At 41.4% G+C, this 71,341-nt stretch overlaps 4 protein-coding genes and 1 non-coding gene across 9 annotated transcripts; 1 reads left to right on the plus strand and 4 right to left on the minus strand.

Annotated features, from left to right (window-relative positions):
- Positions 1-2,374: 2,374 nt before the first annotated feature.
- LOC119741283 (calcineurin subunit B type 2-like) lies at positions 2,375-7,508 on the minus strand. Its single transcript, XM_038217037.1, has 4 exons — positions 7,307-7,508; positions 5,954-6,013; positions 4,761-4,945; positions 2,375-2,915 (listed from the first exon to the last, which is right to left on the minus strand). The coding sequence occupies exons 1-4, from the start codon at positions 7,506-7,508 to the stop codon at positions 2,868-2,870; spliced, it is 495 nt and encodes a 164-aa protein (XP_038072965.1). The 3' UTR covers positions 2,375-2,867.
- Positions 7,509-17,371: 9,863 nt separating this feature from the next.
- On the minus strand, positions 17,372-43,173 carry LOC119740427 (fumarate hydratase, mitochondrial-like). 4 transcript variants are annotated; one of them, XM_038215731.1, is made up of 13 exons: positions 42,971-43,167; positions 42,305-42,566; positions 40,098-40,205; positions 36,181-36,351; positions 31,780-31,908; positions 29,773-29,883; positions 27,440-27,616; positions 24,608-24,763; positions 22,684-22,795; positions 21,465-21,545; positions 19,815-20,018; positions 18,775-19,006; positions 17,372-17,813 (listed from the first exon to the last, which is right to left on the minus strand). In XM_038215731.1, the coding sequence occupies exons 2-13, from the start codon at positions 42,554-42,556 to the stop codon at positions 17,621-17,623; spliced, it is 1,926 nt and encodes a 641-aa protein (XP_038071659.1). In that variant the 5' UTR covers positions 42,557-42,566; positions 42,971-43,167; the 3' UTR covers positions 17,372-17,620. The 4 variants fall into 4 exon arrangements, with proteins under 4 accessions (XP_038071659.1, XP_038071660.1, XP_038071661.1 ...); XM_038215732.1 differs by lacking the exon at positions 42,305-42,566 and having other exon boundaries at positions 42,971-43,173; XM_038215733.1 differs by lacking the exons at positions 40,098-40,205; positions 42,305-42,566 and having other exon boundaries at positions 42,971-43,173.
- A 316-nt stretch (positions 43,174-43,489) lies between these two features.
- LOC119740429 (steryl-sulfatase-like) lies at positions 43,490-56,313 on the plus strand. 2 transcript variants are annotated; one of them, XR_005272676.1, is made up of 7 exons: positions 43,490-43,524; positions 51,151-51,759; positions 52,257-52,379; positions 52,820-53,506; positions 54,331-54,612; positions 55,456-55,967; positions 56,007-56,313. XR_005272676.1 is itself a non-coding variant. In XM_038215735.1 (6 exons), exons 2-6 carry the CDS (start codon positions 51,477-51,479, stop codon positions 55,887-55,889), a joined length of 1,809 nt encoding a protein of 602 aa, XP_038071663.1. In that variant the 5' UTR covers positions 43,490-43,524; positions 51,151-51,476; the 3' UTR covers positions 55,890-56,313. The 2 variants fall into 2 exon arrangements, 1 of the variants encoding a protein (XP_038071663.1); XM_038215735.1 differs by having other exon boundaries at positions 55,456-56,313.
- An 8,998-nt stretch (positions 56,314-65,311) lies between these two features.
- On the minus strand, positions 65,312-67,326 carry LOC119741957. Its single transcript, XM_038217928.1, has 2 exons — positions 66,513-67,326; positions 65,312-65,613 (listed from the first exon to the last, which is right to left on the minus strand). Exons 1-2 carry the CDS (start codon positions 66,951-66,953, stop codon positions 65,536-65,538), a joined length of 519 nt encoding a protein of 172 aa, XP_038073856.1. The 5' UTR covers positions 66,954-67,326; the 3' UTR covers positions 65,312-65,535.
- Positions 67,327-69,092: 1,766 nt separating this feature from the next.
- Positions 69,093-69,165, minus strand: Trnav-aac. The gene has a single exon. It is a non-coding gene; the product is annotated as a tRNA-Val (tRNA).
- Positions 69,166-71,341: the final 2,176 nt, after the last annotated feature.

Consider the following 71,341-nt stretch of genomic DNA (forward strand, 5'->3'; position numbering starts at 1 on the left):
CCTGGTAAATCACTGAAGGGGTTAGGGTTAAGTCTTCATCAGCATTCCATGAGAAAAGCTATCAATGAAATAAACCACCATGGGAAACTGGTACAATTTGATCTTTTTCTTAGACATTAGGTTCAGTTTGTTTCTTTGCTGTTTCAGACCAAATTTGGAGTACTTATTTAGCATGTTGCCACAAATCAAGCCAGATTATTGAGAAGATGTGGTTTGATAGGATGCTGCTCAATAAACCAATCATTTTCTTTTGATGTTTGGTGAAGACCAATCAAAAATTAGTTTCATATCAGAAAAATGAGGGTAGAGAAAAACTGGCCAACAAAGGGGGAAACGTCTTTTCTTAAGTACAAACTCTACTCCTTTAATATACATGACAACGAAATCGTTTAACACCTAAAAAGGGCACAAGATGTGTAGCTGAAGGTCTGAAGGTGTAGCATGATTAGCGAGAACAAAATAAATAACTCAGTTCAGAGCCTTTAACCCTAACAGCCTTGAGTAATTTACCAGGATCCTTCCTCACTGTTGTAAAATCCAACACCATGTGGTGACTCAACACCTACACTGTTGGACTATGATTATGGCGGTATGCCTGACCCCATATAAAGCATAAATCGGTTTACTAGTGCAGTCCTCACTCCAACAGAATCAAACAAAACATGCAGTTGGAATTTTGAAGGGTTGGGAGTGGTTAGGGTTAATCAAAATACTATTTTGCCTCATATCACAGGATTTTATATTCCTGAAACAGGACACTGACCAATAGATTGATTGCCTTTATCAGCCATTTTGGAGGTGTCTTTTGTTACATTAATTAACCCTAAACTTGCTAAATGTAACAGAAAGCAACAAAGGTAAAACAGTTGTTGCATACTGTTGCATTTAGCAGGGTAACTGCTTATAGTGCCCAGGTGATACAACAACATCCACTGTTGCTTTTGGTTGCATTTAGTAGGGTAACTGCTCATAGTGCCAAGGCGATACAGCAGAATCCACTGTTGCATTTGGTTGCATTTAGTAGGGTAACTGCTTGGTGCCAAGGCTGGTGTGCACTGGGTTCACTGCACAATGCAACAGAATCTACTGTTGCAGTTTGTTGCATATAGCAGGGTTCTCATTTCACTGGATATTGTTGCAATTAGCAAGGTACCTGAAGAATACCCGATAGGGGTTATGGTTAATTCATTAACAATGAATGCACAAGAGGTCCTCTCGTGCGTACCCCTGTTGAACAAAAGCACACACCCTCAAAGATGGCTGCAGTGCAAACCGTCTATGTTGAGCCAGAGTTCCCAAGTCAGGAACTTAAAATCTCCTTGAGATGAAGCAATGGCTTCCTAAACCTCATCTAAGTTTGGACATATATGTAATGTTTAACCCCCAAGCCAACTTTCTCTGTACACATACTCTCTGATACAATTTTACAAGAGAAACTACACATAAAATGACTAACTAACTGTCAAAATAATGTACAAAATAAAATTAACTCAAGCGTACACAATCACAAGCTTTGAACCGCAGGTACACATATGACTCCAATAAAATGGGTCCGTTTACATCAATAAAGGAGAAATTATTAAAGCAGAGCTCAGAAAGTAAAAAAAAACCACAACCCCACAAGATGAGAATGTACAGGGTTTGGTTCGATCACCCCCCATATAGACTAATTCGGCCAACAAAATTTGAAGCCATTTTGCAGGTGGAACCACGCTCGTGTGCACGCATGCCGGACATGATCTTAAAGATGGCATTGCGCCAACAAAAGAGGGTGCGTTAATACCACTTTTGACAGCCCTGTGGACGGGACACACAGCGTGTGCGTAACGTACTGTACTGGTTCGGCACTACATACGCACGACTTCTTGAATGTGCCCAAGCTATAGCCACAGGGTTTTCATGTGAGCGTCAGGCGTCAGCGCACGAATACGTTCGAATTTAACTTGCGATAGTCTCCAAGACTAATCCCGTCCCCAATAACTTTGGATCATTTCGAAATACGCAGTGGATGGACCAGGAAGCAGTCTAGGTCTCCCCCAACTCTCCTTTTCTGGCCGTTGAAGGGGTAATTGTGCATGGAACGATTGGTCAAAGGAGCCCGGAGTGGGTGCGTACTACCTGAGCGCGACTCGCGCGAGCCTGGTGCCACCTCAGAAAATGGCTGTCACTGGATTAGTCTATGGGCTCCGTGCGCCAACAAAAGAGGGCGCTTTTTTACCATTTTTGAGAGCCCCACGTGTGTGTACTGATTAACACGTGTAAAGCAGGAAGTACGCACTACTAATTTTATTCTGAATGCCCACAAAGCCATAGCGTCTTCATGTGAGCGTCAGGCATCGGCGGGGCGTTTGAATGTCTCTCCCAATGGGCTCCCTAGTTTGGTTCCCAGACCAAAAGATCTATTTTTGACGAATCTAAGATTCGTCCAAAAGGAAAGTTGGAATCTTTTGGTCAGGGAACATGACTATGGTCTCCCCCAACCTTTTCTCGCCGGTGAGGGGGTCCTTGTGAACGGAGCCCATACTAAACAACAACTGACGGCATGGCTCAATGCCGCAAGGTCCCACGGACTTTTACATCTGATGCTCTGTGTGTACGTCTGGCTCCGTGTTACGTCTGGCCAGTGTTAGGGTTATTCAACTCCCAGTAAAATGGTTTACATGTAAAACAAGAGAATGTAATGCCAAGGCGAACCAAGAGAACATCTGATGTGAATTTTTAGACTTTTCTGAGAAAAAAACAACTAGGAACATTATAAACAATATCTACAAGAAGAAGTGAATGCACAGGGACAGAGAAATGTGACACACCATGTGGTCACAGAAAACAGACAAGGGTACCTTAAATTACTTGGACACTTGAGGGCGCTATACATCTACAACCATCTTTTTGTGGATGTCTGTATTTCCGACAACCTGCAAAGAAAAAACAGGAAAACCACAGACTTGTAGTTACAAATTCCTAACCCTCTGCTAGAACCCTGCCAACAGGCATGCAACTGGGAATTTAGAAAAAAAACTGAGGAAATTCCAAACCACACAAGACTTTGTACAGTGTTTTTCAATTTGTAATGGCATTCATGAGAAGTAAAAAACGAGGAAATCAGCTGATTTGACGGGAAAAGTTGCATGCCTGTGCCAAATGTAGCAACGTACAACACTTGACTAAGTGACAAGCCTACCAAATGTAGTAAGATTCATCAGGGAAAAAGTCTCAAGGCCACACTGCCTCAAAGTCTGTGGTCACCGCACGCAGCAGGATACAACTGTGGCATTGTTCAATGGGACTTAGCTCTCATTGTTTCAGAGCTGGCCATTCTTGCACTGGTGTTGGTAGCTGAATGCATCAAAGTGCACCAGTTCTTTTCCACCTGATGCACTGTGCTGCATCTGACAGGGTTAGGGTCAACTTAAACTGCAATGAAAGCCTCGTTTTCATTCATTACAGGCCTTCAAATCAATTTAGACACCATTTGAGGACAACTGATTTATCAACTTTTGCTATTGCTGTAAATTTCAGAAATGGATGGATTTTGTGAATAGTATTTTATAACAAATATTGTTACACTAACCTCTTCTAGTTTTTTTTGTGTTCATGGATGCTGGACAAACCCAGAAAAAAACAATGCTGTTCTTGTAGTCTGGTTCACTGACCTTACTTCAGATGAAACGGAGCAATTTATAGACGTTGGGGAATTGCGCTGGGGAATTGTCAGGTCAGGGAACCAGAGTACCTCGCTTGCAACCGTTCACAGATGTGTAACTGATTGCAAACAAAACGAGGACTAAATAAATTTGGTAAATTGGGGGCAATATTTGAAAAACGTCAGGGGCGTTACATTTCACGGCAGTGCTGACTAAAGCAGAGATCTGTTCTGGAGTTACGCTCTTCTTCACGGCATGGATGTGCTAATGGTTGCACGCAAATTGAGATTTCTAATATTACGTCACCAATTTAAGCAAACTTTTCTTCTGAGATCAGCGTGCCTTTTGCTGTGCTAACTGCTTATCTCAGTGAAACAGATGAATGCTCAGTTAGCAGAAACTTGTGTGCTTAGCAGCGCCATGGAATTGGTGATTTTTTTTTAAGTAAGCCGGTGAATTTTTTTCATGCAAGGCTTCAGACAGCACTGATTAAAGAGGTTGTGGAATGCTCGAAGACATTTCCGTCATTTTTTGGGTATATGTAGCCTAAGGTGTGATGAAATAAAAACGACTATTGTTTCTGTCATGAAATGAGTACAAAGGTTACTTTTGAGAGCTACTTTTCAGGTCCTGTTTCGACCCAAACGTGCAATTTGTGTAAAAGTCGTCGTTGCGGGCAGCAAACAAAACACACTAAATCGTGACGTAATAAACAGGACTCGTTTATGCTACTCTGCATCGGGAGTCCTGTTTATTACGTCACGATTTACTGTGTTTTGTTTGCTGCCCGCAACGATGACTTTTACACAAATTGCACATTCGGGTCGAAACAGGCATGACAGGACTTGAAAAACAGCTCTCAAAAATACCTTTCGTACTCATTTTATGACAGAAACAATAGTCGTTTTTATTTCATCACACCTCAGGCTACATTTACCCGAAAAATGACGGAAATGTCTTCGAGCATTCCACAACCTCTTTAAACAGTACTTGTTAAAATTACAATGGCAAAACCAAATAACAAAAGCCGAATTTTCACAATCTGTCTTTGAACTTTTAATGACCTCTGCACAAACTGAGAGGAGGCTGAAGCCAGAAAAACACAGACTAACTTACCGCACAGAACTCATCGTAGGAGATCCTGCCGTCCTGATCTGTGTCGGCATTCGTGATCGTCTTGTCCACGATCTGTTGCAGCTGCGTATCCCTCAGGTTGGAGCCCACCATCATCTTCAGGACTTGAAAGAGCTCCCCGTTGGAGATGTACCCGTCCTTGTCCATGTCGTAGATGTTGAAGAAAACTGCAGAGACACCAAATAGGAGATAAAGACGATCAGAACTGCCGAGTCGAGGTAGACCCGAAAGTCTCACATTAGGACATATACATGTACAGTGACCTCGGTCAGTCATTCACTCAGTGACTCGATTCTCCAGTTGCCGGCTTTCAAGCAGACCCAAGTGAAAAAGTAAGAGAACAGTAGGATCAATTTTTTTTTCTTACACAGGATAAAAGTAGGACTTTGGAGGACAAAGTCAGGGTAAAAGCAGGACTTTTGTGGGGTTTCAGGAGTAGTTTTCGTTGATACTTACCCATGTCCACAGCACCCTAAGCCTCATTTGGCATGCTCTGTACTCACAATGCTCCATCCTCAACTAAGCTCTTGGAAGTACAATTGCAGTACTCCTGCGCCCAAGCCCTTCATTGTGTGATTTACATAATGACAATGTGAAACACTGTTATGAAAAATATTCAATGAGATTTCATTTTTCGGACTTGTGGGACAAAAAAAGTAGGGAAAAGTAGGAATTTCAAGAAAAAATTATTCAGTCCTTCTGATTTGAAAATCACAGGCTTGTGGAAAAAGGCACACCTGGATTTTTCTAGGTTTGTGTTTTTTCTAGGTGTGTGGTTTTCTAGGTGTGTGATCTGTGGTCCAGATAAATTCAGGCGTGCAATTAATCACACTTTTCGGGAAGCTTTTAGGTGTGCGATGGTGTGGGGATGTGATCGCACGCCTCAAATCTGAAGGACTGAGTATGAATTTCTAGAAAAAAGTAGGAAAAGTAGGAGCAAGGTAAAGTAGGAATACTTGAAAGCCTGCAGTTGACAATAAGCTGGCTTTTCAGATCCAGCAAAAAGCTGCAGCAAACTGCTTTCCGACTGGAATGACTTAAAATATACAAATCCCGGAAGTGTGAGGGCCTGGCGTTTCAATCCTAATGGAATGTGCCTCAGAGAAAGAAATTGTGCAAGGACAGAAGTGCTAGACCCTGATAATACTTGAGATATTACTTCGACTGATACTCACACTTCATTTTGGACTCCTTGTCTCCCTTGACGCTGAACTGTGACACGCCCTGGATAAATTCTGAAAATGATTCAGGAAAGAAAAGAGATTCACAAGCAAGTGTCCTTATTTAAACCAAAAAACACAAATATAGATTTTTACTTCTTCGTATTGGTTGTGGGAATCTAAAAGTTTAAACAAGCATTCTTACAGCGCAATATCAAATTCACATTTATTGACAGTTCCATTGCGAGATGGGCCATTCTATAAAGTTGGGATCCCCTTTTTTGCCCGGTCCCCGTTAGAATTGCACATCTAACATAACCCTCCAGGGTATGTTTGCTAGACCCTGCCAAACATGGCAACATGCAACACTTGACTAAGAGACTGTCCTGCCAAATGTAGCAAGATCCATCAGGGGAAAGTCTCAAGGCCACACTGCCTCAGAGTCTGTGGACCCGCGCGCAGCAGGATACAACTGTGGTATTGTTCAATGGGACTTAGCTCTCATTGTTTCAGAGCTGGCCATTCATGCACTGGTGTTGGTAGCTGAATGCATTAAAGTGCACCGGTAAGCCTGTTTGATATGACGATATTTCACAACATTTCGATTTAATTTTCATATCGGAAATCGTATCGATCTCTTTAAAAAAAATCGGCACATCGTGGAATTCAATATGCCGAAAAATATCGCGATATTCTTTTGTAGTACTGCTTTTGTAACCATTAAAGTCACCACTTGAGTTCAAAAAGTGCCGCTAAAGCGCTCCCATGAAAAACTGCAAACCACAAATTCATTGTTACCGCATTGTACCGCAAGGTCTTCGCTCTTAACCCCCGCCCTGCAAACAGGGCGCTGGGAAGGGCAGATGAGCTTCACAGAATCTTGTGAAAGAAGTGGGGATGGCATTTTGGGAAATTTATCATGACCTATGTATAAAGCATCTGGCTGCAGCTGTAGACCGTGGTTAGCCAATGCGCACAAATGCGATCCGAAAGGTTAGCCATAGAAATGCATACACACCATACGGGATGTGATTTCTTTTTCATTGCGGACCATGTGGACAAATTTTGTCCACATGGTCGTCCTCCATAAGTGATTATGAATAGCAAAATACATGTTACTTACCCAACAAATGACTTTTTGAAGTCATTCTAAATGATACTCGACTGGCAAATTACAAAGTACCAAGGCCACAGGGATTGGAAAAATGTCACACTTTGGACCCTGAATTTATAGAACGACCAGTTGCATCTGCCAGAAGGGGCCGACGAGTGAGACTTTCAAAGCGACATAAAACGCTGCATATGAATTCATTCTTCAGGTGTTAATAAACCTTTGCTGGCTTCAAAAATGAACTGTCTTTCTGATACCTTTAAAGTCCACCTCCCCGTTGCCGTCCACATCAAAGATTTCGATGACACGCTGCACCAGGGGATTCTGCTGGAGTTCAGGCAGGGACATGAACTCATCCACACTCAGAGCCCCAGAGTTGTCCAGATCTAGCTTCCGAAAACGCTTGCCTAACCTCTTGATTTCTTCAGTGTCAACTGGTTGAGGAACCGTAAACAACATGTGCGATTATGAAAAATATTGAGATGACGATTGCAGAACCACTCCTCAAGAAATGTAATTTGCATGTCATTATCAACTGCAAGTTAACATTTTTCAAAATTATAATTCAATATACATTTTGTTTATAGCTACTGACTAGTGCCTTTACGGAAAGGAGAAATGTACTTGTATAATTAATATAATACAAAATATATGCATAAATAGGTCTGTATCCCACAAAATACAAGTAAGTATTTCATATGTACACAGATAAGATATTAAAAAAAAAACATGATGGCAATCATCACAGAAATAACTTATTAATCAAAAGAGATGCATACATCTGTCTCAGTGTGGATAAGAATAATTTGGGTCTGTAGTGTTTGTACATTCACAAATGCCTAGTATCTGTTAATGAAAAACATGCTCGTCAATACCGTCCTGTTTTCCAATATTAAAATCAATATTAGGGTTGTCCTGAATATTCTGAATATTCAATCATTCATCAATCAAATTTTTGAATAGCTTTTTGCCCCTTCGAATACTGAAAGAAAAAAATACCCACGTACACACATGACTGTGCTGTAATTTTAATCGTAAAATTGTGACACATAATTGTCAAATGCCACTTGGTCGGGGGTAAATTTATTTGACGATGGTTCATTGTTCTCATCCTTTTAAGAGGTTAAGGGGGCCCTTTCCATTTGGTAATGTGTCGCACAAAACAAAAAGAAGTATCTGTGTCTGGTGAGATTGTGGCATACATGGTTTAGCCCCAACCCCCTAGGCCCTTTTGGCTAGGAACCATCCTCAAAATCACTGCAGGACGTTGAGCCAGTGCCGATGATACCCCAAAACAATTTGATACCCAGAAACAATTCTGTTTATCCCTAACAGTCCTGAATCCTCCAATTTCAACATGATTTTGCACACCCCCTAGGGAGTTGGGGATAATGTAGTCCTCAATAATGCAGGGATGAACATAACAAAGCGAGGCACAGCCTGAGACCTTGGCACGATGTATATTCCAAAATTAAGTGACGCTTTCTTTGCCATTCAGCCTCAATTCAAAATGGCAGCGTTTGGTAAGTTTTGAGTGAGGGAATTACGTGTACATGTACATTGTGTTGGTGGAAAATGATTCTTTATGTCCTGTGAGCTGTGCAGAATGCATTGAAGTGCTAGGCCATCAGCCTGGGGGTTTGGTCAGTATCAAATCAGGGAATAAATTATCACAGTGCGCATGCGCAAGGTATACCGCCCCTAGAGTGGTAACAAGCATTTTGATGGACATTTTGAAGACAAAAAAGGTGATAAAACCCAAAAAGCTGCCACCTCTGCAATGCTATTACATATTTTCCAACTCTGAAGATGTATCCCTTGTCAAAAAATTTCTATGACGATTATTCCCCTCATTTGATCCCGGTGGCCAAAATTTTGGACCGAGGCTGTTGGCCTATCCGCTCCGTTCACAACTACCCCCTCACTGGCAAAGAGAGTACAGTTAGGGGTGACCGACCGACACCATCTTGCCTTACTGCAATTCATTTGCTGCGAAGCACGGCCACTGCATGTACATAGTACAAATCGCCTGGTGTACGTGCATCACACACAAGGAACGGTGCGCGTCAACCAGCGAAATGTACCGCCCATGGGACGTCGTTACTAGGTAAAAGGGCGTCCTCTTTTGGTCGCGCACGGAGCTCGTAAAGCATGCCCGACAGTTTTCCAGCAAAGTACACCCCCCCAACCCCGGTATGGAGGGATTGATGGCGCAGGAAACGCTCCATTTTTCCAGTCAGCAATGTCTACAAGTGCCAACCAAGAAGGTGACCGACGGCCAACCACATCCAAAACTTGATAGAGTGAGTAGAAAGTGGAAAACAGTGGAAAGATTGGAAATTTAAATCACTACTTACAAGTGGAGCACAGCTCGACAGGAAGTGATTGTTCGTTTCCCTGAAAATAAAATAGAAATTAAACAATTAGTAAAAGCAATTCGAGACATAAAGAAAAAGTGACATTTACCCATGTATAAAGGTGATCTGCTTTTCTCATACACTTGTACAGGTCAGGCATGCACCTGGGAATTTTTTTAAAAATGAGGAAATTCCAAAATCCCACAAGACTTTGTGCAGCATTTTTCAGGTAAAAAACAAGGAAATCAGCGGATCCGAGGAAAATTTGCATGCCTGACAGGTACACGTGTGCATGTAAAATACAGTGGTGCTATACTGTACAATGTAATGTCTACCCTATTATTTGAAAGATTAATTTGCCTTTTGTTTTTTACAAAGTATCATTAGCACGGCATGCTAATCGGTGACAAACAAAAGCCTTTAAGAAAAACTTGAGAAGTCTTGACTGTTAAGTTGCTTTCTACAACGGTCTGAGTTCTGAACACTAAGCTGCAACTAAAACTAGTGGTGGGATAAGGCCAAAAAAAAAAAACATTCGGTCTCTGGTCAGACCAAAGTTCCGGAATTGACGCGGCCACGCGGCTTCTTTTTTTTTTTTTTTTTTCCTTCAAGCTTGGATTGTACAGACAAGGTGGGGTACTATTTTGCTTTTTTGGTGTCCTCATGTACATTGGTGTCCTCCATAATTTGCCTTGGTGCTTTCGATCATTTGCCTTGGTGCAATTTCCCATTCCTTGGTGCTCTTTGGTAAAAAAAAATTGAGGAGGTGCGGAAATAGAGGGCGCTGTTGGAGCTACTGCGGAACATTTTGGAAAAAAAAAAGATCGACGCACATGATTAAAATCGACGCGCGCGCTGACCAGAGACCGACTTATTTTTTGGGGGGGCCTAAAAATCTGTATTTTTAAAAATTCGGTTTGAATTACACTATTCGGCTTGGATTTTGGAAACCGGATATTTGAAACCAACTTTTAAAAAAATCATGCCTTCTGAGGTTTTTTGGTGACACAAGCTCACGAAAATATCTGGAACGTCCCCCTAATTTCACTGAATTTGCTCAATGTAACCGCAGTCACTCACTAGTGGTCTACTTAGTTCATGAATAACACTTCCCAATTCCCGTATGACTGATCAGAGAATTCCCACCTATTTACAGCTCTGGGGTGTTTTTGGAAAGGTCCAGTTGTCATTGAATCCCACAAAATGCGTGCACACAATTCTTGTGTGTCAGTTCATGAAAATCAAAATTACACATTACTGTGTAAACACACACAGGGTGAACCGGGTGTCAGTTCATTGTGTCAGTGACGAAATGCTCAACTAGACCTAACGAGTAACGTTATACTCAAAGTATGAACAGTGTCACTGTGTCAGTGTCAGGAAAGAGGGGCCATAGCAGAATCGCTGTTTTTGTTTCAGACCGGTTAAAATTCAGGCATGCAACTGGGAAATCACAAAAAAAAGAGGAAATTCAAATTTTTCCCAGACTTTGTACAGTGTTTTTCTATTTTCAATGGCACACATGGGAAGTAAAAAAAGAGGAAATCAGCTGATCCGAGGAAAAGTTGCATGCCTGCTATTATGTAATGCACCTATCAAATGTCTCCCCCCCCCCCCCCCCCCCCCGATCAGCTGATCAGATTATTCCTCGAATAATCGAGGAATAATCTGATTCACAATCTTTGAAGCCCTCAGCAGTGAAGCGCGCCCTCTTGTGTGCGCTCTTCATCCGCGGCCACATATTGCATCCGGGTACTTCACAGAGCTCCAAAGATTTTGGAATGACAGGTAACAGCCGCGGTGCACTTTGCCAAAGTTGACGCACACTCAGTAGATGATTAAAGCTCTTGTCTGGTTCCCTGACCCCATTGGAATTTTGACTATTATTATAGGGTGGCCGGGAAACAGTCTGGTAAATATCAGAGATGCCATGCTTTTTAAAAACCGTCGGAATTCTTTGCCGAATTACCATGATTTTTTGATAACTAGACCACTGAAGGTACTATTTTTTGTACTATTTAGCAGTCATACTATAGCTGGGTTGATTTTCTGCTGACAAAATAATTTCAATCTTTAATTGATTTTCAGCTCCCCTAGCAACGGGACCATCAGCGCACAGGCCGTATATGGCTCTGTGTTTGAATATACGGAGGTACATGTAGTCCAGTATTTCAGTCACATTTATGGGACTAAGTTCGAGGCATTCGGTCATATTGATTTAAGTGTCTGGAAGACAGCGGTACGTTATACGCATGACATTGACAACCATGACATGCATGACAACGCATGAGCTGGCCAATGACAGTGCAATACGTCATTATGAATATTAAATATTTAATTATTTTATGTCGGATACTTTAAATACGTCCAAAGATTGATCATTGGAACAAGCAATTGTGCGCGGTCTAGCGGTACGGTAAAAAAGTGTCGTGTTTCAAACAAGACAAAGGTTTGAATCTCGAAGTAAGTGACTGATTAAAGTAAGAAGGAAAGGAGAGGGTGAGACTGAGAGCAGAGAACATGGAGAAGGGAAATGGAAGAAATAACCATGATATAATAAAGGATGCAACTTTTGGCACTTGAAAAAAGTGGTGGCTTAGTACGGAAATTTTTGTACAACTATAGAATGTAGGGCCACTTCACTCTACATCCGCGCCTCCGTACGGCTGCGTGGAGGCGTGGAGCTGCAGTCGACCTACCTCCGAGAATTGTACCATGCTGCGTGGAGGCGTGGAGGCGTGGAGCCGCAGTCTACCTCTATCGGCGAACCGCGTCTGTGCGACTCCGCGCCTCCGCGTCTCGCTGACTCTGCGCCTCCCTCACTCCGCGACTCCGCGCCTCCAGTGCCCCGTCGCCTTCCTACCTTCCTTTGCGAGGAAATTAACAATGGATATGGATGCTTCGTTCTCTAAAAAAATACCGCCGAGAATTGCGCCCTCTATCGGCGGCCCGCGTCTCTGCGACTCTGCGCCTCCGCGTCTCCCCGACTCCGCGCCTCCCTGACTCCGCCACTCCGCGACTCCAGTGCCCCGTCGCCCTCCTACCTTCCTTTGCGAGGAAATTAACAATGGATATGGATGCTTCGTTCTCTAAAAAATACCGCCGAGAATTGCGCCCTCTATCGGCGGCGCGCGTCTCTGCGACTCCGCGTCTCCCTGACTCCGCGCCTCCCTGACTCCGCGACTCCGCGTCTCCGCGACTCCAGTGCCCCGTCGCCCTCCTACCTTCCTTTGCGAGGAAATTAACAATGGATATGGATGCTTCATTCTCTAAAAAATACCGCCGAGAATTGCGCCCTCTATCGGCGGGGCGCGTCTCTGCGACTCCGCGCCTCTACGTCTCCCTGACTCCGCGACTCCCTGACTCCGCGACTCCGCGTCTCCCTGACTCCGCGACTCCGCGTCTCCGCGACTAGACTCCAGTGCCCCATCGCCCTCCTCCCTTAACCTTCCTTTGTAAAAAATACCGCCGAGAATTGCGCTCTTTATCGGCGGTGCGCGTCTCTGCGACTCCGCGCCTCCGCGTCTCCAGTGCCCCGCGACTAGTCTCTGCGACTCCGCGGCTCCGCGCCTCTGCGACTCCCTGGCTCCGTGCCCCGACGTACAAGCGCCCTCCCTTCCCATTCTGATCATTGATGAGAAGACAAGTGTACTTAGCACTTTTTGCAGGTTTACTCCTATCCTCACATCGCCGGCCTCCATCCACGCCTCCAAGCAAAATAAAAAACCCTTGCTCCGGCGTGGCCCTGCATTCTATAGTTGCTCCGAAATTTTTCCTTGTTGGGTTGTGCAAATCATGTATTGGATAAACATGCTAAAACGACACGAACATGACGAATCACGAAAAACGAAATTAATTTTTCGACTTGTGAACCGACCGTGACCGTCATGACCGTCAATGAGTGGCTGTTGACGTCGGGAAAACATAAATGTCAGCTTTTCATTCAAATTAATGCGACAAAAAATACAATTATATTAAGCACATGGTACAACCCGTACATATTATTCCATATTTAACTAAAAATAGGCTTTCCAAATACGAATTTACCCACCATTTTGATGTAGAAAACTGGTTTCGTTGCGTCGCAAAAATCACTATGTCGGGGTCAACATCCGGGATATGGTCGGAATGACCTTTAATGGCCTCTTCCATTTTCTATTTAAAGGGAGATCCAGGGTGGGTTTCTACTCACGATTATCTTTCCACGATTTTGACACCGTACAAACAACTGAATCACCTGGAAAACTGAAACCCGTACCCTGTTCCTTGCTCTATGCCCGTTCAAACTTGTATATTTTATCCACCTTGAAATTTCCTGATAACTCCTTGATGAGGAATGTATTTTTCCCCTCCATGATGATGAAGAGTGTGGGGACAAAAAGGAGGCGGGATATCGTGGGCGTGACAAGGTGATCGATTGGCAGGCAGGACAGTGCACCCGCTGTGTATATCTAGGGTTCAATTTGCTGGAAAGGGCTAGGGGTAGGGGGGGGGGGGGGGGGGGGGGGGTGGGGGTGGGGATGCCGGGGTGGGTAAAAACAATTGAGAAAATAAAGGAAGGGGCCGTGGTGCCACCTGCCACCCCCCCCCCCTCCTCCCCCCCCCCCCCCCCCCCCCCCCCCCCCCCCCCCCCCCCCACCCTCCATCATCACCACCATCCCCTCGGTGGGTGTTTTACAGCACTTATTATTTGGTATCTGAGATTGTTTGCTCTCAGCATCTCCCCCAGTCAACTAAACCCTCCCTACTCCACTCAGCACAATTAAGTGGGGCACGGGGAGGGGAATGAGGGGGGGGGGGGTGGTCAATCACAATGAGACAGGAGGGGTTAATTTTGTGAACATTTTGTGATATTCAGTTCCCTACTGGATGGGGCCCGAGTGTAGCCATGGTCTAAAGCCATGGTCTATTACATAGACAAGCCTGAGCGGGGCAGGGATGGGGGGGGGGGGGGAGTTCAGACCCCAACCCTTGTGGATCAGCCAATTGTTTGGTTTATCACCAATCAGAGCACAGCACCATGTGCATCCACCAATATTTGGTTCTTCCACACCAGTTCAGCCCCAGTCCCAGCTCCCTTTGGATCCACCAATATTTGGTTCTTCGCCAGTTCAGCCCCAGCCACCCCTTGTGGATCGTCCACCAACATTTGGTTCTTCACCAGTTCAGTCTCAGCCCCCAATTGTGTATCATCTTCCAATATTTGGTTCTTCACCAGTTCAGCCCCAGCCCCTTGTGGATCGTCCACCAATATTTGGTTCTTCACCAGTTCAGCCCCAGCCCCTTGTGGATCGTCCACCAACATTTGGTTCTTCACCAGTTCAGCCCCAGCCCTCAAATTGTGGATCGTCCACCAGTATTTGGTTCTTCACCAGTTCAGCCCCAGCCCCCAATTGTGTATCATCTTCCAATATTTGGTTCTTCACCAGTTCAGCCCCAGCCCCTTGTGGATCGTCCACCAATATTTGGTTCTTCACCAGTTCAGCCCCAGCCCCTTGTGGATCGTCCACCAACATTTGGTTCTTCACCAGTTCAGCCCCAGCCCTCAAATTGTGGATCGTCCACCAATATTTGGTTCTTCACCAGTTCAGCCCCAGCCCCCAATTGTGTATCGTCCACCAATATTTGGTCCTTCACCATGTTCAGACCCAGCCCCCCTGTGGATCCACCAACATTTGGTTCTTCTTCAGGGCCCAATTTCATGGCTCTGCTTATCGTTAGCAAAAGATTCCTGCTTATAAAAAAATTACTGTAACGGAAAAATATGTGCTCATGGTTAGCATATTTTATGGTAAGCACATCACAGAATGGTTAAAGGGAATATACATCATTTGCTTTTGCTGTAATTTTCAGAAAAGGATGGATTTGGTAAATATATAACAAATATTGTTACACTGACTTTTTGACGTTTTGGGTTCGTAGATGCTATAAAAATCAAGAAAACCCATAATTTTCCTGTAGTCTGGTTCCCTGACTCCATTTAAGATGAAACGCAGCGATTTATAGACCTTGGGAAATTGTAAGGCCTGGGAACCAGTCTAGCTGGCTTGTACCCGTTCATAGGTGTGTGATTGATTGCAAACAAATGCGGACTAACTAAATATGGTCAACTGGTATGGGCCCAGTATTTGAAAAAAGCCAGTTTGATACGAAAATACATTTTTTTTCTTGAAAATGACAGAATACCAGGTGCCATGATTTTACAGGATGCTTTAGACTGTCATTCACTAACAGTTCAGCAAGATATTTCAAAATAATTTGGTAGTTATATTTTCTGATGTTTGCAAATGTTGTACTTTCCCTTTAATCAGGCAAGGGAGGAATTCTAGGGTGGTTTGCAGAGCCATGAAATTGATTCCAATTCAGGCCCAAGCCCCCCTTGTGGACCTGCCAATATTTCGTTCATCCCCAATATTGGTTCAATATTGGGTTCAAGTGTGCTCTTTGCATGGTGTTTGACCATTAAAACTGCAAAACACTGTTTTACTTCAAAAACTTTAAATTTCTCAATGACCATAAAAAAATGCAATACATCAATAGTCATATAATCCAGGTTTGTTCATGTTGTCTGCAACCCTTTTATTTTGGCGAAATATTTAACGGAGGGTCCTGCTAAACCAGGAAAATCCATACTTGATATGAAATTCCCTGTACTTTTTCCTTGCTCTGGTGTTAAAACTACCTTAATATCTCCAAGAAGTAGAGTTATGCTAATGCATACTTGTCATATCATCTCGAACACAGGGTAAGCCTAATTGGAATATTAAACATCCATTGCATTCTGACTAAAATAGTGGCGTTGGTTTTCAGTGCAACGCAACAGTGGAGCAGTTAAGTTTACATCACAGTCAAAGTAATGCAGGCAAAAACATAAAACTACTTGGTGATAATTATCGGCTCGCAACAAAACAATAGACTAAAATTTAATTTTTAAAAAAAATACATACTTTGAGAAAAATGGACAATAATGTCAATCATCCAAATGCAAGCAATTCCACTTTCACTACCCAATCATCCAAATGACAGAATTTACCATTTTCAAGTATAGCCACTTAATTTCTTAACCAGTTCGCGCCGGATGACGTGTATACACGCAAAGGTTTTGTGGTATTCGGAACGGATGACGGATAAACACGCAGGGAGCGAGGCCGGAAATATCTGTCAGCGACCCGCTCGCGGCGAGCGAGGCCGGAAATATGAGTGTGCTGCCCGAGGGTGATGGCTTCAAACCGTCTGGCTTGAGGTTGAGTGAAAATTAATCCCGCCCCTCGTTCCGTTCTTGTCAAAATAATGCCTGCGCGAACTGGTTAATTTGAAGCGGTTTCTACCATGAAAAAGAAAACCCCTTTCAGGTGCACAACAACAGAATCATGTTTTCATCCAAAGCGTTTTGTTGTGGGCTTGACCACCCCGCTCAATATTGGCTTTGGGACAGAACTTCCAAAAATGTAACTGGCAAAACAAATATCATATATTTTAAACGAGAATACAAATACAAACATCCAATGGAAATAAAATATAACAGGAGTTCTTTGGATTTGTTCCAAATTATATACTAATTCTCTTGTATTAGAGGCATTAGTCCAACGGTAGGAGTAATTGCAGAATACCCCGCCACTCGGAAATACACCCCTAAAATCTCTGGCTACGCGGTTGGAATCACTGGAAAAGAAACATTTCAACTTCCATGCCAGCTAAGCGGATACTGAGTGGGGGTCCATTATTTGAGAACGAAGCAACACAAAATGAATGGGAGTTGCTGAAAAAATTCCAAGTCCAAACCAACCACCCTGTTGGCGGCTACGCGGATACAAAGTGGGAGTCCCCTTGAATATGCTTGAGAACGAAGCAACACAAAAGGAATGGGAGTTGCTGAAAAAATTGTAAGTCCAAACCAACCACCCTGTTGGCGGCTACGCGGATACGGAGTGAGAGTGCAGTGGGGCATGACGCATAGTACATACAAGTAGCGCTGAGAAGGTTTATTGAGGTCAATCAACCGTGACCTCGTAGCCGGCTACGAGGTGGATAGATTGAGTGGCAGGGTATTCTGCAATTGTGCCCAACGGTATTAAAACTTGAGATAAAATTGCAGTTCAAACAGAATGTGAAAGTAAACCTCAAAAATAAGCCTACCACCCTTCCCTCACCACATTATCAAAAATGCCCAAAGGTTGAAAACTCATAATATTTCAAGACTGGTTTCTTTCTTTTTCATTTTGGCCCTAGCATTAGTTCCGGCCGCACCCACTGATCAAACTGTTCTTCAGTCACATGACCCAAGGCTAAGGCGGCTTCCTTGAGTGTCGTGCCGTTGGCGTGGGCATGCTTCGCAATCTTGGCGGCCTTGTCGTAGCCGATGTGCTGGTTGAGGGCAGTGACCAACATTAGAGACTCATTCAGGTATCTGAAATATGAAAAGAAAAACTGGCATTGACTGCTGGTATAATTGCTGCTTCACTACACAAGTCAAAACACACTAGGGCTGTGCATCGGAACCTGGTACCTAAGTACCCGACCATTGATGTCAGGAACCGGTTCCGTATTATAGGATTGGATAACCATAACCAACTTTGCAAATTACTTGGCAACTTCTTTGACAATGAAAAAGGTTTTGAATGTCATTTGTGGGGAATTTTCAAAATAAAAGCCAAGCTACATGGGAAAACAACGCATTACATGTTTGTGATGATCGCAAAAGTTGCAATTTACACCATAAAGCTATAAAGCTCACTGATACACACTTGTATCTTGCTGTATTGATGCACCGATACGGTAGTATTATCGTGCCGACCTTTATGAATAATCTCAACAACAACTTCCGAGATTTGAATGTTGGAATAAGGTTTCTCTTACAGGTACCCGGATACCCATTTTTTTTTTCAATCAGCAGTGGCGGCGCCAGACTCTAAAATTGGGGGGGGGGGGGGCAATTGGGGGGCAAGGAAATAATTTTGGGGGGCAGTCAAAAAATAATCTCAAGCCCGTGTACACGCAAGCATACCATTGTCAATGGTCCGGAAATAAGCCACTAGAGCAACTTAGAGGTGTAGTCGTTTTTATGAATGAGAAATGTATCAAACTGCAGAATTGTGTATAACAAATGTACAAAAACATTTGCTGCACACTATCTATGGCTGTATAAATGCATGTGTGGCGTGTTTTGTCTTAAGTACTAATGTTTTAATGCTTTCATTGGCCCCAAATTTTATGAATCTTAACAGCAAAGATAATAAACATAATTAATCTACTTGTAGATAAAGTGTTCTGGGAAAACTGGGGGAGGGGGAAAACTGGGGGGGGGGAGGGCAAAGACAAAACAACAAAGGAATGTGCTGAACGCCATGGGTTGAGCAACTTTAACATACCTGCTAATTGTGTCCGTGTTTGGCACAATGCCAGCCACGCATTTGGTCGCGAAGGAAACGCTGCCATCTCCCAGCAGACGGATGGAGCGCAGGACGTTGGAGACAATCATCGGCTTGAACACGTTCAGCTCAAAATGGCCGTTGCTGGCTCCGACCGTGACCGCGGTCTGGTTCCCCATGACCTGCGCTGCCACCATGGTGATTGCCTCGCACTGGGTTGGGTTCACTTTGCCTGTGCAGAAAATGACAAGACAGGATAAGGCACAGACTAAATAGGTTAGCTCCTTTCAAAAGTAGTTAAAAGTTCAAGATTTGAACAAGCTGCATGAAAATAATGAAACAAATTTTTTTCAAAAGTCGGATTTCAAACAGATATCACTTTTTGGGAAGATTGCCATCTCTTTGAAGTTGAAGACATATGCCCAAAGTTGAGGCTTGTAGTTCTTGTTGACGTTCCCTTTTTAGGCAGCGTTCAATTTCATGAAACTGCTAAGTGGAAATAGTTGCAAATTTATATGGTAAGCAAAAAGGAGAAGAGTACCAGTCACAAGCAGTACACTTCACAAGGCAATTGGGCTGGTTACCACATTTTGTGCAACTTTCTACTCCTCTTAAATGTATGAAAACTATTTGAAATCCCTTTCTGCTTAATTCTACTGAAGAGTACGCTTCTTCAAACATTGAAAGTTTTCCATGCTTTTCCGAACAACTGAGGGTGCTGTTGCGGTGATGCCATTTCAGGAAGACACTGTTCAGTTTAAGGGTTTTCTGTTCAAATTGTGAACCCAAAAAATATAAAAAGGCACCCAAAAAAACCTTTAAAATGGCAAAACAAAAATTGAAAATAACAATAAATGGGACTCAAAGGTGCATTTTCAAGGATGGCATAAAACATATTTCCTTGCATGGGTTCTGTAAACTTAGGGACTCATCCAAAATGGTCTTCAAGAACTACGGCTATTTCTCTTGTCAGCATGTTCCCACGTACTTGCCTAAGTTTGTGACGTTGGCCTCAAGATTCATACAAATATCCCACTCACCAGGCATTATGCTACTCCCGGGCTCGTTCTCCGGCAAACTGAGCTCTCCCAGCCCACACCTCGGCCCCGATCCCAGGAAGCGAATGTCATTGGCTATCTTCATGATGCTGCACGCCACAACATTGAGGGCGCCGTGGACCTCTAATAGGGCGTCGCGGGCAGCCAGGGCTTCAAACTTGTTGGGGGCCGTCACGAAGGGCAAACCTGGACAGGCCATGATGGAACGGATGTGAATTGCACATGATGCGGATAACAACAGATTTTAGGTCCCAAATGAACTGAAATTTGATTATTAGACAAGCCCATTGTATCAGTTGTTAACTGATAAGGCAATTCCGTAAATTCGGACAAACATGTCAGAGACATTAATGAGCTGCTGTTGGAAAAGTGAAATGTGATACATCCCTAAGGCCAAGAAAAAAAAAGTTCTGCTTCGGATTGCATGGCATTTGAAAATAGGGTAGGTAGGTAGGGAATTTTTTTGTGTACGATCATATGGAGGCGTCTGCGTGTAGTCAAGGGTAAAAGGTAGAAATTGATGGTTTTTGGTGTTTTTTTCTCAATTTTCCAATACAAAAATTAGGGTAGGGGCTGTTAGAAAAGGGTAGGTAGGGAAACCGGAAGCAGAACTATTTTTTTGGGGGCCTAATATGTGACGTCTAATAAGTAGAAAACAACTACAGACCAAACTATTAGGTATATGTACCACCATGCCTTAACGACCTTGTACCGGTACATGTACATCATGTGGTCTGACATCATTTGGATTTACGGAATTGCCCAAAACTAACCTTTACCATATGGGTTTGGTATGAGTCACTGACCGTTTTTGCCATAACTTTTAACTTTTTTTTTATCCAACTTCTGAAATAAACCACAATTAATTGTAATAAAATGTTGTATCCTCTCTGAGTGATCCCCGTTTGATAATGCTAATGTTAGCATTGTGCCTTTGAGTGTTGGACGTGATCCCTGGCTACATGGCATGTGTGTATACAGTTTATGGCTTCTGACTAGCGCTTGTTGAATAAAGACACTGACAAAATGGGGGACCACCAACATAAGGCCAAAAAAAAAAAGGCTCCAGTTTCTGGTATGGAGCTTGCCCAAAAAGTTTTTTTGCTTCAAACGTCGGCTGATGACTGCAAATGGTGCCCGACTAAACTTAGTGCAAATATTATGGGAGACCAGAGAGGCCACATAAAGCTTATTCTCGATCATAACCCCATCTAAAAACACGTTAAAATTGTGCAGCAGCAGGATTCCAGTCAAACCAGTGAGTTTGGCGGTTTTGAGACATCATCTTTCATTGAAAAAAAACTTTTTCATTTTGCCGACGCGCATGGCTACGGCGACGCGCGCGCATACCAGAAACCGGAGACTTTTTTTTTTGGCCTAAGGCAGAATAGCTTAATTTGTAGGACACCGGAACGGCAATCCGGAGGTCACATGTTCAAACCCCGCTTCAGTCAATTTCTTTGTTCATCTTTAAAATTATTTTTTAATCCAGCTGAAACTAACAGTATCAAGCATGTAATGTTGCTAATACACTGTAAGTATGCTTCAATAGCTAGGACAAATAAATTATAAGCATCTCAATATATCAGCTGGCAAATATAACACCAATTCCAGCAAAATTCAAGTCCATACCTGTGCGTTTCTTAATCGTCTCGGCCACTTTCTCGGCAAAGCCAATCCTGGTATTCAACCCAGTCCCAACTGCGGTCCCACCTACGAGAGGGGACAAAATGACACGAATAAGGCAGGGATGAAGAGCATTGGAACAGGCCATCACTCAGATGAAAATGATTGGTGCGTACTTTGGATCATACGTATATAAATCAGTGCGCGCACAGGCGGTTTGTCCCACCCGCTGGAGCTGGGGCTGCACCGAATATACCCAACATTTGAATATTCGACCATCCACCCAATATCTGATCAGCATTTGTATCAATTGAAACAGTTGAAAAATGTGAGCGGACTCAGGGAGATGATGAGAAAATGTACTTGTATTGCGTGGTGTATTGTTTGTCAAATGCCACGCTTTTGTCAAAAGGCAATTTTCCACTATGATTCAAGAGCTTCCATGTGGAATATGTCAGGCATTCTGGCAAATTGAGACGGAACTGGGCACAGGCCATAGTGTAGAAAAATGCAAAAAACAAACAAATGGAGGTGATTTTTTTTTTCTTTTCCAGATTACATATTTGTTATCGTTGATATGTCTGCTGCACATCTTTTACGGAATAATACAAAAAATAATGGAATAAAAGTGTTTTTAAGTTGAAACAATTGGCATTTTTCATTTGCACGACTACAAAACTCGAAAATTTGAAGGCCTTTTTTCTCAGTATTTTACTTTTTTGATATGTTGATAAATGCAAACTTTAAACAGCATAACTTGTCAACGGAATGCCCGAGTGAAGTGCAACAAACAGTATTGTAAGGAGAATTTTATTCTCTTTCCTAACACCTGCAAACCCTCATTTCAGCCCAGTTTTGTCTCATTCTGCCAGGAACGCCACATATATTAGCTCAAATTCTCATTTGAAATTAGCCTAATATCAGCCATTCCGCTACCTCGAATAAATGTATCCATACATACATGATGTTCTTTATCTTATTTAAACAAGCTCTTTGTCAATTTTTCGATATGCTAAACCCCACCAGTGCATGTAACATTTGATCAGCGCATTTCAATATTTGTGCATTCGATCAAGTCAAAGTTAGAATAATCAAATACTAAATTATTCCAAAATGCGCAACACTAGCTGGAACTCTTGTGAGTGGTCACACAGAGCCACCCCCTAACTCCTGCCTAAAATGGAGACAGGTGTACACATCTGATGCAAAACACTCTTGGGCCTACCTGCTGCCAGCTGATAGAGTCTTGGCAGGGTGTCTTGCACCCTGTCCATGCCGTTGGCTATCTGTGTCCGATACCCACCGAACTCCTGGCCGAGGGTCAAGGGCGTGGCATCCTATCAACAGAAACAAAATCCAATTCACAAAATGAAAACTTCAAATGACCCAACAAAATCCATTCTGCTACTTGGGAATGTAAATTTGAATAAAGTTTCGACATGCTGATAAATGTGAACTTTAATCAGCCATAACTTGTCAATAAGCCATTTGCGAGTAACCTATACCCTTTGGGATTTACATTTCAATAACATCTGGTACACTGACTTGCTCAGAATGCTTGGCACATTTTAACTTTGAATTCTCCAGACCAAAGACACTGTTGCTAATCACATGATTCGGGGCAAGCTCTTGCATAGTTACGTAAGAGACGCTCAGCATCAATACATCGCTCACAATGGGTGAGAATGGCACAAAGACACCAGACCATGCCAGAGCTGGGGGTTGCTAGCATAAGGCTTGCCCCGAATCACGTGATGTAGTAACAGTCTCTTTGGTCGGGAGAATGCAAAGTTAAAATGTGCAAAGCATTGGATTAAGTCAGCGTTCCAGATTTTATTCAAATTTAACTCGCAAATGGCTTATTGAATACCCGATTGAAGTGCAACAAAGAGTATTGTCAGGAGCAGTTTTATTCTCTTTCCTAATACCCTCAAACCCTACTTTCAACCTCTGCCCAGTTCTGTCTTACTTTGCCAGAATGCCTCACATGCTTTAAACTTTTAGATTGAAGTTTTGAAGTTTTACATTGTAAAGATGGAATTTTGCGTCGGGGTGATGTAAATCAAATTAGGTTTTGCCCTTCACCGACGTATAAACACTGTATACTCAGTGTGTTTAATACCTCCCGAGTGAAAGTTGGAAAAAATCACTCGGGTGGGACTCAAACCCACGACCTCCTGCTTTCTAGTGCAGATGTCTTACCACTCAACCACCAAGCTAATGGGATCAGTTGGCTGGTCCAAATCTGATGTACATAGCAGCGGGTACCGCATTAACTATTCATAAGATGGAATTTTGCGCATTACATGATAACAGAAACCAAAAATCTCCATCTGAGTAATTGGACACTTCCTGTCAATCAGTGCACATTGACCAATTAGATCACAACTTTTGGTCAGGTGACCACAGTAGCTCGGTCAAACCTGACCATAAGCACAGTGACAAATGTACACAAACCAAAGGTGGGGGCGGGGGTGGTGGGGTGAGGGCGGGGGTAGTGGGGTGGGGACGGGGGTGGTGGGGTGGGGGCGGGGTGGTGGGGGTGGGAGCAGGTGTGGTTGGGGTGGGGGAAGGGGTTATGGCCAAATCAGGAACAGGCCATTTGTGCCAATCGCACCCCCAGGGAACTACCTGTGTATACCTGTAATGGGGATTGGCTTCTCTTATGTAAATTTGCAAAAGCTTGCTCTAACTTGGCAAAAATGTCAGTAATTTGAAGAATTCAAGGTAAAATGTGCCAAGCATTTGAACAGGTCAGTGTATCACACATCAGTTGGATCAAACTCAGTGGGTAACTCACAAATGGCTAATTTACAAAGTATGTTAACAGAGTAGAACAAAGACATAAAGCAAGAATTTAAGACACACTTTGCATATGTTTTTTCGACTCTTTCTAGTAACTTAGTTCTAATATGTGGTTCTAATAGAACTTCCTATTTTTAGATGTGTTTTTTTTTTATAGTGACTGTAAAATTTATTAATACAAGTAGAAACTACTTTGCTTTTCATAATCACTCTTTGAGGACAACTGCATTAGGGAGTGCATCAGAATTAGAGAATCTTAATGCCAGATGTAACGGGGACAGGGAAAAAAATGGACCACAAATTTATAGAACGACCAAAAAAAATTCATTTTAAATACACCATACCTGAGTGTGAGTCCTTCCAATCTTGACGATTTCTTTGAAGTGTTCTTCTTTCTGCCGCAATGCATCATGGAGCGCATGTAACCCTGGCAACAGACAACTCTGGATCTCCAAGGCAACTGCTATGTGCATGGCAGTGGGGAATGTGTCGTTGGAACTCTGATAAGAGGAGGAGGGACAAATAATACTGATATAATAAAAAAAAAAAAACAATTCTTGCAGAACAAAAAAAAAAGAACAACAGGTTGTCTTCAAAACAGTACGTAACATGTACAAGATCGTGTCTGACAAGTTCTCATCATACGCTTCAGTGGTCATCGACCTCTAATCTTGCACCATGTCCAAAAGGACATTGGCTCCACGAATTTTTGCTCTCCACTCCTGTCTGTCTTGCGCTCTACGGTGTTCCAGGTAGAAGGTGCTGTTAACCATGATGTCATTTTCCCATCTCTTCCTTGGCCTACCCCGTCTATTTTTCCCAGTCACTGTTTCTAGCAGGATACCCTTTGAAACTCTGTTGTTTTCCATTCTCACTATGTGTCCAAACCAGGCAAGTTGGGTTTTGTGGATGTGTAAGGTAATTAACTCTGGTGGATTAGGCCAAAAAAAAAAAATATTCGGTCTCTGGTCAGACCAAAGTTCCGGAATTGACGCGGCCACGTGGCTTTTTTTTTTTTTTTTTTCAAGCTTGGATTGTACAGACAAGGTAGGTACTATTTTGCTTTTTTGGTGTCCTCATGTACATTGGTGTCCTCCATAATTTGCCTTCGTGCTTTCGATCATTTGCCTTGGTGCAATTTCCCATTCCTTGGTGCTCTTTGGTAAAAAAAATTGAGGTGCGGAAATAGAGGGCGCTGTTGGAGTTACCGCGGAACATTTTGGAAAAAAAAAAGATCGACGCGCATGATTAAAATCGACGCGCGCGCTGACCAGAGACTGACTTATTTTTTTTTTTTGGCCTTACCATCAGCCAAAATTCTCCTCCACACCTCGTCATTTTGTACCTTGTCTTGCAAAGAGATGTTCAGGGTTTTACAATAGCAGCACATCTGGAAGGCTTCTGATTTCTTTTGTTCAGCCTTCTTGATGGTCCAGGCTGCTGAGCCATATAGGAGAACAGGATAGACGAGTGCATTCACAAGACGACCTCAGCAAACCAAAATGTAAAGGTCTCCGCTCGGAAGCAAATTTGGTTATCCCCCGCATCACCAAGAATGCAGGGGACCATGCCTTCTCCGTTGCTGGGCCCCGAAACATTAAACTCTCTCCCCAGCACCATCCAGAATGCATCATCATTTGAACACTTTAAGGGACTCTTGAAGACGTACCTGTTTTGATTTCATTTACCAATTCTGTTGATTTGTTTTCAGCGCTTTGTATCCTTCAGCAAAGGCATTTTATAAATTCCTATTATTACTATTTAAGAACTGACTTTCTCTGCTTCGCATTTCTGATGAATCGTGAACATTTCTGATTGACAGATGGTCAAGCATCATCGCGAAATTTCTTGGTCCTTGCTCAATACTGCACATTATAATACGTCTTGCAATTGGTAACCGGTGAAACAACCAACTTGATCGCCAGTTTGTCTAACTATGGTTGACCATAGTTCGCAACTGAACTTGTTTGACTTGGACAGGGCCCGTGCAATGTAAAATCTTTGAAATTTCACCCGTGTGTCCTATTTAACCTTATTTTCAATTTTCGTTTTGGTTTTTATGCTTATGCAAATTTCCATATTCATGAGCAAAACTGTGATGTCATGCGGGGCAGATACCTCAATGTTACAGCTGTTTCAGCACACCGTTGCTAGAATTTTGGATAGTTGGCTTTGGTAAATTTTCTTTTCCTTGGTGATTCGTTGTGTAAGCACATGGCAGTAAGCCAATGAGCAACCCTTTCTCACAAATGTTTTCAATGAGCAAATTTTGGCTCCACAGCTTCAACAGAAAACCCCTAATCTGAACAGTGTCTTCCTGGAATGACATCAAAGCAACAGCGCCCTCAGTTGTCCGGAAAAGCATAGAATTTGTATTAATGTTTAAAGGGAATATACATCATTTGCTTTTGCTGTAATTTTCAGAAATGGATGGAATTGGGGGGTTGGAAATATTTAGCAAATATAGTTACACTGACTTTTTTGAGGTTTTGGGTTCGAAAAAGCTATAAAAACCAAGAAAAACGATCATTTTCCTGTAGTCTGGTTCCCTGACTCCATATAAGAAGAAACAGAGCAGTTTACATGTATGGGGGAATTGTAAGGTCAGGGAACCAGTCTAGCTGGCTCGTACCCGTTCATAGGTGTGTAATCGATTGCAAACAAGTGCGATGGTCAATTGGGGCCAGTATTTGAAAAAAAAGCCAGTTGTTTCCAACGCTGATCGGCCGATCAGCGTTGGAAATTGATACAAAAATACCACTTTTCTTGAAAATGGCAGTATACCAGGTGCCATGATTTTACAGGATGCTTTACACTGTCATTCACTAACAGTCCAGCAAGGTATTTCAAAATGATTTGGTAGTTTTATTTTTTGATGTTTGCAAATGATGTATTTTCCCTTTAAAGAAGTGCACTTTTCAATCAAATGAACCAAAAAGGGATTTCAAATATTTTCATACATTGATGAGTAGAAAGTTGCACAAAATATCTTCCCAAGAAAAATTCACCGCATGGACCCTTTAACACTGACGCTTACATTGCATTTTTTAACCAACTCTGAGCACCTACATTTTTGGTAAATGTACAAAAGAAAATTGTCTACAGCATTATTTAAAAGAAATGTATCACGTCTGCATTGCAGATTCCAAACCAACAAAATCAAGGAATAAACTTACCTGACTCTTGTTGACATCGTCATTGGGATGAATGGGGGACTTGCTGCCCATGACTCCCCCCAGCATCTGGATGGCCCGATTGCTAATCACCTCGTTCACATTCATGTTAGTCTGGGTACCAGACCCAGTCTGCCAAATCACCAACGGGAAGTGGCTGTCTAGCTTGCCCTCCTCAAGCTGGAGGCAAGACAGAAAGAAATACTCATAATTTCTCATGGAATCTCGAAACGAATGTACAGTGAATGTTAATGGATTTCAAACAAATAATAGTATTTCATTTGAAGTGTATATACAAGGATTTTTAAAAAGAAAACGTATCTTTCCTTCTTCCTTACAAGTTGTTACATTCTGTTGAAAATATTCCAATGACTGTTATTTTCAAAGGGAAGGCCTAAAAAAAAAATAGTGTGTTTATGATAACCTGACCTACCTGGATGTTTTTAGGCCAAATTTCCGACCGAATTTTATATTGCCACATGTGGCCATAAATTTAAAGTAAAGCATATGTTGAAAATAAAAAATCTTCTCCATGCCAGTTGTTTGTGTGTTACTGGCTAATCATACATTTAAACAGGTTAATTAAACGGAATACCGTTAGAAGTATCCTCAAGTAAACAAAGTTAGTTGAAAGACCGACAGACACACACACATACACAAAAAGTAACAAAATTTATTAATTTTCCTACCTACCTGAATAATTTTAAGGGCGTTACCATAATTTTAAGGGCGTTACCATAAGCACTGTTATTTTCAAAGGGAAGGCCTAAAAAAAAAATAGTGTGTTTATGATAACCTGACCTACCTGGATGTTTTTAGGCCAAATTTCCGACCGAATTTTATATTGCCACATGTGGCCATAAATTTAAAGTAAAGCATATGTTGAAAATAAAAAATCTTCTCCATGCCAGTTGTTTGTGTGTTACTGGCTAATCATACATTTAAACAGGTTAATTAAACGGAATACCGTTAGAAGTATCCTCAAGTAAACAAAGTTAGTTGAAAGACCGACAGACACACACACATACACAAAAAGTAACAAAATTTATTAATTTTCCTACCTACCTGAATAATTTTAAGGGCGTTACCATAATTTTAAGGGCGTTACCATAAGCACACAATTCTTTTTCTTCTTGGCCTTATGTTGTAAAAACATACGATCAAAAAAATAAGAGTGTAGCATGAAAAAGCTAGTTGAAATTTGCTAATCTAGTGCTGCGTAAGTTACTGCAGCAGAGGGTCAACTCAGCTTCTCAGAAGCCAACTCGCAGACAAGCCCGTCGCAAGTCAATCAGGTCACAATATCAGGTTGAAAGTGACAGCAGATGAGTTAGGCCATCAGCCTCAGTCCAAAATTTTGGCCACCGGTATCAAATGAGGGGAATAATCGTCATAGCGATTTTTGGCAAGGTATACACCTCTAGAGTTGGAAAATATGTGATAGCATTGCAGCGGTTGCAGCTTTTTGGGTGTTATCACCCTTTTTTTTAAATTTTAAATGTCCATTGAAATGCTTGTTACCACTCTAGGGGCAGTGTACCTTGCTCATGCGCACTATAATCATTTATAACCTGATTTGATACAGGCCAAACCCCCAGGCTGATGGCCTAAGTAGTGACAAAGGAATGTCACAACTCATCCCCCGTCACTTGACTTGGGACTGGATGACATGTGTTTGACTTTTGATTGACTTGTACAACTCTGCTGTAGGCGACTGTTGAATTAATGAGGTAATAACAGTGTGAGGAGCCGGTCTTCACTGCGTGATAATGACCGGGTGTGGGGTGACCGCCTTTAAGGTTCTTTACCTGATGGCGGAAGCTGAAATCTCGTTTACACATTTCTTGTGTCCGGAATCTATGCTTGGTTTGGGAAAGGTAAATATGTCGGTGGGTGAAGTGTTCAAAGAAAATAAATTGTAAATCTACGCTTTCGTCGTAAACATCCTCAGTATATACTGCACTGTACTGCTGTACGATGTCGTTTCAAAACTTCCTTACGTGCGCGCACCCACGCATCCCTAGCAACTGTGTTGCGTACGCGCGCGTCAGTCTCACGCGATGGGGGTTGAGCGCATGTGCAGTGCTCTATTGTTACAAGCTACCGCAGGACTGTTACTATATTTTGACCGATCATTGGCTTGCATGGGGCTGAACGGGGCTGGATCAATGCTGGTTCAGGGGCCATTTATTCGCTTGATCTTTGAAGCCGGTCCATTATCACCGTTAATGCCTGGCCACGTGATCGAGTCTGGACCAAACAGAAACCATCAACTCTCCAAGGTATTTATTAATGGAAACTAAATGACATCAAAGCATTTCTGTTTGCTTGGTTACCTCTTTAGCGGCTTTGACAATGTACTCGGCTTTCTTTGGATCAAGTCCAAATTTTTTGTTCACCTCAGCAGCAGCACCCTTGAGAACTCCGAATGCCCGAATTAGAGGCACCTAAAATAGAATGGGAGATATTAATGATCAAGTGTGGAAAGAAACTGACTGCTGAATATTGCTTACAAAGGGGATCAGAAGTATATGTGTGATACTGTGTCAAAAAAAAAGAAGGAAAGTCCGTCATGAGCCAATGTGGCCCATCAGGCCGGAGTTTAAAGGGAAGATACAACATTTGCACACATCAAAAAACAGATTGATCAAATTATCATGAAATATCTTACTGGATTGTTAGGAAATGACAGTCCAAAGCATCCTGTAAAATCGTGGCTCCTGGTGTGCTGACATTTTCAAGAAAACTTGTATTTTTCCAACGCTGGTCGGTCGACCAGCGTTGGAGAAAACTTTTTTTCTCTCTCCAAAACTCCTCCTAATTTTTCATATTAAGTTATTCCGCATTTACTAATTTGCAATTGATTACACACCTGTGAAGGGGTACAAGCCTGCTAGACTGATTCTCTGACCTGCAATTCCCCAAAGTCTATAAATTGTTCCGTTTCATCTTAAGTGGGGTCAGGGAACCAGACTACAAGAACACAGTTGGTTTTCTTGGATTTTTTAGCTTTTCCGAACCCAAAACGTGAAGCAAGTCAGTTTGACAATATTTGCTATAACATACTAATCCTCCGAATCCATTTATTTATGAAAACTGCAGCAAAAGCAAATGTTGTACATTCCCTTTAACTCCGGTTTCAGCAGCATGAAACGACTGAGAATATTTCTGTTCCCCCTGGATGGGATGCTAGTCCATCGCAGGTTACTCCCCAGCTAATACGGGTACCCATATATACTCCTGGGTGGAGAGAGGCAAGTGCGGGTGATGTGGCTTGCCCAAGGACACAACACATGGCCAGCAGCTGGATTCGAACCCCGGGCCCTCTGATCATGAGTGACATTACCACTAGGCCACACTTCCCACTGTATGTAATTCATGTACACACGGTCTTCACTACCTGTAAAATTGTGTACCGGTAAGATATTCCTGGTGTGGACCGAACAGTGTAAAAAAAGAGGTGCACATAGTGCAGGTAGGGAAGATATTATTGGCGTGAATTACACACACTCCGAGGACAGACGGACAGAATACAGGGTAGTTAAAAAAAAAAGGACACCCACATTTGACAGCAATTTTCACCTATTTTTAAAAATTATTTTTAACTTTCAATTAGTAACTATTAAAGTACTGGCCTTTAAGCAAATGTGACGAAAAAATCGTTGCATTTGCACATTTCGTCGTTGAGCTATGCTAATTTGAACATTTCATGCGCGAAACCTGTTTGTCCACGGATGTATACATTCCCTTCGCTTGACTGAGCTCAGCTATCGGAGCTTTATTTGAAAGGGCATGACGTTTGATTGTTATGTTATGCTCAGCTATCGGAGCTTTATTTGAAAGGGCATGACGTTTGATTGTTATGTTATGTGATGTTATGCAACAATGAACTTAAGCCGACAGCTCATTGAGTAGATGATCTTAACACTGACATGAATAATTGGACAGCTTCAATTAAAGTCACCAGGGCAAAATATATTTTTGTGGTAAGGTTTTATAATTTTTATGAACTACGAAAACGTCCAATTTACATAGAATAACCCGTGGACAAGACTGATTTTGGTGACTTGTATTCAAATTAGCATAATATCACTATTTTTACGACATTTACTAAGCTTTTTTCACCATGCATGGTGAAAGGCCTATACTTTACTACTATGTGAACAAATATTTAAGATAAGTTCATTAAGTAGGTGAAAATTGCTGTCAAAAGTGGGTGTCCTGTTTTTTTAACGACCCTGTAGAAACCACCTATAAACACTGCAGAGTGAACATGATGAATTGCTTAGCCAACAGGAAAATGACAAAAAAATCACCAGCAAATCAGAACAAAATGTACATACTGGCATCTTCTCCCGTTCTCCTCCGATGTCAAAGTTCATGAAGGACCTGGCCGTGTTGGCTCCATAGTACTTGTCAGCCGGAACCTCCAACTCACCAAAGGTGTCTGTCTCAATACGAAACTTTTTAGCCTGAAAAAAAAAAAGAAGTACTCGTATATCAACAGCATTACTAAATTGCAAGTCCATCACTATAGTCACCGTTTTAGTCGATTTTTGGCTAACTTTGACAGATTTTTTGTAAAAAAAACCCAGTTTGACAGAAAATTTGACAGAATGGATTTTTTTGGCAGATTTTTAGCAGAATACTGCAAAAATGGTTATTTGACAGAAAAACAGCAAATTTGTAAAAAAAATGGTATATTTGTTTACAAAAGCTTCAATCTTTTCAGACAAATCCTTGCAAAATAGGACAGGTTGCCTGGTCTACCGGTAGTTGCTGAGGTTCACTGGGAACCGGATTTCGTCGTGATGCAACCGCGTCTTGCCTAAAATTTACGCAATTTCATATTATCTTTATGTGGCTATAGATTGTTTATAATGTAATTTGAACATTAATTAAGGCAACATTACAACATCTGCATGTGATTTAAAGTGTTTATAGTGTATTTCGAGTAATTCTGGGGAATTTGGCAGATTTTTGATAAATCTGGCAGATTTTTGAAGTGCATTTAGCAAAATTTAGTCATGACCTTACGGTCACCCTGTCCATCACTAGTCCATCACTGACTCCTCACAAGTCCATCACAGGGTCATCTCAAGTCATCTCCTCCAACGTCCAGTCACAAGCTATTCAAATGAACAGTGACAAAGCATGCGTTTGTTAGTGATCAAACCCCTGTTTACTTGTGACTGGACTTATGAAATGACTTGTGAATTACTTAGGACTACACTTGTGATGGACTTGACTACAATACTGACATGACTGATATGTGATGACTTTGTTACGCCCCAACTTTATCTGGTTCATAAGTGACGGCCTCATACACGCACACGCACCACTGATAACGATCGCCCATTGGCTGAACATGCCACTTTGCACTTCTTTCAGTTCCATTGGATCCATTGCTACGCCGTGCGCAGTGGGTGCGGTTCAAGTTGAATTGACGTCACACTAACGAACCCGATAGCATCGGTCCAAGCTGTAGTTAACACTGTCCTACAATAGATGAGATGCCCTGAGATGAGACTAGCTCAACAACATCTACATGTATAGTATTGTAGTTAATTGGGCTGGCCCAACTAATTAGGATGTCGACATTCTGCTACCTCGCAAGATAACCAGGCTAGACCGTAGCGCACCAGTGAAAAGAGGCAAGTAAGCTGTGTGGGAGCGCAGTACCAGTTGGAGGGTGTGTTGTACACACTGATCTCTATATAAAGACTGGATAGCGGATAAGGAGCCGCACAATGAATGAATTTGACGCCATATTGGTGAGACTGGTGAGACCGGCTGGTGATCTACAAAGGACAAGTTGCCGACTTTATAGACAGCATGATTACTTTTGTAACATCGCGGTTCACTTTAACTTATATTTTGACAACCACCACTGACCAAGGTTTACAATTTTTCTAACGTCATGGTTTACTTTTTTAATGCCACAGTTCACTTTTTCGGCATTTTGGAAATAATAATCACTACAGAAATGTGTCCTTTTTAGAACATCATAATATGTGTATGTGACCAAAATGCGCGTCAACTGTTGATACAGCGTAGAACGTTCGTATACGCGGCATCTTCGCGAGACCAGGGGCCAATTGGTCAATATGCAAAGTCTACTGTGTGAATGGTGTATGGATATCCGCTATCCAGTCTTTATATAGAGATCAGTGGTTGTACATGATGGTCAGTTCTGGTGTTTCAAAGTTTGCTTGTCGAGTGGATTTTTTTCTTTAGTGTTGTGTGTACATGTCGTCCATTCCGTAATACTTTAACCCAAAAGGAAAATTTGCAATGAAACAGATATTCTTGGACAATTATTACATGTAAAAATGCCGTTTCGATGATGTTTTCCTTATAATTTTGTTTTGAACTCCTGTAACATGTGTCAATAGTAAGACAATTATTTTTAGACAAATTGTCACTGTTTTTTTTTTGTTTTCAGGTAAACCTTTAGATCTTGAAGTCCTGTTTTACCTTTCTTTTAAGTTTTTTGTTTTGTCAAACATCTTTAAACCAATTTCATCCCTTTATTATAAGTTGACTGCTCTATCACTGTAACACAACTGCAGGAATTTTAAACGCCATTTTCTCAAGCATCAGTGTTAAAACTTCAAGCAAGTTGGTGGTCTATATTTCAATTACTGAACTCAGTACCCCTTAATGTTACATACCATTGGAATGCTCTTGTTGTGTCGAATCCAGACAAATAAATATCTCAATTCTCAAAAGTCTGATTTTAAGCTCATTTTGTGATGACAGGTCACAATCACGGTGGAATCTTGATAAGTCAAACCTCAGGGGAATAGGCTCAAATTTAAAAGTAGAGTTTTGAGTTATCCAATGGATTTTCTATTCAACAACAATAGATGGGAGTAAGTTTTTAGTTTGAGTTAGAAGGGTTTTTGAGTTAACAGGTTTTGACTTATCGAGAATTCACTGCATGAAGTAGGGTATGTGAATGGATCAAATAATGATAATTGTAATTTGTCCGGTTAATACTTTCACAGGTTACATTGGTAACAGTGATTTAATGATATTTTTGTTGGAGAGCAGCACATTAGAGGACCCTTGTTGATTCTTAGTTTTCTCACGATTTTGCACAAATAGTTTTAGGTTGTTCAGGTTACACCAATATTCAACGAAATAAATTTGCATCTCTGCAACAAGGTCATTTTGCAAGGAACCCTTCCGATGAAATTTTGGGGAAAACAGTCTGAAGAGCCGAAGTTGAGGGGACTACGCTTTATAATCCATTTTTTTTTAGGATGGAGGCTGTGACTAGGCCTGAGTAGTGAGAAAATTAATTTTTCTGTTAATCCTGGGGCCAATCCTGGAGTTCAGCACAAACGCACGTTACAATAAGAACGCACGGGCGAGGTGACAAGCTTTAATGAGCTATGATATCACTTCATTTACATACAGCCAATTACAGCGCGCACTGGTTTGGGAAGTAATGAATACACATTTAGCGAATACGCGGTGACCATGCAGTACTGTGCATGAAGAGCAAACTGCACGTGCACGGCGAGTTGCACACGCGGCCCTCCCGGCGCACACACAAGCCAAATTGGGTTATCGGCCGATTATACAGTCAATCAACTTCAGATTGATTAATGGTTTAGGAATATTGCATAATATAGGTACATACAGTAAATTTTTGTAAATTTCATTCAAATTTGGTTTGAATATTCACAAGAGTTGACAGCAACTAACTGTGCAGTTACTTTATGAATAGACTTCGTGAGCGACAGGCAAATAGACCGCCCCGCGGGCCATCAGGCTGAGCGACTCAGACGCCTTAAACGCATTGTTAATAAATGTCTGACAGAATCAGTATGCCCGAAGTGCAAATGTTGTCATTTTGAATTCGATAGGTACATACATAAAATTTTTCCACAAGCAGAAATATTTGGTTTCTACAGCAGGCAGACAAACTAAATTTACATGGGGTACAGTTACTATGTTCAGTACCGTTTCTTTTAGGAGTTGTGGTTTCAGTAAGTCGAGGGTGTATGCAATTATACCCATCTGTGTGTGAATATCGCGCGTATTTCAACGCTGATTGTTTGTATGGAGGATGGCTATTTACTTATTGTAATGACTTGCTATTTTGCTTACATCATGCTTTTGCTATTTTGCTTACATCATGCTTACATGTTGTAGACACAGTTTACAAGCCAAAACTGTGAGATGTACATGTACAATGTACGGCACATGTACGTATGTATCTACTGCTTTTGAGGGTTCTCATATGCTTGGTAATTTTCCATGCTTAGTAGAGCCATGAAATTGGGCCTTACTCAAACACCAGCACTAGAAAAAAAGGAGTGACGAAAAGTGACAATTTATGAACAAATAGTAACTTTATTTAACAAAAGCATCCACAGATAATGGTTTTGCACTTGAAAAATGGCACATAGAAAACATATATTTGATATATATACTGTTATAATAGAAAAAAAGGACATGAAAACAAAACAATTAATTAAAGGGAAAAAGTAAAAGCAGACTTATTATATCTACAACGAATATTGCATGGAATGAAGACTGACGCATGATATACACTGTGTTAACTGTTTCATGAAAGTACACGTATGACCATTCATCTACTTAGAAATCATGTTGAATTCACTAGTACAGTTATCCTATGCAAAAAGCATTCAATTCTTCTATCAAAACTGTTATTTAATAATACTTCATGTGGCATAGATACATACTGACATCGGATTTGATAAACTTACTTGGCCTTTATGTTTGGACTTTCTGTTTGGTGTGATAATGGGAGTCCATTTCACGGGTGGTGTATGCTTCCTCTTAAGCGTCTTGCATGTCTTGGGTTGCTGGCAGGTCACGCAAAGAGAGCAAAACTTCTCTACGGCTTTCCTTGGTACGAGCGCATACCTCGATTGGATCTGAATGAAAAGAGAAATGAAAAGAAGAGAGTGAAAAGTGTGGATAGTGTACTTGTGCACGGGCATCATGGGCGTCAAATCCTAGGGGGGGGGGGGGGGGGGGAGAACAGGGGACATGTCCCCCACTTTTTGAAGGATGGGAGACACAATATCAAATGTCCCCCCCCCCCAGATTTTTGAACTCGTGTGTCTCATTTACAGGGCCCTATTATGTCAAATACTATCTTTTGCTCCAAAAAGAAATGGTCACAGTTTTCAGAAATTGGCTCAGATCGCACCACAGAGCAACTAGAATCAATATTTTTTTTCGCGCCCTTAAACTGGCTCCGAACACCACCCCCTATAGCTCAGAATAGCTGATTCAACGACTCCAACCTCGAAAATGTTTAAAGGGAAAATACAACATTTGCAAACATCAAAAAATAAAACTACCAAATCATTTTGAAATACCTTGCTGGACTGTTAGTGAATGACAGTGTAAAGCATCCTGTAAAATCATGGCACCTGGTATACTGTCATTTTCAAGAAAAGTGGTATTTTTGTATCAATTTCCAACGCTGATCGGCCGATCAGCGTTGGAAAAAACTGGCTTTTTTTCAAATACTGGCCCCAGTTGACCATCGCACTTGTTTGCAATCGATTACACACCTATGAATGGGTACAAGCCAGCTAGACTGGTTCCCTGACCTTACAATTCCCCAATGTATGTAAACTGCTCTGTTTCTTCTTAAATGGAGTCAGGGAACCAGACTACAGGAACATTATTGTTTTTCTTGGTTTTTATAGCATTTTCGAACCGAAAACCTCAAAAAAGTCAGTGTAACTATATTTGCTATATATTTCCAACCCCCCAATTCCATCCATTTCTGAAAATTACAGCAAAAGCAAATGATGTATATTCCCTTTAAATGATTATCTTTTGCTCAAACAAGAAATTGGTTAAAGTGGTAAGAAATGGCCTCAGATGGCACCACAGAGAGCATCTAGACTAAATAAAAATTTTGGGGCCTGCTGAACCCCACGCCGTAAGGGCTTTGCGCTCACATTAGTTCTGATCACGGTATGTGCCCCCACTTTTGAATAGCGATTAACGCCCTTGACGGGCATCAAGTATTTTGTTCAGAAAGGGTAACAAATAAATGTGTTATACCGTGTGCTTGGATACTGTCATTTTATTGGTCGAGAACGGCCACGTGCCCAGCCTTTCAATGCTAGAAATGTTTTTCAGTCCAAATTCACGGTTTTTTTTTCTTTCAACATTTGCAATGACTGATCATCAATTGGGTTATCTACAGGGTGAGTAAAAACAGAAGGAAACCCAAAGGGCGCCCCCTATTTTTTTCTACAGAAGTTCTGCATGAAGCGTTTTCCAGATCTAGGATGCAAGAGCCCACTTAATAAGCTTTCTTTTAGGGGCCATTCAAACTTTTCAATGTTTCTAAATATCAAATTGTTTTGACCCACACAACCACCCCCAATTTTCTTTTTTTTTAAATGTTGAACTGCTATTCAATATATCCTGTACACTGAAGAACGAAGTAATGCTTCAAATGAGCCAGATGTTTAAGGTCAATGCTCTCGGCTCAGAAGTTTTCAATGGCATTTGCAGGCTTTCAGCATGCAACATTGAAGTTGAAACAAGAGAATAAAAATTCTTTTTTTTTTAGAACACAGTGGCTGACTCAAAATGTACATTGTACGTATCAAAACTGTATATGTCAGTACTGTCACTCTGTCTGTAAATGGGGAAGAAGTTGAAAAGAAACGTGCATCGGAATGCTCATGCATAGGCAAGTCAGGAGACTTAGGGTTATTTGGGGGGTTTTTCTTTGCTTTTTCTATGAAAAGTAAATTTTGAAGATTTTAATGATATTAATCGGAAAGAACATTTAAAAGTAGGATATAAATATCCACACAACTATCCTTTAACCCTAACCGCCCTGAATCCTCCAAAATCCTTTTTGCAAATTGGAGGAATTTGCAGAATTGAGGTTACATGGCCAAAGTGCGTTGCTGATTTCGGAGTACGCACTGTGTCAAGGTCTTTGGCCGGACCTTGTGTTGTTTATGCTCAGCCCTGCATAAATTTAGTCCTTGATTATACTTGACATCCTCCGCACTGCTCCAGGATGTCACTGCCTCTGCCTCAGCCTATTGACAGTCATAGCCGGTGGATTTTGCAGGATTCAGGCAGTGGTCACCCCTCCATGGACCATATTCAAGAAACAACGGAGGAATTTGCAGGATTGAGGCTATATATGCAATTTTTCCATGAGGCCAATTGGAGGATTTTGCAGGATTGAGGCTACATCCTAGCAAAAAGGCCTAGGGAGTTAGGGTTAAAGTTGGGCATTTCTGTAGTATTCTTGTGTTATTCGTGCGAGAACGACTTTCAGGGTCCACTTTTGCGACCCCAAAAAGTCGGGATGTTCGTGCTGGTTGGGATTCCGGCCATAACGGTTCGCCTTTTGCGGTAAAGAATCACATATTGTGCATTGGTGATTGGTCACCGCTGTTCGTTAGCTCGGTGCTGTGTACGTGTGTAATACTAGACACACACAGCGTACATCGTACATTGAAAGAAAACGACAGGAAACACTCCGTGTCCGACGTAAACAATCTGGATTTTTTTTCTTTTCTTGGGAACGGTACGACATTAGGTTTGTTTCCTTTCAACCAGAATTTTGAAATAGGCTAAGTAAACAATCCAAATCATGATATTTTCGGGGATTTCAGGACGCAGTGCCCCTTTAATTAGTGTTGGTTTCGAGCCCACCACTATTTCAGTCAGAAATAAAACACAAGTCTTGTCACAAGCAACAGGGGGGATGAACAGTAATATCGAAGGACAACTTTCATCACATTTTATTCAAATAGTTTGTGACTTGACTTGTGACTGGAAGACTTGTTAGGAATTCGGGCGATTCACAATGCAGAGTCCATTTTTTCAAGTTTGCGGTCGACAAAACATGGCCCATGAGTGTCAGTAGACAATTTGTTATAGATTGGGGTATGGCGTTCTGCCGCCTTACATAAAACACCATATTGATAAAAAGCAGAGAAAAGGGCAAACAGATATACTGGAATCATACGCTTACGAAACTACTGACCGGAAAAACGAATAATTTCAAATGCCCCGCGCTACGAATTTGTCGACTTTTTCCCACAATGCACTGGGAGAAACTTTTGGTGGCGCACTGCATTGTGAATCGCCCGAATTGTGATGGACTCCACTACAACATAAGACGATCTACATTACTCGATCTACATTTGTAAGAAGGGCTTAAAAAGGGTTTATTTTTTCTTGCCCCTGAAGCATGTGTTTTGCTTAATTCATTAACCCTAACTCCCTAGGCATTTTTGCTAGGATGCAACCTCAATCCTGCAAAATCCTCCAACTGCCTCCATGTCAAAATAGCATACAGCCTCAATCCTGCAAAATCCTCCGTTATTTCTTGAATGTGGTCCTTGGAAGGGTGACCACTGCCTCAATCCTGCAAAATCCTGTTGAGGCTGAGCCAGTGACATCCTGGAGAAGTGCAGAGGATTTCAAGTATAATCTAGGTCTAAATTTATGCACAACTAAGCATAACCAACACAGGGTACAGCCCAAGACCTTGACAAAGTGCATCCTCCGAAATCAGCCACGCATTTTTGCCATGGATACAACCTCAGTCCTGTAAAATCCTCCATTTTGCAAAGAGGATTTTGGAGGATGTATGAACCATTAAAGGTTATTGTCTTACCGCATTGAAAGTACTTTTGGAGCTGCCATGGCCAACAACATTGTCGTGTACATCTTTTATAACATCGAAAAAGTCCTCAAAGCATACAACCCTCTTACATGTTTCGTTCTAGAAAGAAAGCGAAAAAATGGCATAATCCAATGTAAAGTAAAAACAGTTGGAAGAAAAAAATGTTAGAACATAAATAAGTGTTATTCAAATAATTGTGGCAAACAGGGATTAGGACATATTGCAAGCAAACCCCCCCCCCCCCAAACAAAAAACAAAACAAAAATAATATGGTCAATAACATACTCCGCACATGGGCGTCGCGAGGGGGGGGGGCAAGGGGGGGGGGGCAAGGGGGGGGGCAAGGGGGGGGCAAGGGGGGGGCAAGGGGGGGGGCAAGGGGGGGGGCAAGGGGGGGGGGCACTTGCCCCCCCCCCCTGGAAAAGCAAAAAACAAAAACAAAAAAAACAAAAAGGAAGAAAAAAGGAAGAAAAAAAAGAAAAGAAAAAGAGGCGCGAAGACAAAGTGGTGTAAATTTAATGAGTTGGGGGGGGGGGGGGGATGTCCCTGCCCCCCTCTAAAACTGATAAATCGAGAATGTGTTGAGAAATACAAGCCTTTTTTGACAAAAATGTTTTTTGCCCCCCTCTAGAAAAAATCCTGGCGGCGCCCATGACTCCGCACCATAACTCTTATTTTCTCAAATCTAGAAGAGTTGTCCAGTACCTAAAAGGTAGAGTAAACCATTAGTAATTTGTGGATTTTTTCACAAAATTTCTCAAAATCTGCAGCCAGATGCTTAATAAAAAACTCTGAGGAACTTTTAGCTCTGGAATGCTCTGTATTTCAAGAAAACAGAACACACATAAACACAATATTCTGTATCTTGATTTCAATTCTAATGTGCTACCGAGTCCTACTTGGTCTAGCCTTCTTAGTTGGTTCATCTCCTAAATACTCCGCATGGGAGTTTATACAGGAGGCCAGAAACACCGGGGCAAACCCCTTCTCTTAGCGATAAGTGTCACTGTGTTCTTTTACGTGCATTTAACCCCTTTAACGGAATATACATCATGTGCTTTTGCTGTAATTTTCAGAAATGGATGGAATTGGGGGGTTGGAAATATATAGCAAATATAGTTACACTGACTTTTTTGAGGTTTTGGGTTCGAAAATGCTATAAAAACCAAGAAAAACAATCATTTTCCTGTAGTCTGGTTCCCTGACTCCACTTAAGAAGAAACAGAGCAGTTTACATATATTGGGGAATTGTAAGGTCAGGGAACTAGTCTAGCTGGCTTGTACCCGTTCATAGGTGTGTAATCGATTGCAAACAAGTGCGATGGTCAACAGGGGCCAGTATTTGAAAAAAAAAGCCAGTTTTTTCCAACGCTGGTCGGCCAGCGTTGGAAATTGATACAAAAATACCACTTTTCTTGAAAATGACAGTATACCAGGTGCCATGATTTTACAGGATACTTTACATTGTCATTCACTAACAGTCCAGCAAGGTATTTCAAAATGATTTGGTAGTTTTATTTTTTGATGTTTGCAAATGTTGTATTTTCCCTTTAAGGACGGGGTATAATCATAATGGGGACATTCCTCCACACATAGAGCAAGTGGCCCGCATGACTGCACAGCCTTTGTGTGGTAGCGGGACTGCACAAAAGCAGCAGCTGTGGAACTACCCACGAGCCGCGTGCCACGGCTTACCACAGCTGGCAAATGCATTCCAATGAGGATTAGCGGCCGCTGCCATGACCGCTTGGGTTAACACACACGGGACCTATGGCTTTACGTCCCATCCGAAGGATGAAGCAAAAATGGTTAAGTGCCTTGCTTAAGGGCGTAAGTGTCCACCCAGCGGGCTCAAACCTACGCCACTGTTGCCTCTGAAACCGCTAGGCCATGACACTCCACTAAGTAAGTTGCTACCGACTACCGGTACCCTTAACTAGAATCGTGGACCCCAAGATTTTGAGTTAAGAACGAACAGCAGTGTGCCTGCATGGGTTTCCATTTTGTCCATGTTGTCTGGGAACCACTTGGAGAAATTGGTATTTCACAATTAAAAAAAGTTGTTTTTACCTTTCCCTAATTCTGAGTGCGGGATGGTCTTGTATATTCACTGTTGAATTAACATACAAAACATACTTCTGCTGAACTATATACCGAGAGGTACATGTCCCCCCCCCCCCCCCCCAAACAATACTCACTTGTTCCTTGACTGCTACGAACTCTTCCTCGTTACCGCATGACTGGAGGCTTGCCAACACCAGCTTGTGCTTTTGGGTAAAGGCTCTAAAGCGTTTCAATCTTTGATCCGACGAACTCGCTTTGCTATCACCTCTCAAAACCCTTTCGACGATTTCAAGTTTTTCACGGCTTACAACCGGGCTTGTCCTAGACTCTGCATAGGTTTCGTGGCAGAACTCATCAAAAATGATTCTATTTTCCGTTTCATCCATATCGCGATTTCTAGTAGTACAAGTAGGCCCGAAAGAAAGTTATTTAATTTTAATTGACACTAAATGACACACAGGTTCAAGTTTCAGCATATGTGCTGTGTACAGTACACTGCAGCGCAGGGCAGCGTAGGGCAGCACTGTTCAGTGTTGGGGTTGTCACTATCAGCTTTATACTAACTTGGACCGATTGAAGTTAAGTTGGTGAGTAACATACAATTTCAAGTTCAATACAACTGCATGATTGATGTATCATTCATACAAATTACAAATTTATACAAAGTTAGCCAAGTATCCGGCTGTCAACCCATGGAGGAATAAGAACACACCTCCATGGTCAACCCAACACTCAAGTTCAATTTGGAATAAAACTTTGGCCTTTTTTAAAGTATATTTTCAACCATCAGCGCCACGCACCATATCACTTAAATGTCGACAAACAGAAGCTCCTTTTCGAACTGAATAAAACAAAAAATTCGGCCTCACGATGTTACGATGAAAACCTAACATTTGGCGCAAGAATTTTGTTCTCGATTATCAGCAGATGACTGGGGCAGGTTCCACAAAAAACACAACACGTGCACACTGCATGCTGGACGCCGCGGCGCGCACAACCTGCAGTTTATATACCGAGAGGTACCAGACTAGCTTGGACGAGTTCACGTTTTGTCTAGGTACATGTGCCCACATGTTTTTCGAATTGAGGACATTTTCTGACAAATAACCTTCAAGCTGCGATTTTTTTTATGCAAAATGAAATATTTTTTTGACTTTAGTACCTCTGTGTGGCTTACATTTGTGATTTGAAAGAATGGTAACTATATTGTAAGTTGTTTACACACACTATAAACCAAAATGGATTGGTCCACAAAAATGTATGCGCGATCGATTGATCGCGAATTGCAAAATAGTCATATCGTATTACGCACGCAGGTACGGGTGTATGCTGATTAGACTACATCGTTGTACCGGTAAGACACAAGATTTTCGTTTTTGCTTTTCCTAATGAACGTGTTTTGAGTAGTGCCATGAGAATGTAAGCATGGAGAAAAACTTCAACTCATTGAGGGCCTAAACAAAACAGAGAGGCCTAATTTTTTTTGGCCATGTTTCCTTTTTGTAATTTTGTTTGGCTCCTATCCTCGAGTCGTGCGCAATTTGCGTTGCCTGGCACTAGGCCTAGCATTAGCCCCTGTTTTGGGTGCGGGGGGGGGGGGGGGGGGGGGATCGTGTTACAGTGTAGTGTTGATTAAATCATGGAGCTTTAAAAAGGATAGCTCCATGATCACATTAGACATGTTAAATAGAGTCAAGGGTGTTTTTATAACTCAACTGTCAACATGACTTTTTTTTAACAAATCTAAGCAGACTTCTCTCAATATGATGACATCTTTTTTGTAAGTCTTGAACAGTTTCTTGGGGTAAAAATTAGATAGTGGATATTTTGCCGGAGGTAATGACGGCAAACTAACGATTACTAAAGGTTTGCCGGCGGCAATCCATATCAACAGAGGGCGCTGTACTCTTTAAAATAGGGCTAAATTATAAGATGTATTAAATTCCCACCAGAAGTTGTGTAGCACGTTTGGTGTAATGGTTAAAAACAAAGGCTCTAGTAAGCGGAATGACTCGCGTTCGATTCCGACCACACCACATTTTAAAGTTTTTTTTTCTCATCCCCAAATAAATAAGAATATTCTTCTTTTATTATTTTAACATTTCTCAAACATTTTTTGCAGAGTATTACATTTCCTTTTTCAGATTTGTGGCTCTGGAGGATTTTTTTTAAAAGGGAAATAAAGTCCGAAATTATAAAATGGTCTGAATCCCATCTTGTGAATACGAGGTAACAACGATAATTTTGGCATGGAGCCAGACTAAAACTTTTCACCGGAAAATGTTTTAAGTACAAAAAACAGTGACTGCGCATGTTCAGTGCATATCCGGCAAACTAACGTTTACTAAAGCTTTGCCGTCTCCGGCAAAATATACACTGCCTAAAAATTACGATTATACTAAAAATTTACGACCTGTAACGTGAGCACAGTGAAGCAGTGTCATTACTATAGTGTACCAATTAGTGATCGGTACAACGATAGGTTGCTATTTAATTCGTCGGATCAGTGCGCAACATTGCGTCTACAGCTTCAATCGGCTCAGTGAGATCATGTCCCGGACGCTGGATTCATGCTCAATTCAAAACATGATTCAGCAACTTTTGATTTAAAATCGAGATCCTAGAATGTTGTTTTTCTCGAAAAATGCAGCTGAAGCTGAGCTGAAACTTCATCAGGTTAGTTCAGCATCCTTCTTCCGATATTGAGCACGTTTGTTGCTTCAAACGAACAAAATGCACAAATTACAAATGATGGACTGTACCTTTAATAAACAGTTTCCTTTGTATCAGCTGACAAGTGCCGTAGTAAAAAAGGATACAAAATGTTTCAAGTTGTTATGTGGTATGTACATGTACTGTGTGAGAAAGCTGTACAATGTGTAAAATTGTAAAATCTATTTTGTTTTTGGCAGCATACTGTTTGTAAACCCAATCAATGTTATTATTTCCTGGTTTCACGATTTGGTTCTTCCATTTCGTTCAAGCGAAGATCAAAGGATAAGATTGGCAATTTGTGTGTTATGAATGCAATTTCGAGAGGAAGTTGCGCACACTACTGTGCTCATGGGGTCATTCAGAGTATGAAGGAAGTCATTTACAGTCTGCATTTGGCAAGATATGAGTATTGTATGCAAGATATTAGGCGAAGTAAAAAAAAAAAACAAGTTTCTCGTCCCCGCCCGCTTCCTTTTTGGAGGCCGCCTGGATTTTTTTATTATTTTTTATTGTTGAAAAATGTAGTAGAAAAACACCGAAAAAGTCTACAAATTCATCGGAAAATAAATACCAATACCAATACAACTCTAAATGACACTGTAAATATGTTCAGTTCTCTTGTCCAACTTGTCTTTCATCTTTAAAAGTGTCTTTGAACAGTGGAACACCAACGGTTGCAGGAAATTTTGAAAAGGCGGTCATCTTGAAAAAAATAAAAAATAAAAAGCCCCGCTTCCTCCCTTTTTTCAAAAACCCTGGACGAGAAACTATTTATTTTTTTTACTCGGCCTTATTTTGCATATTGAAAATGCAATTGAGACTTGCATGTGTTGTTGTATTTGGTTACTAGTCCAAAAAGAAACCTGAATGAAATTTTGTATTACATTGTACATGTGCAACCCTAACTCCCTAGGCCTTTTTGCTAGGATGTAGCCTCAATCCTGCAAAATCCTCCAATTGGCCCCATGGAAAAATAGCATATAGCCTCAATCCTGCAAATTCCTCCGTTATTTCTTGAATATGGTCCATGGAGGTGTGACCACTGCCTGAATCCTGCAAAATCCTCTGGCTATGACTGTCAATAGGCTGAGGCAGAGGCAGTGACATCCTGGAGCAGTATGGAGGTTGTCAAGTATAATCAAGGACTAAATTTATGCACGGATGAGCATAAACAACACAAGGTCCGGCCCAAGACCTTGACACAGTGCGTACTCCGAAATCAGCAACGCACTTTTGCCATGTAACCTCAATCCTGCAAATTCCTCCAATTTGCAAAAAGGATTTTGGAGGATTCAGGGCGGTTAGGGTTTTAATTGTCCAACAGTTCAACCCTGTTACTAGTCTAATATCAAGTCTGAATGTGCTTGGAGTGTGCTCTTTAAGTTCATGTGGCTTTAAACAATGCTGTCTTGGACTGGATTCAAGTCTGTATATTTAGTAGCTCTCAAAATCTTAGTCTTAATAGATGGTACATCATGTACAGATTTCACAGTGTGTATTTTTTTGTTTTACTAAGGTCAGTCGCATTAACAGTTGCTAGCACACGCCTGGCTTTTCCCCTGAATTCATTAAAACAAAATGAAACTGACATGATTGCATGTAGCAAATGAAATAAAGCCCGTTTTTGCAGTTTAAACATGTTCATTTTTGCTTTCATGTTTACATGTACATGTAGTCTCCAAGGGTTAAAATTTACCAAAGGGTAAAATTCTTGCTGGTACACATTATTATGGATTACCATGCAGCTATTCCATGGGATTACATTTTGTGTTTACATACATTTGTGATGCCTTCATTTGATCATCAAGATCTGTGGTTCAATATTAATGGAGTGAATATGACACACATTGCAATTTATGCATAGTGTCTGAGTCACCCTTCTAGTCTACATAACAGCAGTGTAGTGAACAAGATGTTCACTGCCTGTAGCAGGGTGACCATGAGGGTATGGCCAAATTCTGCTAAATGCACTTCAAAAATCGGTCAGATTTATCAAAAATCTGCCAAATTCCCCAGAATTACTAGAAATACATTATGAACACTTAAAATTACATACAGATTAGTAGTAATTGCCTTACTTAAGGTTCAAATTACATTATAAACAATCTACAGTCACATGAAGATGTTATGAAATTATTGCGTAAATTTCAGGCAAAACTCGGTTGCGTCACGACAAAGTTCTAGACCAGCCTACCTGTCCCATTATGCAAGGGTTTGTTTGAAAAGATTGAAGCTTTTTTAGACAAATTTTCTATCACATAACCATTTTTGCAGAATTCCGCCAGAAATATGCCCAAAAAATCTATTCTGTCAAATTTTCTGTCAAATTCGTTTTTCAACAAAAAAATCTGTTAGAATAAGCCAAAAATCGGCTAAAACGGTCACCCTGGCCTGTAGGCTGTACTAGACTATGCACACTTTGTGGGCTGTTTTATTTCACAAGTATCTGGAATAATATGGTAGTGTGCATGCATAACAATGTACATGTACATGTACAGTTTATACACGAATAGCATGCAAATGTACATGTACATGTACATGTATGCATTATTTATAGGTCCTTTTAACACTACTCCCCAAAATCTTTGTGTTGAGCTGCGGTCTAACCCTTTTCACGCTAGCAAGAATCCAACGCAGGTTTTGCAAGGGTCTGAGTACTGAGGGCTGAGAAGCTCCACCGTACCTCAATATGGAAGCCAAAATCTACAGCTGACCAGCGTACAAACTGAGTGTAATACATGTAAGTGTAAATGGCGCACACACTCTTGTTCTGTCATTGTAGGGACCACACACCTGTGGAGCAGTATACATTGTACATTTATTATGGGGACGGAAGATGCTATGGGGACAGCAGACAGTCCCCACAACTTGGTCCTAATTTCCCTAGCAATTGGCTAGGGAAGTAGCAATAGAAAACTTCCTCATAATTACAATGTGGTGTCAGATATAGCACTTTGTTGCGAACCCGTGTTGAATTAGCCATTTGTGAGTTAAATTGGAATAAAATCTGGAACGCTGACTTAATATGTGCTTTGCACGTTTTAACCTAGCATTCTTCTGACCAAAGAGACTGTTACTATATCACGTGATTTGGGGCTATAAAGCCTTATGCTAGCAACCCCCAGCTCCGGCATGGTCTGGTGTCTTTGTATCATTCTCAGCCATTGTGAACAATGTATTGGTGCTGAGCGTCTCTTACGTAACTACATGTATGCAAGAGCTTGCCCTGAATCATGTGATTAGCAACAGTGTCTTTGGTCTGGAGAATTCAAAGTTAAAATGTTCCAAGCATTCTGAGCAAGTCTGTGTACCAGATTTTTTCAAATGTACGGTAAATCTCAAAGGGGTATAGGTTACTCGCAATTGGCTTATTCGACATGGTTGAGTCCTGAATCCCCAATAATCAATCAATTTAAACGTTTTGTTTTTTTACACAGATCTTATGTCACAACCTAACATGTACATCTCAACTTGAAAAATACATGTTTGATACTGATACTTAAGACTTGAGACGTAAGAGTTTTTTAACACAGATCTTACGTCTCAACTTGAGACCTAAGGGCAAACAAAACTGTTAAATTAGTTGATTTTTGAGGACCTGCAAGAATGTTGGGAACAATCGTTTGTGTGGTCAAATCAATTGAGAACCTTTTTTCTGTGCATATTTTTTTTGGGGGGGGGGGAGTGTAGTAATTTAAAACTTGTCCAAATTTTGGCAGAGGAATGCGGGCCTGGGTGTCTTCCATGCCCTAAAAGGACATGTTGTCACCCCTTACAAAGTGCCAGGGCACTTTTGAATTGCTTCCTTTGTCATTCAATGCACTTTGCAAAAGTTTAATAAACCCTGTAAACTGTGCAATGTACAGGGTACAGGGGACCACACATGTCAATCAGATTTAGTTACACTTTACAGTGATGAATTGCAAAAAGATAAAATCAATCTTTTTTTTTCCTCATTTTTTTTTTCAAAAGTGTCTGTTCTTATTGCATTATGACTCCAATTGTTTGATTTGCTAAATTTGTTTTCAGTTTTGTCCTCTGTCATACTATTTTTGGACCCTGGCATCCTATTTTTGGCCTCAAAGGGACAAAAATATCTGATTTGTAAATTTGCATTGGCTATCTTTTGTACAGTATCACTTAACAAGTGTTTGTGTACACATTTCGATTCATCTCAAAATTACTCCATGTTATTGTATTGATCTTATAAAAGTGCATTGATCTCCATCTACATATGGCTGTGAAGTTCTGGTTAAAAATTCACATCATTCAATAGGCACAAGTATTTTCTGTTTAAATGTGAAAGAATTTCCTCCGAAAAAGATGTAAGTGAATTATAAGCTCCATCTATACTTGTATATCGATATTACTTGATTATTCGATATTATTTTGATATTGAAATGCTGATAGCAATTTTTAAGCATCTACATGTATATCGAAATATTCAATATTGAGGAATGATATCGAAAATACAGAAAGTGCGTCAGATTATCTTCAAAATTAATCTCCTGTTTGTGCTTTTACTTTGTGTTTAACTTTGCTATATGATAAAATAAAAGTTGGCGGCTACTTGTGCTTGTGATTCAAAATAAAACATTGCAAAATGCCATGCAGTGTCACTTTCTGTTCTGTTTTCGGTGGTATTGGCGGTCTCCCCTAATGTAAAAGCTGAAAAGAAACAGCCCATTCTGGACAAACTGTCAGAGCTGAGATTTGTTTTAAAAAGTTTGAGCACTAGCTCAAGAGAAAGCTGTCATCTTTATGGTCTTTAACTTTTACATGGGATACTTGATATGCATGATACATGTATGCATATCGAATATTCTCGATATTGGATTTCTGATTATTAAAAATTCTGATATCGACGGTGCTTAGTGAACTGAGGGATGTGTTAGAGTTGAGTACTTGCAAGTCCCTGCTAGTGCATCACAAGCGCATCATATGTGCATCAAAAGTCCATCACAAGTCAATCACACGTCCATCACACGACCATCACAAGTCCATTACAAGTCCACCACAAGGCTATCTCAGATTTAAGTATCTCAGATTTGTTAACACTGATGTTACATGTAAGTATCTCAGATTTGTTGACACTTGGGCCTATATTGTAGCCTTTCCTACTGCACGCTTCCGGGATGTACATATGTACATGTACATGACCAGGTGTACAATGTAAATACACAGAAAGCCACTGACATCTCTCAGCACACATAAAACATGATAAACCACACTTTTGTATAGTTTTTTTTTTTTTTTTTTTTAACAAGTACCAAACTTGTACCGGTCATTCAAAACTGTACATACATTGTAAAGGTACATGTACATGTACGTACATTATGTACATGTACATAGTACATGTATATAAATTATATAGCGCTAACAGTCCTGAATCTTCCAATTTTAATATGATTTTGCACACCCCCTAGGGAGTTATGGGTTAATAAACCAAAATGTAAAATGCAATTAAAAAAAATATAAGGACAAATGTTCAATTGAGAACCATTCCTAGTAAAAAAAAAATACTGGTTATGCTGGTCATAAGAATCTACATGTACACGTTTGTATAATGCACCATTCTACCAGTACTTCTTATCAGAAAGCCTTCCATGTATGTAAATCAGTAACAACTTCCGTTCAAGTTGCCTGTACCTGCATTTTTTCCGTCATCAGAACTGTTTTATCAAGATTTTCCTATTGAAAAGTGGGAGATTTATAGAGGAGCCTTTAAATTTTTGGATTAATTCTCACAAAAGGGCACATTGAAACTACATTTTGTAGTTTTGTTTTTCCTTCCATGTTGTGAGTCCTGGATCCCTGCAGATTTTAGTGTTGGAAACAGGGCTTATTACCAGTTACTTAAACGGTGGAAGGAAGTTGACTTCCCGTAAAATTTTGACACTAACTTCCTTACTTATTTTTACTAAGACTAGAAGACCATGTCCATCAAAATCTATCTCTCACTCAGCTTCACATAATGCTTCAGTACCAAATCCGTTGAAATCCACCACTGGTGCTGGTGGATTTTGATGGACTTGGTGCACATGGCTTACATGTATCTGCCCAAATCCCCCGAAATGGGAGGATAGATTTTGATGGAGTTGTTAAGTTCGTGCATTGTGCATTGACTTGTACCATGTACTAAATTAACAAATAAAACTGACTTTGCTTCCGGCTGCTACATGTATGGCACTTACAGGTTTTTGGATTTCAAATACATGTAAAGCCTTTTATTTGTTTTATCCTGACTGTTTGTTTCTTCTTTCAGTTTCCTTTTACAGGTGCAGTGAAACCTCATGTGTCTCATTCATCCAGCATCTTGCCAACTTACATGTAAAGGCCTGGTTGAAATCATTTGAAGCAGAACTTGGTGTTTGTATATGTACAGGAAACAATAACGTACACGTACAATGTATGTTCTCCTGGCTCTTGCCTTGTGAAAGCTAGAGTGGACCGGCCATAATTGGCAAAACGTATGTGAATTACAACACGTATCTTCCGAAGTACACAGAACTTGTTTTGTGGCCTACTGTGATTGCCTACAGCTTAAGCTTTTGCGGTTGTTACTACTTCGTGCACAATACCAAAAATAAAATGGAGCTGACGTGGTTGTACGCATCCCTGATAATTGCTGTCTGTTGCAACACGTTCTGTGCCGCGACAACACAGACCAGTTCAAAACAGACTAATTTTGTCGTCTTCATCATGGACGACGTGGGAATGGGCGATCTGGGCTGTTTTGGGAACGACACGATGAAGACCCCGAACATCGACCGTTTGGCGCAGGAGGGGGCCAAACTCAGCCACCACTTGGCTCTGCCGCTGTGCACACCGAGCCGAGCTGCGCTCATGACGGGACGACTGCCTGTCAGATATGGTGAGTGGTAGAAGTAGGATTCAGCAATTCCACACCAGAATCAAATACAACTTTAGTGTTGAACCTAGTCTTTGTTCAGGACTGGACTTGAATTTTCATTCCCCTATTTTGCAGCCGGTCACGTGACGAACGCGGTTAACCTGCTGCGGCGGTGGAGGTCTCTATATCAAATCCAGTCTTGGCAACATTGGCAGCACTACCCAGGAAAATCCGAGAATACCTCACACGCGCTGTGTTCGATCTAATACATGCGCCTGAGGTATGCTCGGAATATCCTGGGTAGCGCTGCCAATATTACCAAGACTGGATTTGATTCATCTTGCTGATAGCGACATCGCTTGTCACGGAACCGGCTGTAAAAAGGGGAACAAAATCCCATTCAGTCTCGGACCAAGCCTATGTTGAACCCGGAATTGGGCCTTACGATCTCCACTTTAATAAATCCAAACATATCTTCCATTGTTTAGTTCCGACATTTTGTTTGATCCTTCCTTCAGGAATGGGTTCCAGGCACATCATGAGAGTGTTTACGTTCCTCTCGGCCAAGGCCGGACTCCCGTCCAACGAGACCACCATTGCCGAGCTTTTGAAGGAGTCTGGCTATTCCACTGGACTTGTTGGTAAGAATTCTCTCTGTTGGGGTCCAATATTGGCTGCTAGAATTTGCACATGGCGAAGTTACACAATAGGCTGCAGTAACTACTGACATTGTAAAGTCCCCCCAATGTACAAAAATCCAATCCAAATCTCTGTTTTGCTCGATATTGAGAGATTCAGTACGGAGGCCACAATGGGTTTTCTCTAATCAAAACATCTGCAAGCAATTTTTATTCATGGCCATATTACTTCATTGTTTTTCCTAAGAATCACAACATAACACTGCCTCTTTCAGTGTGGACTGTGTCAAAGTCCACTTCTTCTAATTATGAACCTCATTGAGACATACATGTATGTACATGTGCTTAGCTTTTTGCTGTTCCACAGTCCTTGGAATTAGGCAAAATTGCATTGTGTTGAATTGTTACTCAGCAACAGAAATCTGTTTGATTTTTTTTTTTAGGAAAATGGCATCTGGGCTCTATGTGTGAGTCAGAGACTGAGTGTTCCCACCCTAATGGTCAAGGCTTTGATTACTTCTTCGGCCTACCTCTAACAAACCTCCGAGACTGCGGCGGCAAGAGCAACGTCTTTGTTGCCTGGGATCCCCACATCTACCGCGACATCGTCCTGACCTTTCTGGTGCTGCTGTGGGCGGCCTACACGGCCCGTAAGAATGGCTACATTGGGCCCCAGGGCTTTGTGGTATGCGTGGCTACGGCGGTCATACTCTGCGGGGGCTTCTTTGCCTTCATTAAGTCCATCCGCATGATGAACTGCGTGTTGATGGAGAACCAACGAGTGGTGGAGCAGCCCCTCCAGTATGACCGACTCACGGAGAGGCTCGACCGTCGAGCCGTCAGCTTCCTGGAGCAGAACCACGACAGACCCTTCCTCCTAGTTGTGTCCTTCTTGCAGGCCCACACGGCCCTCTTCCGATCAGAGCGATTCACAAATCACAGTCGGCACGGTTTTTACGGCGACGTCGTGGAGGAGATGGATTCGAGTGTCGGGCAGGTCACTGCCACTCTGAAGCGGCTAGGCTTGGAAGACAACACATTCGTTTACCTGACTTCAGACAATGGTGGTCACGTGGAAGAGTTCTCAGAGGAAGGGGAAAGAGAAGGAGGATGGAACGGCGTCTTTAAAGGTAGACAAAACTTATGTTCAAATATCAAGAATCGTATTTGATTCTAGACTTCCAGTGACTGAAGTCTGACTTGATTCAACATTTGCGTGACACAGTAAACATTGTAAACAGTGGATACTATCCGAAATGTTGTGCAACTGCATATTTACCTATCACCCATTTCATACTGACGTTCAAGAGTTGTGCCAGATCGAATTATTGAAAAGAGTGAATTAAGATCAATGCATTTTTGAAACAACCTGGAGTGATTTCATGTGAAAGACTGACTGTTGCAGTTGCTGGAAATTACTCCAGATTCCAGTCAATGGAAAATTTATACATGCAGTCTGCCTCTCTTCAAGGTAGAGTTTATCATTTGCACCTGTCCAAAAAGTAACTGATCAGCTTACTTGGCACTAAACTCCCTGTTAAATTATTCTTTCTGGCATGCTGTCATTTTGAAGAAAACAGCAAAAGAAGACCATTTCCAAAGATACGTCTAAAGACGGCTTTTTTTTCAAAAACTGCTAATTTTTCATATTTAGTTATTCCGCATTTTCTTTACAATAGATTGCACAGCCTGCCAAACTGATTCTCTGACCTTACAATTCCCCAAAGTCCACAAATTGCTCCGGTTCATCTTAAGTGGGGTCAGGGAACCAGACTACAAGAACATGATGGGTTTTCTTGGTTTTTCCAGCATCTACAAGCCCAAAACGTAAAAACAAGTCAGTTTTTATTTATTTAACATTTGCTATAAAATTCTAATCCTAAAAATCCATGTATTGCCGAAAATTGCAGCAAAAGCAAATGTTGTACATTCCCCTTACTTGTTTGCAAACTAGGAGGGAAAGCCAGCACCTGGGAAGGCGGCATCCGCGTGCCGACCATCGTCAAGTACCCTGGTGTGGTCTCTCCGGGGTCAGAGGTCACAGAGCCCACCCAGCTGTCAGACCTGCTGCCGACCATCGCAGGGATCGCGGGCGTACCGCTGCCAGACGACAGGGTTTACGACGGCAAGGATCTCATGCCGCTGTTGCGAGGCGAGACGATCGGCAAGCCCCACCACGAGTTCATGTACCATTATTGCGGGAGCTATCTGCATGCCGCCCGCTACACGCCATCAGGTATTGAGGTTGACATTTAGTTCAGGGATGCTGACTACGGGCTCCGTGCGCCGACAAAAGAGGGCGCCCTTTGACCTAGCGACGATGTCCCATGGGTGGGACATTTTGTTGGTTGACGCGCACCATTCCTTGTGTGTGCAGGGGTGTGAAATCTCAGCTTTAAAGCTGATTTCAGCTTTTTTTGTTTTGGATTTCAGCTTTTTTTTCAGCTTTTTCCCTCACTTGCTGTGTACAAAAGTATAGGAGATTTCCAAAGTTCAGCGTTTTACACCTTTTTTCAGCTGTTTTCAGCTATTTTTATCAGTGGTCACTCACACCCCTGTGTGTGACGCACGTACACCAGGGGATCTGTACTATGTACACGCAGTGGCCGTGCTTCGCTGCAAATGAATTGTAGTCAGGCAAGATGGCCTCGGTCGGTCACCCCCAACTGTACTTCCTTCCTTTGCCGGTGAGGGGGTACTTGTGAACGGAGCGGATAGCCAGAATTTCTGGCTTTTTCACGTTTTGGAAAAAAAATCAAGAATTCCATCACTTCCCGGCCATAAAAATAAATCCTTGTGTTGCGTGCACAGGAAAAACATTTACAATGTATAACAATTTGAAAAACGGCTACACGTCATCGTTCGGCCAATAGGGAAATCATTTGCTAAATGATGTTACATTCTTTTTTTACAAATTGACATGTGACAATTCTAAAACAATGAAATTACATTATCCGAGACACGATTTAAAAATCTGGTTTTCGCATGTTTTGCACAATCCCGCCAGTCCACTGTACTTCTTATATTATTTAACCTGACATTTTGACATTGTTGGTTTGTTGTCCCTCTCTCAATACAGACTCTGACAGCATCTACAAAGTTCACTTCAGCAGCGTCCTGCACGTTCCCGGACCCCACGGCACCACGGGCTGTTTTGGCACCTATGCCTGCCGCTGCACGGGGTACTCTGTCATCCAGCACGACCCACCTCTGGTCTACGACCTTACCCACGACCCCTCCGAGCTGAACCCCCTCGACCCGGACGACCCCGAGGTCAGCGAGGTCATCTCCAGGATGCAGGAGGCGGTGGCCGATCACCAGAGTGGACTGGTCAAGCAGCAGGACCAGTTTGGAGTTCTTCGGCTGCTCCCCCGTCCCTGGAAGCAGCCGTGCTGCGGCACGTTCCCGTTGTGCTCTTGTAAAGACTCCCTGCATTCGGAGAAACCCATGTTACCGGAGGTGGTGAACCAACCAGACTGGGTACCAGTGGCCGAGGACATTCCACAGAGTTGAGGTAATTTCCCTTAACTGAGGTAACTTGAGGTAACTTTCCTTAACCGAGGTAACTTGAGGTAACTTTCCTTAACTGAGGTAACTTGAGGTAACTTTCCTCAACTGAGGTAACTTGAGGTAACTTTCCTTAACTGAGGTAACTTGGGGTAACTTTCCTTAACTGAGGTAACTTGAGGTTACTGAGGTAAATTGAGGTAATTCTGAGTCTCCCACCATTGGAGGGAAGGTATTACAATTGTCTGTAAATAAATTTACTATTTTGTGTTCTCTATCCACTTGGCTCAGTTTCATTAGGGAATCTTCACAAATGCAAACAACACCTGTTCGACTTCTCACCGAGGATCGGAGCTGGATATAATAGTTGATCTGCAAAAAAAGTCTTTCGTGTGTAATTACACTGGCAGTGCATGGAAATAAAGAGAAAGAATAAGAAATGGTGCTCTTAAAAAAACACATGAATTGGAGAATTTAACTGGATTTTTTTTTAACATTCCTTGTTTTTAGAGGCAAAATAATGTTCAGGATTTTATTTGTGTCATTTTTATGTTACATGTAATGTACAGAAAGACAAAATGTGTGCTCTTGAAGTGTGTGCTACTTGTAATAGTGTAGACTTTATGAATTATTAATTTGTAAATATTTTGAGTATTAATTAATGTTTAATATATATTTATATATGTGGGAGAACGTTATTTACACATAACATGTAACATGATTTTCTTTCCTTTCTTAAATTAACCCTTCTGCTGTCTGAACAGTCACAGACAGTAACAAAAAAATCAGTCCTGGTCCCCTGCCATGCCTCTTCCACAGGCTAGTCACCAACAGTCAGAGCATATTTCTAGCAAGCACTGTGACAAGTCAGATTCAGTCAACAGACAAAAGCGGGTACAGTCAAAGCATAGCTGTACCAAGTAAATAAAACAGTCACAGCCAGTTAATCCCAGCTTTATTGAGTGCTCCCCGCCTTTTTGAGGGCTATTATGCTGGCAGGGAGCACTCAACCATTAAAACTGTCACTTGACTGATTTTGACTGAAAGGACAACATTGCACAGAATGTATGTTTACATTGGAGTGTTAATGTAAGTTGCTGTTGGAAATATTTCAATGAAAATAGGAACACAGTGTGCTATGCATCCGAAATGAACACCGGTGTAAACCCATTCCACCCATTTGGAAAAAAATCCGGGCAAGCTTTCCAAGAAACATCCCTGTTTCTCTACAACAATTAAGAATCTATATTGTAAACAATGAAAGTTCATTCAAGGCAGTTGTTTAGGCAGTAAATAGATAGTCGAAGTTTTATGTACATGTATTTGTACATTAGGAATAGGAAATCCTTGTTCTTTTATGAAATGCACTTTGCTGTATGTACATTGTACACCATTTCGACACCTACATTGTAACTTTGTCAATATTCGGTATTTTATGAACTTTACATTGTTGCTACGTAGGTAATTTATATTCGTGCAATGTTTTTATACTTTTAGCTTTTAATGCTGAATGAAATTTTGCCTTTTGGCTGGAGGGGTATTGTCATGAAAGTTACCTTGAGGTTTCTTACTGTTCAGATATCTGTCCTTTTTTATCTTGATGTCCATGTCAATGTAGATGTGCTATTGTTCAGGGCAGCAGGGTGTGTTTGAAGTCGTCGTTTTTTTAACGAAACTTAAGTGAATGGTTACCTTTGGAACAAGAAAGGTTAGCATTATTCGGCAATCAGCCGGGATAACCCATGAATGTCTTCCGACTCATTTCCAGTGGGCATGGTGGGGTCCCATGGTAGAAGATGTGGAAGGAAATTCTAGTTTTAGTGGTGGGAGGAAAACCCCATGTATGTATTCTAGGAGAAACCCACGGAATCGGGCAGCCGCAGGGACTGAAAACCCAATCCACGTATTGGCCCAGGCGGGATTCGAACCCCGGTCACAGCAGTAGAATTTTATTTGGAGTTGATGAAATGTTCATTGATTAACCCGTACTCTCTGAGGGTAGTTTACTGCATGTCAGTTGGTTATGCCAATGCCCTCCAGCTGCAGTTTATTGGCAGATAGTTTGTCTTAACAGTGAAGGCTCCAATTGGCAGGAGTTGGAGGCCCTGGAGGGTGCCTGATACTGACCAGCTGGGGGCACTCACTTTGTTATCAGAGGACTCTCATTGTTCTCTGTGGCATGTATTGGAGTGCCTGTCCAGTTACCCTTGAAATGACATGGCAGATATTGGAGGGCCATGCAAAAAACATAGATTTTCTTGAGGCACATATTGGCATGCGTTGGAGGGTCTAGTAGGGTAAGGGTTAGTGAACGCATAAAAAGTTGAAGGCCTTGACCACTAACTTATAATGTCAACTTGTAGGTGGTGTTATTTCAGGAAAAGGATATTTGGTATTTGTTCTAGTAATTTGTGAAGAATTAACTCGGGTAGGACAAAAGGGGACAGTTTGCTACCACGACCACTCCTAAAATACCCGTGAAAAGGTTACTGTGATGTCCAAAATCTGAAAAGTAACAGAGGATTCAAGTCCCTGAACCCCCCCCCCCCCCCCCCCCCGCAGCACTCCACCCACTTCTTATCATCTTTTCCGAAAATAGTATTTTGTCAATTATCTTTTGAATCTAAACATCAGATATTTTGCCTTTTAGCAGCTCTTTCTTCATCAAATATTCATCAGATGGGCTTTTACGTCAAATTAGGTTTTGCCCTTCAAATATACGGTGTTTATACGTCGTGAAGGGCAAAACCTAATTTGATTCATCAAATATATGTCGCATTTAAATGTCTTAATTGTATTTATCCAAAGATAGCTCTAGCAATCACCAATGCAAGGCTGTTGAGAAAGAATCAAGTTGCTATTTAAATCAGTTGCTATTGATATTGTTATTAAGTGCGTATGTTACATTGTATATATTTTATAATAAAACATACATTTATACTAGGAACATGTACATTATTTTGATAAATACGTATTTTGTCACCCATTTCCCCCCCCCCCCCCCAAATTAAGTGGTTCCGTACATTTTTGGTAACATTTTCTACGAAAGAGGAGAACGTTGTTTATTTCTCTCTCGCATTATTCCTTGCTGGCGTGCAGAATATTCTCCTCGGGTGAATCTGCGCGGTGAAATAAGATTGCACAGTTTTGCACACACTTTGCTGCACTTTGATTGAAGGAAATTTTAAACTTGAAAATATAACTTCTTTTAGTGAGTAAATTCAGCCTTTTGACGTCTTTCCTCTTGGTTTTTACTCAAACCGTGTATGTAGCTTTATTGAACTATTTCAGACAAAGAAAGTTCACAAGATAACATTATATACATAACAATTCGGGCGTTTCACAATGCAGGGCGCCACCAACAGTTTGCCACGGAGAGTCAATTTTTCAAGTTTACGGTCGACAAAACACGGCCCATTTGAACGAGTATCAGTAGACAACTTGAGCTAATTTGTTAAGGATTGGGGCATAACGTTCTGCCGCGTTACAAAACACACCATATTGACAAAAAGAAACGAAAAAGGCACTGCGAATTTGTCGACCATCTCCCACCATGCACTGGGAAAACATAACTCTCTGTGGCAAACTCTTGGTGGCGCACGCCATTGTGAAACGCCCGAATGAGGGATGTGACATCATTCATTATTTCTCTTAATGAAATTGTGCAAATATAAAGTTGTGAAACTAGTACATGTACATTTGTTTCTTACAAGTCAAAACAACATAATTTGGTCCTTGGCCGTGCTGAACAAATCCAACGTATCCATACAGCTTTGGCAAAGGGTCTGATAAACCCTAACAGAACTCAACCCATCAAACCCCTACGGCATGTGTTGTTGGAGTCTGTCAGGATGGGTACAGTAACCCTAAACTGACAGTCTTTTACATTGGGTTGGCACACCTCCAGAATCAAAAGTCAGAAATACAATGTATATGTGTGTGTGCAGTTTCCCATATGTGACCCGCTCCGCAAAAATGAGGCTGTTGTGGCAAAACTGACATTTTGAGTTAACTACATTACTAAAATGGGAATGAAATAAGCTTTCATTTGGTATATCATGGACCTCTCTAGGACATTTGGTTGCATTGTTGTGCTTGTTTCATTCTGTAAAGTTTTTGCAAAGCTAGAAGTGTCTCAATGGAGAAAAAGGGCTTTGAAAAATGACGAATACACTGTAACTAACCAAGAAAAGCACCAAAGATTCATAATTTTTTTCTTTTTCTTACAATATTTACATTTTTGTGTAAGATATTTGAACTAAAACTATCAAACAACCAAAATAAAACAAAAACAAAAAATCCAAATTTTGAGCAAATTTTTACTGTTTCCATTTCAAAATGGCAAAAGCTTGAATTCAAATTATGGGACATCAGACTCATTTTTGCAGAGTGGGTCACATATGGTGTTGGAATTTGCCAGGATGGTTATGGTTCCTTAGTAAATCATGCTAGGGAGTTAGGGTTTGGCACAAGAGTATTCCATCTTGATGAAGCATATTAATTATACTCTTGTGTTTAAACAGTGAAAATGCCATGGAAATCCGCTCATGGGTAATTCCATAAATCAGGGGTCCAAACTTGTGACATTTTGGTTTCTCTGTTACACCGTGAACCATTCAGTGTTTTTGCACGTAATAATGTTATAACTTCATAACTTTGTAGATTGTACAGTACACTATACTGTTCATATATAATACAAGCTGGTTTACCCGATCATAGATCGGGTAGGGCGTAGTGTTGGGGATGAAAATGTGGGGGAGTTAAATGTAAATGGGGGATATAGTTGGGGAGACATGCAGTAAAAGAATAGCAATTTCTGTGGTGTCGGGTAGGGCGTAGTGTTGGGGATGAAAATATGGGGGAGTTAAATGTAAATGGGGGATATAGTTGGGGAGACATGCAGTTAAAGAATAGCAATTTCTGTGGTGTGATCTGAGGCAATTTCTGATCACTAAAACCAATTTGAGCAAAAGATCATCTGTGAAAGTTTTGAGTTTTGAGTAATTGAATCAGCTACATGTATTCTGAGCAATAGAATCATTATTGTAGGCAACAATATTTTTATTCGGGGAAGAAAAAGTGTGTGTGTGTGGGGGGGGGGGGGGGGAGACCAAACAATGTCCCCCCTCAAAATGTGTGTGTGTGTGGGGGGGGGGGGGTCCCCTGTCCCCCGTCGATTTACGCACATAATAATTATGTACCATGGCAACTGTCTGTAAATGTTGCCGTTGGTCTGTTAAATTGGCTTTTTGTGAGGCAGTCGCATTTGGAAAACGTAGTGAAAAGGTTACTGTAGTACACAGGCGAAGGCTGGTTGTACAGTTTGACAATAAATCATAATGCAATAAAACGTGAAGGTGCCATTTAAAATGAAAATGTTGAGTGTTACCAAAAAATTACAAACGGTCTGAATCATGGAGGAAGGTCATAATTAAGTTTCAATATTGGGCTCTTCAACAAACGTAAACTTGAACTTCTTACAATTTGCGAGACCGTCTGCGATTCAACTTTTATTCAAGTTGGTTCAACCATCTATATATAAGAGCAAGTTTTACTCGGCCTCCGAGAAATGTTTGCTTCTGAAAGGATCCGAGACCGCGGCTTCACGTCCGTGGAAAAATGTGGGTGTCTTCCGCCGGGTCGGACACTTTTTCGTCGATTTTTTTGTGACTTCGTTTAAGATCGCGATAGTTGAAGCGATGCATCGATCCTTCGTTGACCCCAAACAGGCCCCCGAAATTATAACGCTACACTGAATTATACGTGGCGGGCAGCGAACTCACAACGCTCAGCCTTGGTGGAAGCTCGAGCTGTAAACACATTATGGAAGCAACAACACTCTATCACGCGACGTCACATGCTTGTGCTTCAAATAGCGAGCACCGTAGACTCAACCTCGTTTCCAGAGTGTGGAGCAGGCTGCAGTACGCGTTGCCAGTGACGGTTTTACGCATAGCCGGGAAGTACCACGCAGTGTAGACTTTCGATTGGTCAGACCGCGCTAGGCATACTAATGTGTAGTCCTTCTGAGTATTCGTTGCACTCGGCGCAGGGGCGGCAAGCGAAGCATATGAAAGAATAGGGACACTTGGTGGCCACGCACCATGGACAAAAAATATTTTACCAAGGTCACCACATACTAACGTTTGGTGAACGCTTTTGCAGAAGGGCCGAGTAGAACACGTAAACGAAATCCCTACGTTGACCTCGCTGACCTCGCACAGTCTAGACACGCAGAAAAGCCAGCACGGGGGGCGGCCAGGCAGTCAACGTGAAAGCGCACACGACGGCAAATTCCTGTGCAAAACGCAGTCACGAAAAATCGACGAAACGGATCGCCAGTCCGTACGGGAAAATTAGGACGACCCGAAGCGTCCGACCCGGCGGAAGACACCCTCCGCATTTTTCCACGGACGCGGAGCGATTTTGGCGCCGCGGGAGCCCGCGGTCTCGGATCCTTTCATGAGCAAACATCGTCTCGGAGGCCGAGTTAAACTCTCTCTTATATATATAGATACTGTTCAAATCTTCAAAATGTTTCATTAAGCTGTTATAACGTTAGGTGCAAAAAAACCTGAATGGTTCACGGTGTAACAGAGAAACCAAAATGTCACAAGTTTGGACCCCTGATTTATGGAATTACCCTCATGCAAACCAGAGATCTAACAGATTGTAAAAGGCTATGGGTTTTTCACCCATTCCAATGGGGTTTACGCAGTTAGCAATATCAGTTCATGAGATTGTCATGGGCCTTTTCACTCTAATGTAAATTAAGTTGACTGTGTAAATTCTATCCCATTGGAATGGGTGAAAAACCAATGGCCTTTTACAATCTGTTAGATCTCTGGTTTGCATTGAAAGGATTTCCATGGCATTTTTACTGAATGTTTAGGCCTACACAAGAGTATAATTAATATGCTCCATCAAGATGAAATACTTATGTTTAAGTAGTTTTTGCGAAATTAAAAGATATCTGCTTGCACGAATTTTTTGGGGACACCCTCAGAACATGGGCATTTTGGGGTAAACATGTAGGATAGCGCTGCCTTGCTTACAAAGTGTGGTACAGAATTAAGACACTAAGATGCCACTCTGGTACCAGCAAAAAAAGAAGAAGAAAGAATGTTGGGTTGTTTATTGATTGTTGATTAAAAAAATAAGCAGTTGACCATGTCTTATTGTTTAATGTTAAATTCTTAATCTAGGCTAAATAATTAATGCAAAAATAATGCAATCATGGTACCAAAATTGATGGAAAATTTTTAAGACAAATTGGCTGATGATGGATATTTATGCAATAGTTTTTGAAGCTGTTAATTAGATCACTTATGTACAGGTTTGCAGGAGAATAATTAATAGGCATTGTTTTAAAACACCATTAATGATTTAAACCTATTATATTTAACATGTTTATTTGGAGCTGTCCGTTATTTTTTTTGCAATATATTCAAGGTCAAAGTTTACTGCAGAGTGCATGTGTATAGCACAGGAATAAATCAATATCCCTTTGATTGTGGATTGGATGTGTCTCACTGCATTTGAATGGAATGATCAATAAAATTGGCATTCAAAGATAATTGTTGCCCTTTTCCCCGTTTGTACAATATTTTCCCATGCATGCCATCTTCTGTGAAGCTGAAAGGAAAGCTACTGATTTTGTAGATAAAAATTATCAGTTTAGGCCCAAAAAAATACTTCTGCTTCCAGTTACCCGACCGACCCTAATTTTAGGTTGCGACCCTAAAATTTGTATTGGCAATTCTAAAAAAAAACCACCATAACAAATAAAATTTTGTTGTCTTTTCTGTCTTCACAAAATACCAATCAACAACCCTCTTGCGTCAAAAAATGCTTGTATTTATTTGGTTTTTCTACTTACATTCGCTATTTTTTTCAAAAGAAACCTCCGTTATGTTTACAAATTCGCTAATTTGCGATATAACTACCTCGCAATTCGATGTCACGGTGACTAAACACGTGCGTAAACCTAGCTCAATGCAGCGACGACTGGTTCCCGCCGCGCCGCGCAGGGGCCAATTAAGCACCGACCGACCCTATTTTTTGAAAGGCATGTAAAATCGGAAGCAGAAGGTTTTTTTTTTCGGCCTTATCCTGAAATCACGACTAAACAAACACCAAACTGCTTGCTTACCAACAAGGTTGACTTGAAATATAGATCTTCAATTATTTGTCTTGAAGGAATGCATGCATGCTACGTATTTCCATGATCTATATACATTGTTGTTGTATTGTCACAGAGTTAATTAAAAAGCTTGATGGTTAAAATCCCTGGGAGGTTGCAACTCTTGGTGAACATTTACAAGGGCGGATCCAGAACACAATTTTTTGGGGGGGGCCAAAAAAAATTTGGTCCCCCCCAAAAAAAAAGTGGGTCTAAAAAATTACGGCGTGGGGTTCGGGGCCCGTGAGGGCCCCGAAAATTTTTTGGATTCTAGATGCTCTGTGGTGCGATCTGAGGCAATTTCTGAACACTTTAACCAATTTTTTTGAGGAAAAGATGGTGGTGTACTCATTGCCTGCCTTTATTGCGATGTCACATTAAAAAAAAAAAAAAATTGGTTTCGTTTTTTTGGGGGGCCATGGCCCCCTTTGGCCCCCCCCCCTGGATCCGCCCTTGAACATTTAAACAGTTTTCTCAGGTCGGCGTTGTGTTCCCCTCACTTACTTGTATTGGTACTTGGTTGATTTCCTCAAGGAAACTTCCACGGGGGAATATTACGAGGATGATAGGTTTTGAGGAGGATGGTGGTCGTGGTTTTAGTGTTGGCCTTGGGTAAAGTTTTCCCGTGGTGTTCTTAAAACCATGCAGGTTTGAAGGAGAATCTATGACGTATTGTGGAAGAATATTCCCGTCTCTGGTGGTTGAATATTCCAGTCTCTGGCAACCTCGTCCCCAGCGTTTACTTTATTTCCAACCTTGTTTTCAATAGTAAGAGAGAGCAGGTAGTGGTGGGCGCGTACTGCTCGACACCCTGGGGACGAGGTTGGGTCTCTGGCGGTTCAGGGGAAGAATGAATTGGCCTAGGTGGCTGTTTTGTGCTGACTTGCTGGGATTGCTTGTTATGACCTTTTTGCGGTCTATCTTGGTTTCCTTATCCGATCCATGTATGATTTGCTCATCTGGAATTTCACTACGTATAACAGGCCTTTGGGAAGGATGGAGGATAGCCAATAAACCATGGGAAGACCAACCCTAACCCCCCCCCCCCCCCGTAGGCCTTTTTGCTAAGAACCATCTCCAATCCTCCAAAATCCTCCAAAATTTTTGCAACACCACCTAAATTCTTCAAAATTGTCAGACAGTCCTGCCTCAAAATGCATTCATCGTCAATCCTCCAAAATCCTCCTCATCCCAAAATTTTGCACTCGTGGATAACCAACGCCTAAATCCTTCAAAATCATCAGACAGTCCTGCCTCAAAATGAATTGTTTGTATCTGATAGAACCAATCACTTTCTGTATATACATGCGCAATCTGCATGACATATCTATTTAAAATTCCCATTGTTTAAGTTTAAAATGCATCTGCTTACATCTCGTCTCAAATTGCCGATTGCACAGTGCTAACTTAACCGATACAAAATACTGTTTAGTTGCCTTAGCGTAATAACGTTTCTCAGTCTCACACTGATCATGCCTCCGCCTTCTTGTTCCCTCCAGCCACGCCCCCTCCTGTTCCTCCTGATGTTTCTCCATCTTGGATGACTTTCTGCAACAACAAAAAATCTGATTATTGCATGCACCGGTTTTCATATCTCTCATTAAACAGGTATGGGGGAATGGGTTAGAGGTCGACAAACTTGCACAGTTAAAAACAGTTACACCAGCTTGTCAGATATATAAGATTTTTTCCCCAGAGGGAATGAACCACAGTGGGATGTAAATGTAGATGTATATAGGCCCTTCCTAATAGCGACCCGTTTGAGTAGCGTAAAAGTTCATTGAATTCACACAACTTCTCGCAATTTTTCATTATTTTGTCCAATACATGCAAGGATAATCGACATAACGCAGTTCAGTATTGTAGCAGCATGGAGATGTTTTCCTACCTCCAACTATAGAGGCGAGTAAAAAAAAACGAAACCCAGATGTCGGAACCATTGTTTTAGTGAAGTTCTGGGTGTAGCACTTTCAAAATCTAGAATTAAAAGCCCAATTCATAAGCTTTCTTTTAGTACAAGAATCATTCAAATCACTCATGTAATTTTCAAGTTACGGAATTTTAAACACAACCACCGTTTTAAAGTTTTGTCCAATGGCACGGATCACAAAAAGGTAAGTGTTCTTTCAGCAAAGTGAAAACAAATCACGTGTGTGTGTGAATTGTTTTCGTTTTGCTGAATGGGCGCACACCTTTTTTGTGATCCGTGCATGGACAGAACTTTAAAACGGCGGTTGTGTTTAAAATTTGAATGATTTGAATGATTCTTGTACTAAAGAAAGCTTATGAATTGGGCTTTCATATCCTAGATTTTGAAAGTGCTATTGCTACATGCAGAACTTCACTAAGACAGTAGTCGCGACATTTGGGTTTCGGGTTTTTTTACTCGCCCTGTACATGTACTAGTACTAGGTTCTGGCGCCACAAGTTGCTTAATTCGTGCTTACCAGCAGGCCTTTCGTTTTCTTAATATCTGCCATGAGCGACTTCTTCTCTTTATGCAAGTGTGCGACGTATTTGTCCAGGTTTTCCCTGTACTTTTTCCTCTTCTTAACCACCTGGTCTGCCATCTGAACCTCTCCCGTTTGGATCTTGAGTTTGTCCTGCTCCTCCCGGAGTAGCCTCAGAGTTTCGAGTAGCTGCTCTCTCTCGGCTTTTTTCCTGGCCGTCTCGATGATCGTTTCGTCGGCGAGGGTCTGGCGCCGTCTCGCCAGGTCTTCCGTCTCGTTGAGCCGTGCTCGCAGAGACGCTCCTGTTTCCACGGACTCGCGAAGTCTGTCGAGGCACTGAGCGCTCTGGCTCGTCAAGTTAATGTTCACGAAGCAGTTTTGGAGGATGATTCCAAGCGAAAACAGGGAAAGCAGAAGGGGCCAGTGCTTCGAAGTCATTCTTCTAGTTACGAAGAGCCAGGGTTCACTTTTAAATTACAAAAAAATAACCTCCCCCAGTTCACAAGGATGGAAAAAAAGACCGATCGTGTCGTAGGAATGCATGTACTGCCTCACTAGTTGCATTGGACCGGCGATTTGTGGACGTGGTATACTCCATAACAAAGACAAATGCCAGATTATTACGTTGCTGCTCTAGTGTACGACCTCCAACTAGAACTGCCATCTGCTGCCCGGATGAGCAAAAATGATCAATACGATATCTTCACCTTTGCCTTCGATGGTCGTTGATCCAGTAGGAAGTGTTACTATTTGTCACGTACTTTTATGCAACTACAAGTTCACAATTTGTGTATAGTCTCTCTTTGTATCTCTGCACTGTCTATTGTTTTCTGTCGAATATAATCAGGGGTGTGAGTGACCACTGATAAAAATAGCTGGAAAAGGTGTTAAAAAAATGAACTTTGGAAATCTTTTGTACACAGCAAGTGAGGGGAAAAAGCTGAAATCCAAAACAAAAAAAGCTGAAATCAGCTTTAAAGCTGAGATTTCACACCCCTGTATAATTTTATTTCTAATAATCATGAGCGATCCCTACCTGGTAAGCAAGGAAGGGGACATTTCCGATCTCTATAAGAGGATAATCAGACTATCAGAGGGCCCGTTCTAACAACACTGGTATATTTCTCATCCGGAAGGTGCGTTGAGGATTGATAATAATAATAATGTGTATTTATATAAAATAAAGCGCATATATCCACCAGTATTGGTGCTCAATGGAATATACATCATTTGCTTTTGCTGTAATTTTCAGAAATAAATGGATTTGGGGCGTTGGTAATATGTAGCAAATATTGTTTCAATGACTTTTTTGACGTTTTTGGATTCGTAGATGCTATGAAAACCAAAAAAAAAAAAAACAATCATTTTCCAGTAGTCTGGATCACTGACTCCATTTAAGATGAAACAGAGCAATAATTTATAGACACTAGGGAATTGTAAGGTCAGGGAACCAGTCTAGCTGGCTTGTACCCATTCATAGGTATGTAATCGATAGCAAACAAATGTGGACTAACTAAATATGGTCAATTGTGGCCAGTATTGAGCCAGTTATTCCAACGCTGGTCGGCCGACCAGCGTTGGAAATTGATACGAAAATACCATTTTTCTTGAAAATGTCAGAACACCAGGTGCCACGGTTTTACAGGATGCTTTAGACTGTCAATCACCAACAGCCTCCAGCAAGGTATTTCAAAATAATTTGGTAGTTTTATTTTTTGATGTTTGCAAATGTTGTATTTTCCCTTTAAACTTTTTGAAACACAAGCCATAGGGAGTAAAGCTCCCGTTGTTAACAAATCTTTCCAATAAAAAAATGATTACAACAGTTGGATTTTTCTGTTGTTGTGCTTTCCGGAAAAGATTTGTGTGGAGTCCGTTTTTTTAGGAGTTAGGGATCTGCCATTTTGAACCTACGGATACAACATATAGTTAGCACTCATTATAGTTATGTCGAATTCCCAATGAGCATTATGCGCTGGAGTTACTCAAGCTATCTCTAACTAACGTTATATATTAGTTTGATATGACTGAAACAGTGGATTTTGTTCTCAATATAGGCCTGCTTGGAGCAGGGCCAGCGCCAGTAACTACCTCAAAAAGCACACTTCCAAGAATAAATGAAATTGTGAACAGCTACCGTACAACAAAAACAGCTTATAGGGGCCTATACTTATGAAGAACATACTCACGGGGAAGAGATTTCTTGCGAATACCCATTACCCTCTCAGTATTATAGCATTCACTGTTTCAAAACTTACAACACATCAACTACTAAACGGCGGGATGCACTCGACATACACCGTGTACGTGTAATCAATGCGGACGTAGTTTGCCCAACAGTTTTGGCATGACAAAAGTGTAATACATTGGCGTACACGTACAAAATGCGCCTATCCATGTATCAATAAGTGGCCACCGAAGTGACCGAACGGTGATGCTCAAAATACATGAAGAATTAAAACGAAATAAAAAAATAATAATAATATATAAATTTATATATATAGATGTACACACGAGAAGCGACCGTAAACGTGTGGTGCGGGGAAATATTTAAAAAAAAAAAAAAATGGGAAAAATTGATTCCGCCCGGGCTTGAACCGGGGACCTTCCGCGTGTTAGGCGGACGTGATAACCACTACACTACGGAATCGGCTGAAAAACGGCTGTGCTTTTAAAAATATAAAGAAAAATTCTATTGTGTGCAACAGAAATGTAGAGCTTTGAGCTGCATCTTTTGCTTTACTGAGAGATATTACATGGAAACTATAAACATAACATGTCCATTTTATTTGAGTGTTTATAGAGCAAATGGAAGCGATTTGATAAACCATTTGCACAGCGCCATCTACTGTTCCACTATGGCCATTCATATTAGACTGGTTCCCTGCCGGGTCCCATTTTTTCGCGGAGCGCGCTGAACTATGTCTTCCTATATATAGCGCCACTCCCCTTATTGTGGTTACGTATATGCTTATATTTAAAAAATGAAAAATCATCAATCCATTAAATTTAAAAGTAAAACATATGACGTTCCCCTTAGTAATGTTTCTGCTAATATTTAAACACGCCTATTCAATTTATGATGCGAACGAGCTGTGGTATTGTTCACCCCGCGGACGCCCTAGCATGGGCGCACCCAGGATTTGGCTGGGGGGGGGGGCTCAAACAAAAATATCTCAATTTTTTTAGAAGTTAAATATTGAATAAAGAAAAAAATTGGGTTTTTTTGGAGGGGCGGACTATTTTGACGTTGGTGGCGCCACTTGCACCTCTATTATACTCTTTATGTCTATGATTATACTACTCGAAAATAGGCCACATACATATCACCAAGGTCAAATCGTGGGACTAAAAAAAAAATACCAAAAAAACAAAAAAATTGACAACCTCTTGGGGGGGGGGTGTCAAGCCCCCCGAGGCCCCCCCCCCCCCCCCCCTTGGGTGCGCCCCTGCGCGTGCGGCGCGCATGACGTGAGCAAAATTAGAAGACACTTCGGTATTTTTTGCCCCATTAAAGTACATGTACTTATATATGATGTTAATCTGCATCGAATTTATATTCCTGCTTCAATTTCAAAAACAAAAAGGTAAAAACCAGAAACTGTTTGTCTTGATTAATGGCATCAAATACTATCCACTGGCTCATGATTACTTCGTTGCTATGTAGGCATACATAATTATGGCTTATCGGCGGCTTAAAAAAGGGCACACTCACTTTTAACCAATCTGAATGCTGCAACATTTATGAAAGAAAATGACATGACAACGTTTCCTGCGGAGATTGTGCGAGGGTCGAGGACATATTGTCAATATAGGGGAACGGGCCAGCTAGGGAGTGGGGTGCTAGTTGGATGGAACGCCCAATTTCCGTAGAAACTGTCATCTCCATGAAACCAATATTTCCGGGGATAGGGAGAAATATTTCAAGGGATGTGGGAAATGGGGTTTGTTGGGGTGAGCTTGTCTTACATACGCAGTGTGGACTTCCGAACAAAAGACGTCCACATAATGTAGGTAGCACCGACGTTGTGTGGACTTACCCCACGTCCACACAGTGTTTCCCCATTTCTGGAAAACAGGTTTAGAGGCATTTTTGGGTTAGGTTTATCTGTAGCAGAATGAAGAGAAACACTAAAGGGAATCATAGAAAAAAAATTGGGTTGAAAGAGTTTTCACAGTTTGAGAAAAATGAGTTTTTTCACTGGTTTTTCTTAACTACACGAAAGCAATGGAAAGTCCACACTAGTCATGTGAAACAAGTATTTGTGTGTGTGTGGGTGTGTGTGTGTGTGTGGGGGGGGGGGGGTGATATTGAAATCGCTGATATTGTGGAGGTTTTTCTTTGTGCTGGGCTTTATACGGTTTTAATGTGGTTTTAATTAGGAACGTCCCGCTCTTAATTCAACGGTTGAATGAAATTAATTACTTATTGCCGACCGATGTTCGCGTGCGATGTCTCATTAAAAAGCTCTCATGTTTTGGTAGAAAATGTTTTGGTTTGACGTTGGTGGCGCCACTTACACCTCTATTATACTACTCGAAAATAGGCCATATACATATCACCAAGGTCAAATCGTGGGACTAAAAAAAAAAAAAAAAAAAAAATGACACGCGCATGACGTGAGCAAAAGAAGACACTTCGGTATTTTTTACCCCATTAAAGTACATGTACTTATATATGATGTTAATCTGCATCGAATTTATATTCCTGCTTCAATTTCAAAAACAAAAAGGCAAAAACCAGAAATTGTTTGTCTTGATTAATGTCATCAAATACTATCCACTGGCTCATGATTACTTCGTTGCTATGTAGGCCTACATAATTA

Source organism: Patiria miniata, unplaced genomic scaffold (genome assembly GCF_015706575.1).
Source record: "Patiria miniata isolate m_02_andy unplaced genomic scaffold, ASM1570657v1 HiC_scaffold_5, whole genome shotgun sequence".
Classification (NCBI taxonomy): Eukaryota; Metazoa; Echinodermata; class Asteroidea; order Valvatida; family Asterinidae; genus Patiria; species Patiria miniata.

What these genes read in the sequence shown, in the direction of transcription:
- LOC119741283 (XM_038217037.1), bottom strand. Translation starts at nt 7,508, where the DNA reads ATGTTGTTTACGGTTCCTCAACCAGTTGACACTGAAGAAATCAAGAGG. An exon ending in CGGGGAGGTGGACTTTAAAG is followed by an intron (nt 6,014 to 7,306) that starts GTATCAGAAAGA and finishes AATCATTTTCAG; the next exon opens with AATTTATCCAGGGCGTGTCA. An exon ending in CCTACGATGAGTTCTGTGCG is followed by an intron (nt 2,916 to 4,760) that starts GTAAGTTAGTCT and finishes TTTTCTTTGCAG; the next exon opens with GTTGTCGGAAATACAGACAT.
- LOC119740427 (XM_038215731.1), bottom strand. Translation starts at nt 42,556, where the DNA reads ATGGATGAAACGGAAAATAGAATCATTTTTGATGAGTTCTGCCACGAA. An exon ending in CCAAAAGTACTTTCAATGCG is followed by an intron (nt 36,352 to 40,097) that starts GTAAGACAATAA and finishes CTTTTCATTCAG; the next exon opens with ATCCAATCGAGGTATGCGCT. An exon ending in GACGATTAAGAAACGCACAG is followed by an intron (nt 20,019 to 21,464) that starts GTATGGACTTGA and finishes TGGCCTGTCCAG; the next exon opens with GTTTGCCCTTCGTGACGGCC.
- LOC119740429 (XM_038215735.1), top strand. Translation starts at nt 51,477, where the DNA reads ATGGAGCTGACGTGGTTGTACGCATCCCTGATAATTGCTGTCTGTTGC. An exon ending in CTATTCCACTGGACTTGTTG is followed by an intron (nt 52,380 to 52,819) that starts GTAAGAATTCTC and finishes TTTTTTTTTTAG; the next exon opens with GAAAATGGCATCTGGGCTCT. An exon ending in ATGGAACGGCGTCTTTAAAG is followed by an intron (nt 53,507 to 54,330) that starts GTAGACAAAACT and finishes TTTGCAAACTAG; the next exon opens with GAGGGAAAGCCAGCACCTGG.
- LOC119741957 (XM_038217928.1), bottom strand. Translation starts at nt 66,953, where the DNA reads ATGACTTCGAAGCACTGGCCCCTTCTGCTTTCCCTGTTTTCGCTTGGA. An exon ending in AGAAAACGAAAGGCCTGCTG is followed by an intron (nt 65,614 to 66,512) that starts GTAAGCACGAAT and finishes TTGTTGTTGCAG; the next exon opens with AAAGTCATCCAAGATGGAGA.